The sequence below is a fragment of the Haliotis asinina genome, chromosome 11 (assembly GCF_037392515.1).
Source record: "Haliotis asinina isolate JCU_RB_2024 chromosome 11, JCU_Hal_asi_v2, whole genome shotgun sequence".
NCBI lineage: Eukaryota > Metazoa > Mollusca > Gastropoda > Lepetellida > Haliotidae > Haliotis > Haliotis asinina.
The window spans coordinates 49,114,210-49,175,157 of NC_090290.1; the positions used below are offsets into that span (position 1 = coordinate 49,114,210).

The 60,948-nt window shown below is 39.4% G+C and overlaps 2 protein-coding genes across 3 annotated transcripts; one reads left to right on the top strand and one right to left on the bottom strand.

The window, feature by feature from the left end:
• Window positions 1-14,284: 14,284 nt before the first annotated feature.
• LOC137256174 (uncharacterized) lies at window positions 14,285-26,547 on the bottom strand. Its single transcript, XM_067793880.1, has 2 exons — window positions 26,464-26,547; window positions 14,285-17,753 (listed from the first exon to the last, which is right to left on the bottom strand). The coding sequence occupies exon 2, from the start codon at window positions 17,090-17,092 to the stop codon at window positions 15,806-15,808; it is 1,287 nt and encodes a 428-aa protein (XP_067649981.1). The 5' UTR covers window positions 17,093-17,753; window positions 26,464-26,547; the 3' UTR covers window positions 14,285-15,805.
• Window positions 26,548-38,539: 11,992 nt separating this feature from the next.
• Window positions 38,540-60,695, top strand: LOC137256209 (transmembrane channel-like protein 2). 2 transcript variants are annotated; one of them, XM_067793927.1, is made up of 18 exons: window positions 38,540-38,777; window positions 39,349-39,466; window positions 39,745-39,959; window positions 40,566-40,635; window positions 44,118-44,190; window positions 47,669-47,841; window positions 47,991-48,154; window positions 48,724-48,871; window positions 49,294-49,397; window positions 51,457-51,559; window positions 52,467-52,547; window positions 56,176-56,316; window positions 57,059-57,145; window positions 57,830-57,943; window positions 58,509-58,714; window positions 59,280-59,462; window positions 59,606-59,684; window positions 60,500-60,695. In XM_067793927.1, the coding sequence occupies exons 3-18, from the start codon at window positions 39,874-39,876 to the stop codon at window positions 60,557-60,559; spliced, it is 1,872 nt and encodes a 623-aa protein (XP_067650028.1). In that variant the 5' UTR covers window positions 38,540-38,777; window positions 39,349-39,466; window positions 39,745-39,873; the 3' UTR covers window positions 60,560-60,695. The 2 variants fall into 2 exon arrangements, with proteins under 2 accessions (XP_067650028.1, XP_067650030.1); XM_067793929.1 differs by having other exon boundaries at window positions 38,581-38,777; window positions 39,769-39,959.
• Window positions 60,696-60,948: the final 253 nt, after the last annotated feature.

A 60,948-nucleotide genomic window follows, 5' to 3' on the forward strand; every position in this document is an offset into this window, starting at 1 on the left:
AACATGCCTTGGACCTCTCAAAGGGCGTGTTGAGTAAAGTTACCAAACACCGTCCTCAAACATTTTCTGCCAGACAATACTGATGTGGGAAATCGAACCTGGGTCTTTGGATTGACGAGCGAACACTTCAACCACTCAGCCCGACTGTCATTATAGTAATTATAGTACACAGGTAAATATCATCTTTGGTCACAGAACACGTATATAAGCAGACTTCGTGAGTGTGTTGGCATATTGCTAAACCGACGTAAAACCATTACCACTCAAAACCGTCAGATTCAATAATGGTTTCTCCTCTATACGGCTGAAAACAAGTTAAAGAAATCAGACTTTTCTAATATCACTACAATCAATCTGGCGTTTAATGAAAGCCATCTAGAGTAACCTCCAAACTCCATGCAGTGAGGAAATCTTAAAACGTTTTTTGTCTAAGGAATAAAATATGTTTAAAACAAGCGAAATATGATATGATATAATTAATATGTTAGCAGAGACGTTGGTTTGTTAATGACGTACTGTATGGTCAGATTCCACTGTTTAGCTGGGTGACTATTTCATCTGACGAACAGGATATGATGAAAAGCAACAAGTTCCAAGGATCTTGTCCTCAGCAACTTCCGGGTACCTCACTCTTCCCATCCGGTCTTCGCTTTCAGTCGACTTCTTCAAGGGAGATAACCAAAGCGTAATAACCTCCTGAACAATAGGCCTGTCATGATGCAGCCATTTTCCTTGTGAAACATGATAAAAATGCCAAAAATATGTCATCTCATTTGTTTTGTTTTGTGTCTCAAGCAAAGCGTACTAACCTCCTGAACAACAGGCCTGCGACGCAGTCATTGTCCTTGTGAAATATGATAGAATAATACCAAAAAAATGTTTTCTTTTGTTTTGTTTCTTGTACACATTATCAATATTTCATAAGGGTGCCTTTTTTCAGTCTCGTTGTTAACTGAAAACACAACGGACTTCAGCGGATATTCCGTATAACTCGATTATATTTGTGCTTTGGGAGTAGTTTTTTGATATAACGCGTACGTAAAATCAAACATATTTCCTGAAGGATTCTTTGGTTGAAGTAATTGTCATGAACACAGGCACGTAAGCATTGTAATTAGTTTGTCGCATTGTTCCCACAACCTTCATCAATAGGGATCATACATCTTCGATGTTCATGATATTAATCACAGGATGTGTGCAAGGGCAATACGGTGAAAAGCCATGTCATATAATTGAAACGTTGCTGAACGCAGTGTGAAATCGCTAACATGTGCATTGTAGGGTTTAACAGTCGTCCTTTTCATACCTGTTCCGGTCGAATAAAAGAAAAACAGCGTGTAGAAGTCGAACCGTATGCTTTACACTGATTTATAGCTAAAATGGATAGAATTATCATTAAAACGACCGCACGTTATCAGAAATAAGCGGGCCACTGTAACTTGATAAATGTAAAATGCTTGACGACGGGCCATTATCAATCCCGTTGTTAGGTGACGTCATAAGTAGCTCAGCTGTTGAAGTTCAATCACCTACGGCTCGTTTGAACTTGGGCTCATTATTGACCATATATCTGGCTCACATTCGTCACATGTGCCTGTGCCATTATGCACTTTCCTGCGTGTGCCAGCCATAACAATTGTACCATAAATGACAACATACAGCAATGAAAATATCAACTTGAAATCTAACTTTGTTGATCAACGAAAACAATGGCGGCTGGTAGTATGGGCAAAGGTCAAGGTCGAATGTCGTCACTCGCAATAGTGACGTCATCTGTGTTGTTCTATGACGTGTCTATATTTGCAAAATGTGTGTCAGTGACCTCCGTCGTTTTGTTGTTGGCAGTAAATGCTTCTAAACCGATGCCGCTGTTTTTATACTTATTATATTAGCGTTAATTAGCGGTAATAGCGTTACCCTTATAGTAATGTACGACTGTAAACAGTCTTTCTTATGACTTTACCGTCCCGTGTAAGTATCATGCATAAATCTGACGTGTGGTGAGCTAAAAGTGTGAGTAGAACAGGGAGGAAGAGAGCAAGAGAGAGAGAGGCTGAGAGTGGGTGAGGCTGAGCGTGGGTGAGGCTGAGAGTGAGGGCATTTCTGCTTTGAAAGGAGGAAAGTCCGAAGTATCATTTACCACTTAGGTGACACCCACGTGTAGGTGTTTGGGACAGACAAACCTTGAAACATAACAGGAGAGAGATTCGAACCCGGATGCATCGGTTTCCGGTGTGACCAAGCCTGTACAGAGAATTTTAAGGTTACATTTTCCCCGGGTCACTTCACAGTTTCGATTCCCCTCACGGTAACAACGTATGAAGCCCAGATATACATTGTATTTTGTGAATCCACGACTCAACAACATTTCACCCCCAGATCACGACCAGTCCATCAGTGTGTTCGAAAATCGGCAGCTAAGAGGAATCCACAACTGACAAACTTATACAAATGAGTTTAAATAAATAAACGTCAATATGTTTAAGTGGACATGCCCCATAAGGAACACGTTGATAATCTGGGTTGAGTGACCTGAAGTTACACTATGCTGAAGAGGCATGGTACACAAACATGACCTTGTGTGGACAAGCACGCAAGATCAATATGACCATTGACCCTCTTGTCCACAAGAGCTGTCCTCACATGCCAATAAAGTGTACAGTTCAAGTAAATAATCCATCAATATGTTTCATCGGCATTTTAGATGTTGGGGAGTCCATCAATATGATTGAACACCTGTCAATCAATGTACTGGTCGTCAACAGCAACCGGACAGGGTCCACTACAAACACAATGTCTTTCAAGTGAGCACCACTTAATCTCCCTCTCGCAATATTCCCCCCTTTTAACTACAGCAATGAACAACACCAAGAACCAGTGCATGTTCTGTGCTGTTGCATGGTAAAGATGTGAAATAGGTCTGAGGCGGATATGAACAATATTGGAGATATATATACTACCCAAAAGGAGAAACGCATAGGAGATTTGTATTTTTAAAATTCTAGTAATTACCTATTGCGTTCAAACCATCGTCAAAATACGTAATAAAAGTGTTGATAGCATGATGTTACACAACTGCACTAGTAAAAATCGATTTTACCTGAAAATGATGATTTTGATGAGATTTCTGAGAAGATTAGAAAGGCATCGCCAAACTGCAACAGAAATCACCTTCCATTTGAAATTGTGCAGCAAAGAGCATCCACTGTCTTGCAATAAGTATCCAGATTATTTTCATAAACTGGCATTCGTTATGAAGGAGTTTCACGGTCAAATCAATAAGTCACATCTTTGGCTCTGCGACACGGAACATAGCCATTGAAAGAATGCATACTGGAGATTACCAATCTTCTGTTGCGAGTCGTCTGAATGTGTGTGTGAGCAAGATATGATGGCTTGCAACTCGTTACAACCAAACAGGTATAACAAATGAGCGCCCCCGTACAAGCAGACCTCATTCACCACTGTAGCCAAGATCGGTACTTCCGGGTACTACAGTTGCGTGATCGTACTGCCACGGGTGAGAGCACAGCAGCCAGTGTGCCTGGACATCAGAGGATATCCGGTCAAACTGTACGGAATAGGTTCAAAGAGACTGATGTGAGAGCCAGGAAACCCTACCATCATCCATCTAAAAGTATCCACTTGTTTGTACAGACATTACCTTCTTCTAAACTGGTGTAAAATTCCATGTACTAAAGTCTACTTGTAGACGAGTTGAACATGTTTGAAAATACAACATTTTTGCAACAGAATCTTGTGTAGGCGAGTATGCGAGGTTTTTGTTGCTGTTGTTATTGTTCTGGTTATATTATTTGTTTGTTTTATATTTTGTGTTCTCTTTTTTTGTTTTTTGTTGGGTTTTTTTTTGGGTTTTTTGAGGGGGTATTTGTTTGGTTTTTATTTTGTTTTTGTTTGTTTGTTTGTTTGTTTTCTTTGGGGTGGAGGTGGTGAGGTGTGGAGAGAGGTTGGGGGGAGGGGAGGGGGTGGGGGGTGGGGTGGATACTATATATTTACTGAAGGAATCTAGTTTTATGGAGCTTTTAGCAAAATACCAGCAATGTCAAGGTAGGGTAGACCAGAAATGGGTTTCATACATACTTTAACCACAAAGGTACCCCACCGCCGTGTTGTTTTGTAAAGGACTGGGGTGAGCTCAAGGGAAGTTGGAGATATAGTTGAGAGTGTAATATGAACATTGTTTTGTGTAATATAAACAGAGTTTAAGACGGGTTTGATCAAGAGTAGAGGTATATATAACAATATAAAACGTCAGCTATATATAGGCAAGACCCGTGAAGATCCGGGGTAGAAAGGGTCTTCAGAAACCCATGCTTGCCCCTAGTGTAGCACTTTATTAACCTGACTTTGACATAGTTCACTGCGAATATTTGTAACAATCGATTTGCCTCAAGAATAACGCAAACAGCTGACCTCCGTTATTCTGTACCATGACCTACCCAGAACCACTTTGTCGTGTCTCTGTGACCTCGTGGCCTACATCGATAGCTGATAAGCTTCCAATAAATTTTGTCTTTAACTTATCAAGGCTTTTTGGATTTAGACAAGCTCGAGGGTGTACATTGTTCGCTTACGAGAGATATAATGACAATACATTACACCGTTGTGTTCGGATGCCCGTGTGTTATTACACTTTATAGATATAAATAACAGACACCTCTGTACTAATAGATACCTGACAGCAAACGAAACGCAAGTTTCCCAGAAATGAAACCTCATAAAAGTAAACGTTCATGTTTGTATCTTCTAATTAAACGTTATATAGTCTCCCGGGTTGACGTGTTAATGTGAGGGAACTCTAGGGTAATATAATCATGGTTAAAGCGTTCGCTCGTCACGCCAGAGACCCAGGTTCTATACCCCACATGGGTACAATGTGTGAAGCCCATTTCTGGTGTTCACGGTCGTAATATTGCTGGAACATTGCTTAAAGCGACGTAAAACTAGACTCACTCTCGCATACACTGAAACTAAGCTCTTGACCTCGGGTCTTTGTGTGTAATTTCAGTGGAAGAGCTTCTACACACAGGGTTAATCATTGCCGACCCCAATAAGCATAAAGTTGAATAAAGGAAAGAGCAGAGCACTTCAGTTTGCTATCGATAGTAAAACTAACGTCTTTGATTCCAAGCTTTCTTTATAACAGATACCCCGACACACATCGGTGCACACAATGCAATGTCTCACTCTATAACATCATGAATGCGTTTTATAGGAAATAGGAACCTGCAATATACAGAGGCAAGTCCTCGACAAGGAAAGATATCATGATGGGTCCCCATCCACAGAGCTTTCGTAACTTTACGACTTGTCGAATCTCTGCAAATACAGAATGGTGGCTGGGAACTGTGGTATCTTGTAACATTAGGACCTGTCGTAACTCTACAGTTAATAATAGGATTACGAATACCGTGGTCCAACGAACGTTTCCTGTTTTTCTAATATATTTTGGCAATTTTATGTCTAGGTTTGTTTTTGTTTCATTTATATTTTGGAATTAAAGAGTCAGCTATATTTGCTGCGAGGTGTCATATGTTTTGCCTGTATTTTCTTTCTGGCAATGTCACTAAGACGTGCAAGATGTATAAAAATATAATCATACTTTTCGGCTTTGTCCTGTTTAACATATTTCACAGGTTTCCTGTTGATAGTTTGATAATGTTAAACTTTATTCTTCATTGCGTAAATATCTACTTTACTTGTGAAAATCGTGTTACGTAGTGGTTTTCAACAGCTTGTAAAGATCGACTGAAGGGATGGGGTGGCGCTCGCCGACACTGATGACACGCCATAATGTATGTCAGTACTGATTAGGTCTATGCTCGAGATACCAATCACTGGGTTGTCTGTTAAATGCTGCGTTAAATCATACAACGAAGATCTAATGCATGAAATTTTGTTTCTATCTGTGCTTTTATCTGAAAGTAATTACAGATGGTGCTGGACACATGTCATCGTATCCCAAATGCATAGATCGATGCTCATGATGTTGATTGATTACAGACATCTAGCTGGAATATTGCCAAACGAACTTAAACAACAAACAACCCAAACAAATCTTCCGATATATTGATTGGATATTGTTACAATCAACATACAGCCACTCCCATTCACTCAAACAGCTCAAGTGTACCCACAATCCACCTTTGTATTGTATTATCTCGTTCGCTAGGGACAATGTATTCAATTTATCATCTTTGACAGCGTCAGAAAACCCTTTCCATTTCAAACAAAGCACCTCCTTGTAAACAAAGCTGTCAACTTCAAACATACTTAATCCACGATGTGTGATATACGAATAGGCTTATATTTGTGTAAGATAAAGTGTTTTTGAAGAGGGAATTCACAGGGTTATTCGCCCTTCCATGCCAGGTTCCTATGTGTCAGTAGAATGCTTAACGATATTATTCGACACGTTCCCTCTTCTGGTTAAGCCTACGGCTCTTCGCTATGCCCTAATCGGACCGTTTAAGATTTCCTTCAATTCGATAATGGATATAAGAAGTTTCTTTCTTAGATATGACACTGGTGTAAGGTTTCCTTACAAATATACTGAACAGCAAAAGATACTTTGGGTTTTTGTCAAGTCTTTAGGTAGACGACATAAACATGAACGCTTACTTTTATGATGTTTCATTTTATCGAAACTTTTGCTGTTCAGTATATAAAGTTAATTCCATGATCGTGATAAATCTCTGCTGGCACATAACTAATGGTACCATTTCGTCTACATCATAGGTATGTGTGTATAAATCACGATCTGATTGTGGTGTCAGGCGATCGCAAAAATGCGGGCGTATCATGCAACAACGTTAACATCTGTCACAAACACACGCAAAGACAAGTCATGTGCTCACATGTGGAAACACTGCAACATATTATGGGTGGTAAAATAGGTAATGTGTCTGATGTCAATTTGGTCAGTTATTATTCGAATGAAACCGTTTTGTATCTCAGCTAAGATCGTGAAGATCGGTATGCTCATCAAATAGTTTTTGAGAAGTAACTGCTGTAAAAAAGGGTCACGGTCATGTGGAAAGAGTGTGATCGTCGGATATCTGATCATGTCTCAAATTCTTTCTTTCTATTCAGGAATGATATACATTCGTCGAAGTTTTACAGGACACAATGATAACATTGGTAAGGACATCAATTGTTTCACAATACTCAATCTAAGAGAATCGAGGTCATCCAAAAGTTTATGTTTTAGCTCAAAGAAGGTCAAGGTCATCGATGTGGAAAATATTTACTGTAAGTACACCGAGGTCTCCGGATAGGTCAGAACCCATGAACCTTCAGAGATCTTATCATGACACCAGGTGTTTCATTCGTGGACATGTTTCAAATTCACACTTAGGGGAGAATGACTAAAACGTAGTTATTTCGTGGCCAGCATGTGTGAAGATTGTTAACTCTGATCTAGGTCAGTATGTACATGTGTTCTGAAGGTCATGCTGTCAGCATCCATCCCATCATTAATGCAGCGTAATTCATTAAGTTTACCACTACATCACACATTACATGAGGGAGGGATAAAACAGAAGGGTTCTAATCGGGTATGGTAGCTTGCGGGCTCAGATAGTATCAATTCCTGAGTTCTCGTGGCAAGCGTCGTTGTCACGCCATTACAGTTCTAAGATCCGCACTCCTGGAGTTTTGGCTATTGATTACAGATATTGCAATGACCTTATGTTAGTGGGCGGTACATGATGAGATACTTTTTCAACAAGTCTAATGCCTTTTATGTATGCTGAGACGATTCTGGAAACGCCCAAGGAAATCCCACACTGTGGACTGCGCCATTGTTTTCCGTCAGCTTTTCGACTCTTCAAACTCTAGTGTTCATGCATATACACTCTATTACATGCATATATATACTGAGTTAATTCAGACGTGCAAACTTTATTAATCTTACTTCGGTAGGTATTGTTATTGCTCACACATAGGCTCATGCTCTAAATGCATTTGCTCCGGTCAAGTACACTAGCTACGTTCTGGGGTCAGATATCTAGGTCAGATACTGTTGCTTCTTGGTGCCGGTTCAGGTACTTGGTGCAGGTACCGTGGTCAGATACTGTAGAGTTAGATACCTGGTTCAGATACTGAGGTCAGTTGCTGGGGTCAGATACTAAGGTCAGATACAGATGTCATATACTGGGGTCAGATACTGAGATCATGTAGTGGGGTCAGATACCTGGTCCAAAAACAGTTAACCAGTTAACGGGTTCGGATACTGGGGTCAGATACTGCAGTCTGATCTCTGGTTCAGATACTGAGGTCAGATGCTGGAGTTAGATACCTGATTAAGATACGTGGTTCAAATATCTTTGTCAGATACTGACATCACATACTGGCGGCAGATACTTGTTAGAGATACTGGGTTCAAATACTGTGTGCAGTTACCGTGGTCATATTTTTGGTTCATAAACCAATGCCAGATACTGTGATCTGATACTGAGGTCAGTTACCAGGTTCAGATAGTGAGCGCATTCGGCTCAGATACGGTAGCCATGGCGTAGATATTGTGCTCAGATATCATCAGATGCGAACGAATAATAATTCAGTTATTTACGCAGTGTATTCCATAGTGTTGTCCGAGCTGTATTAGATATAAGTTTCGAATCCGATGCAGGTGTAACTCTTTTACGATCAGGTAATGTATTTAGGACCACAGTAAGTAGATAATCCTCCAGAACAACTCCAGAATCAATGTCATAAAGGCAACGTTGTGTCATGAAACATTACCGCTGGTTATTGATTCCTTGTATTGTTGGTTTAACAACGCTTGGTTGTGATTATTGAAGCCAGTTTATTGTGTCTGTCTGTGGATATGCTAATGACCTACTCAGGGACTTTACTGGCTTTGTATGAAACTATGGGACGATTAACAGGTTTTACACTTGATACTGGAACTGAAGCTTGACCTTGAGTTGGGATGAGGGTGGAGTTGCTTGTGAGTCTCTTTGCGTGTGTGAGAGAGAAACGGACAGAGGAAGGGAGAGAATGATTAACACAGAGAAAAATTGAGAGAGCAAGCGAGAGATAAACAAGAGAGGTGGTAACGTTTGGATGGGGATTCCAGAACATTTAAGTTCCAAAGCACATTTTAGGTTGGTAAATAGGTCCATTGTAAACAGTTATGAACGTTTATCCTTCACCGTTTCATACTCGCGTGTGCATGCTTGCGTGTGTGCGTGCGTGTGTGCATATGCGTGAGGTGGTCAGTTAAGACTGATATCGTACCCTCCTTTCCATCCCAGTTCGATATCTAATCAACAGTTTCTGAGCCCAACAGAAATTTCGGATTAAAACAATAGGCCCAGACCAACCAATGCCTGTCTAAAAGGTGACTAACTCGTGAGGATCCGGGTTAGAATTGATTTTCAGTAACCAATGCATGTCGTAACAGGGGACTAACAGAAACGGGTTGTCAAGCTCGCTGAAACTGGTGGGAAAATGTCAGCGTATTCCAACTGCGTAGATCGATGTTCATTCTGTCGACCACTGGTCCAGACTTGATTATTTACAGACCACCACCATATAGCTTGAATACTGCTGCTGAATGCAGAGTAAAACTAAATTCCCTCACTCACCTAAAAGGTAATTATGCTGTCGCAACACTCGACTTAATGAACCGAGTTGCCAAACACTTGCTGATCTAATCATATATGGCCGTATCGTGTCGACGACACATACCAGAAGTATTGCTCAAAAGGCGCTAAACAAAAACACACAAACAAAATCCCTTTCTGTGAAAGAGTACTTTTGAGGAGAGTCTCAAAATCTTCCATCCAGAGTAGCGTTTCACACATCAAAGAAAATATTACGCGTTTCAAATATCACAAACAGACGAGTGTCCCAACCTGTCAAAGGGTCGTCGGGTAGCACGTAACTTTCATGGGGGTCTCAAGTCCAAATGTTGGTAAACATAAAGAGGAAAATGAATGCCTTCAGTCTGTCGTAACCAATTAGCTGTCAAGCGCCAGTGTGGATGTCAGACATGTTTCACAAAGGTTGTGGTAGTCATGTTATGGTAACCTGTAGACTGACTAACATAAAAGCTAAGATGGTCGATGGACAATATCATAAAACGGAGATATAGAATGATAAAATGAATACCTATACATGACACAACTCCTATTTTAGTGCACATCGCAGTGTTTGCAAGGAGCGTTGCACCTTTCAGGAAAATGTGTGAACGTGGAACTCTGGTATTATAGAAACGTTTTAAATAATTGAGTGGAGACCTTGCGAACAGATAATAACTGCTGTCTTTGGACTTTTTTGTTTTATTTCAACTTTATTTTATTTTTTGTTCGTTTGTTTGTCTGTTTTTGTTTTGTTTTGGGGGGTTTCTTTTCGGGTGTGAGTGGGTTTTTTTGGTTTCTGTTTTTGTTCTCTTGCCTGACATGGTGATATCCATCATTTCATCTTTAGGCTTCAAGAACGTCATCAGTTGATTAACAGTGCAGATGGGCGTCGGTCTATATAAGAGGAGTCAGTTTGTGTGTTGCGTCACGCCACACTCAGCAATATTCAAGTTACTTGTATATGACACCGACGCCGGTCTGTGGTTAATCGAGTCTAGAACAGACAATCCAGTGATTCATATAGCTACATGGGATGAGAAGTTTGAATGCATGCGTGTTCATTTGTTTATGTTTTCTTTGGTTTGATTGCCATTTCATTTTTTGTGATGGGGTGAAGTGAATATTCAAACATAGAAGATAAATATATAGAAACCAAAGCGGTGGGATAGAAAGGTGGTTAATGCGTTGGCTTGTTCGGGTTGGATTCCCTGAAGAAATGCATGGCCAATTTCTGGTATTCCCCGGCGGAATATTGCTTATATTTCTGCAAAAAGCAGGGTAAACAATACTCCCTGATTCACGCACTCACGCACCACCTGTGAGGTGTCGGTGAAATGTTTCAAACGGTCATCTTTAAAAAGAGATAAGTGTTTCTTGAATTTTCATGCTCAGTACTTATACCCAAAAAGGCGCAGAAGTTAAGGTTTTAATAGGTGTGGACAATTCAGTGCAGAGATACCGGGGATAAAAACGGATCATATTAAAACAATAACATTCCCTTATTTTCTCCCAATTGGGTTCTTCAGTTCGCATTATAATGGGAGGGGCAGCGGGATAGCCCAATGGTCAAAGCGTGCAGAGATACCGGGGATAAAAACGGATCACATTAAAACAATAACATTCCCTTATTTTCACCAACAGATTTGTCTCTGAATAACCTATTTCCTTCTCCTGTTACATTGAGACACACGAAGATCTGAAAAAATAATTGGTCTTCGCAATCAATTTGTTTTTCATTAGAGGTGACTTTCAGGATCGGGTGGTCAGGTTCGCTGATTTGTTTGACAAGTGACACTGCATCCCGACTGCTTTTACTCGGTCACTACATGTGATGTTAATCACGGGATTGTCTGTTTCACATTCGATTATACACACGCGCGCGCGCGCAGTTCGCATTATAATGGGAGGGGCAGCGGGATAGCCCAATGGTCAAAGTGTTGGCTTCGTCATGCTGAAGACCCAGGTTCGATTCCCCACATGGACACAATTTGTGAAGCCCATTTCTGCTGTCCCACGCCGTGATGTTGTTGGAATATTGCTAAAAGCGGCGTAAAAACACACTCACTCACTCAATCCATTATGGTGGTCAATGTACCATTACAATATCCAAAGTGTTAAGCTATTGTATGGTGAAAGTGTTGTCGGTGTTATTGGTACCCTAACACCATTGACGCAGCTATCGTTAATAGCTCCGTGAACATTTTATGGCCTTCAAATGTTTGTGTGACAAAAGACTGAAGCGAGACTAGGTGCTAAAATTTGTCATAATTGTTGCAGTTTGTGAAAGGTTATGTCGTGACGTGTTCACTGGAAGTGTGTTACGTCCTTGAGGAGGGCATTACGACAGAACAAACTTCGCTCAGCTGTGGGAGAGATTTGTGTTTCAACATAATATGTTTCAAACACATTATAAGTTCGGCAATTTGAAATACTGTTTGCACGCTGTCACTGTTTATGTTGATGTTGTTAGGACGTTGCTGCTGTTGATATCACTAATCTTTTTTCCCAGTTGTTAGTATCGTATTGTTACAGTTAGTACGATGTTGCTGTTTATATTGCTGTTGTTTGAACGTTGTTACTGTTGATATCAGTAGTTTTTCCCTGTTGTTAGTATCATATTGCGCAATACAGTTCGTGAGTTGTTGTTGTCTATATTGATCCTGTTTGAACGTTGTTACTGTTGATATCAGTAGTTTTTTCCCTGTTGTTAGTATCATATTGTGCAATACAGTTCGTGAGTTGTTGCTGTCTATATTGATCCTGTTTGAACGTTGTTATTACTCATTTTTACTCTGTTGTTGGGATTATACTGTTACAGATGTCGCGAGTTTGTATTTTTATATTGAAGTTGCTTAAATGTTAATACTGCTGATATTTAATAACGTGTGGTAATATCTCATAAAAACCAATGAAAACCCTTCAATAATAGCGACCAATGTGGTTTTGTTTATTTCAAAATATTGCAGCTTTAACAACCATTGACAACAAATGTATCACCTTTGCTTCTGGGAGAGACATTCCAAACAAAATCGCATTCGCCCGTTCCCACAATTATCACAGATGTATGCAAATATTCTACGTCACATATTCAATAAAAAAAATGCATCGCATAATATCCATCACCGGATATACATACACATATACACCAACATATATCATAGTCAATACGTAATATATCACTCAAAAGAAGTTTAAGATCACGTCATGGTGGACTGACTATGGTATACTCAACCGCTAAAGAAACGCAACTCTGTTTTTTGTCAAGTTTATAAATAGAAGTCATAAACAAGAATGCATACGTTCATGAGATTATTTATTTATTTATTTATTTATTTATTTATTTATTTATTTATTTATTTATTTATTTATTTATTTATTTATTTATTTATTTATTTATTTATTTATTTATTTATTTATTTATTTATTGCGTTTCGTTTGCTGTCCAGTACAGTGTGTAAAAACAGTCCTTAACTGTTAGGGGGAAGGGGCAGTTAAAATTCAAGAGATCTCCAACCATACGATCACACTTAAAAAATGGCAGTTTTGAAAAACTCATGTCACGAGACATAGATTTTTAACTCTTGCTGCATAATAAAGACGTAGGTTGTCATGGCAACCATGCCAAATACATCCGATGGTAAAAATGATGGGTGTCACAGAAGCCTCAGAAATACACGATTATAATAATCTACTAAAGCTTACATCATTCTGCTTAGTTTATTTTTGCCACAATAAAGCTCCGTTAATCACGCTAAATAGGATCTAATCAATACTTATATACCCTGAAGTACCGTATCTTATGACGTCAATGCATTCGGTGTAATAATAAAGCTTATAAGTGTAAGAGTCAGCCATAAGAGGATCGGGTGGACGCAGTTCAGGATAACCGCATTCCAATACACATAGAATAACAGAATACAATATCTCACTTAAGATACGATTTCCCACTGTGAAATCTGATCCTAAAGGAGTTCAGATTAGGACGGATTATGGAACAGAGGCGGGGGTAGGTTGGGGGAAGTCTCAAAGCGATCGTAAGGCTACGACATTCGTAAGTCTATGTTAAAATATTGGAGTAACGAGCATCTTAGCTACGATCGCTTTCAGGAACGGGGCGCAGGTCTGAGCGATATTTTTCTGAACAGGACCTAAATTTTGAGAAAGGGAGCCCAGGTCTGAGCGATATTTTACTGAACAGGACCTAAATTTTGAGAAAGGGAGCCCAGGTCTGAGCGATATTTTACTGAACAGGACCTAAATTTTGAGAAAAGGAGCCCAGGTCTGAGCGATATTTTACTGAACAGGGCGTAAATTTTGAGAAAAGGAGCCCAGGTCTGAGCGATATTTTACTGAACAGGGCCTAAATTTTGAGAAAAGGAGCCCAGGTTTGAGCGATATTTTCCTGAACAGTGTTAGTCTTAAGAATCATACAGTAACATTAAGCTTCCACTATAGTCCCGCCCAGCACACCTATTGCGTTATAATAGGCCAGTTTTTTCACAATAAGTGAGCATTAGCCGGATATACCCGTCCTTTACAAGGTCTCTTAGTGAGTGCAGGATCGACAAGGTGGTGAGTTGTTCAGTATATCAATCACAGTTCAAAGCTGAATTATTCAAAGGCTGTGGGCGTATGACTCGTGCACCAGTAAACAACGAACAGACAAATATGACTTTTTAAAACCAGAGAAATTACGATCTTCATTTTCATTTTCCGGAAGTCTTGGTGACTAAAACAAATACTTCCGGTACACCGTGCTTCGATACAAACTAAGTGTCGATAGTGGATAACATTCCTGGACCCGGTTGTATCAACGCGTAATTATATAATCATCACTTAAACACTAATCATTGATTAAATTCTTAATGTTTGATTAGTTAATGAAGTGTTTAAATACGGTTGTATAAACCCTTATTTAAACAACCATTAACTAAGTATGCCTCTAATGAAGGTCTCGTCATTAAACCATCATTAACGTAGGGGAATCCCCTAATTATTATCCATGATGCATTGCGGGTAAACACTAATCTATCATCTGCATGATGGCTGTCGTCAGAAATCAAAGTAAATTTTGAAAGTTGTGAAATACAATTTCTAATTAACAGACCTAGTTGAAGAGCACATCCGTGTGTTAAACAGCAAACTGACTAACTCCATTTCTAATGACAAAAAAAGAAGCAGATACGGAACAAATTAACGGCCGAGATCAATAGCTTAGGGATAAGCAATAGAACGTCCAAAGAAATCAAGACAAAATGGGACAAAATGTTTCAAAATGCCAAACAAAAAAAAATGTTTTCGGATAGGTAGTTGATCGAATGTTCTGTTGTCTGCAATGTTGATGCGGCTAATGTTGAGTTTATGATACCCCCAAACCTTCATTAGCTTAATGATTGGTTAATGAAGGGATTCATTTAATAAGGGCTTCCTGCAACTGGAGTTAATCAATGCTTAACTAATCATAGTAAATTTAACAATTCAAGCTTATTTTTAAGTTTGATACAACCGGATCCTGAGCAATAGATTAATAAAACACTCCACAGAAATCGGCCACATTCCAAATAACCAATATATTCCGTAGTCGCTATTGAATGTAAAAAATCCATGAAGCAATAACGTGATCGCGATTACTAGATTCTTGAAAACATTAATATATAACACATAACATAACTCATTGAAAAACCCTCTGATTCTTGGAAACATAATACTGATCACTAGGAATTGTTGTTACCCTTCGACTTAGGCAATGATTGTTCAGTGAAACCCCCATAACTCGAAATATTGGGTCTCACGACAAAAGAACCGAGTCTAATGACAAGGTAGCAAAGGTGCAGAAATGAACGTTTCCTTACCTTCCAGTGTCGATTGTCAGCGACATTTAGCCAATAATGTGTACCTTCGATTTGTTTGTGCATACAGATATCAGTGAGCGAGCTAACCACTGACCCGATAGTCGGTGGCTAGTAAAAATCCAGTCGGACCAATGCACTGCTTAACAGACCGAGACAAATAAAGAGCAGACATGGAATATACCAAACGCTGAAAACCTTTAGAGAAATTTCTCCAATAAATGTTCAGATTTGTTAAAATTAACGGACCTACCTTTTTAAATACAGAGCAACGAGAAATCACAATTCTGTTAGGATTTCCTGAAAATGTGAAGAAACATGTAAATGAGCTAAACCGTCCATATATCACCTGGGCGTATATTTCTCCAACCATTGTGTACATTTGGCTATAGCCTTCTCTCGGATCTCTGCTGGAGGCGTCTCTGATCCCCTCCGATCACACGAGATTATGTCTCTGTATCGTATATCAAAATCACCAAATGTTATTTGAAAAGTTCGTTCTCGTTTGACTAAATTATACTTCCCCACCCCTGGGATTCGCATTGCTTCTGCATTGTCCAGTGTTTCAACAGAAGAGGATTTGGGTAACATATTCGACCTCTGGCTTATCTGAGGTAAGAGGCACTTATCTCCCCCTAGTCCTCTCCTGTTTCTGGAATCCATTAACTCAGTGACGGTACTACTTGATGCACAACTTCTTGCACTGTCTAAAGATCCATCCTCAACTTCACATGTTGATAGCATACCAATGGCAACATCACTTTGGTCAGTGTCAGTTAATGTTTGACCCTTATTCATTGTTTCACATGGAGCAACTGGCTTGAGACTAGAATTCTCTGCTCCCATTTCGTTCAAGGTCTCATTAATGGCATGTTGCGCTTCTAACGACATACGTGAAAATACTTTGAGATTTTTTCGTTTAGTTGGTCTGGGTAGTCGAGATGGTCTGACACCAGACGGTCTGGGGAAGTCATTTGCGGTTTGAATAACGGCGGGGCATGATCTGGACGTCTTATTACTTACTCGACTCACAGATGTATTAATATTTCGTGGCGTTGGTAAAAGAGCATCCATAGACTGAGCCACGTTGGTCGCTTGACCCACATTCTTAATCTGGGAATTAATGGAGGTTGTGTTGTCCACGACCCTGCATGTTCTCGCGCCACATGCTTTTAAAATGTCGTCTGCTGTCTTAGCCACCTCGGACCTGTCTCGCCACAATTTGACCTCCGGGACAGTATCCCGTCTAGGAACACAAGGATCCGGTTTCATTGTCTCCTTCAGAATGTCATCATCACTATCGTCGTCCCCGAAGTCGTCCACTTCGTTCACCCCGGCTCCAGTGCCTCCAAAACCAATGTCAACACTGCTTTTGCAAACTGATCGTCTGAACGGTATGGAGTTACGGGTTCTGTTACTCAGCCGAGACACACTGGCCTCTGACCTCTTGGACCGAGGTCCTGACAACTGCCGGACAGAGCTAACACTTGTACTTTGCATAATCTTCGTATGTAACTTCTGGTATTTCACCTCTAAGGATTTCATCCACTGGGGGTATGGGGAATTGGCATAACTCCCAGACACATCGCGAGTGCTCGCCAGGCGAGGGGCTATACCTGTTTTGGATCGCATTCTACCACTTATATGAACTAATTTCTATAAACTTATTGACTAGCAAAGACAGCGAGTAGCAACGGCTCTGTCCACCGGCTACGCCACCATTGTTTGGCTTTCCACAAGCGATACACTTTTGCCATTCACGGTAGGAGCTGTTGTAAGATATGTACACAATCGTGTTTTCGTCAATACAAACGACCCTGAAGAGGTAACAGGTCGTTGAATACCCGTGCGTCTTGCCTACAGTTCGCTCAGTAACAGATTGTATCCACGTCGGGTAGGTTGTGTATTATGTTGACTGCCAGTCATTCCGTAATGAATGTGATCTCAAACCACCCATAACATTTGTCTTATCAATGACGCGTCGACGACGGCAAAGCGTTGTGCGAATTCCGAGCTTTTGTAGCCAGCAATCCTGCACTGAATGATCTGACTGGTTGAACTTTCTCAAGATTATCGAATATCAACGAGCGTGCTGTGCCTCAACAGTCGTTTGTCATTTGTAATCAAAAGCACAAATCTTGGAACCAATTAATCAGTTACATGCTCCGAGATTACGTTTAGTGAAGGTGTATGTCCCAGAGGAATAGTCCCTCGCTTCCGTGCTATGACGTCATGATTTATTTTCGATCCAGTCGTTTTCCGTCCAGTACGAAGTCTCATATCGTGTTGAAATCTGCAACACAGAAATTTAATACATCGTAAGTGAGAAAACGAGGCGTCTACGATAAGGTGTTTGGTGAGTTTTCTTTAGGTTACATTTGTCAAAAGCTTAGATGAAATCTTTACAAACATCCATCAGACAGAGAATAAAAGATCCAATTCTAAAGATTGCGTATTTTAAAGGCAAAGACGTGCTAAAAAGGTAGCTATCTATCAAACGTGAAATACGAACTCACGTAAGACTTATATTATTTATATTACTTATTCTTTCAGGTATATGCAGATCTGTGATAACCCAGATCCCTCTAAGATGCGGGTTAGAATTGATCTTCACTAACCCATGATTGTCGTAAGGGGCGACCACTCGCTAAATTGGTTGACACATGTCATTGTATCACAATCGCGTACACCGATGTTCATGCTGTTGATCACTGGCTCACAAACAGAACAAATCTCGGTAGTCACATATTCCGATAAGCATGGGTTGACCAAGATGAAACATACACGGTGTGATTTAACAGACAGACAAACAGACAGGTTTATTTCGTAGCTATGGCCATGAGGCCAATAGTACAAAATGACATCTTGTGTTAAATTACTGCAGAACGCCTGGACAAGATTTGGGTCACTGGGTGTGATTTAATTCTTCTTACGTTCCAATCTCCCAGTAACAGTTGCACAAATGGTATTAGAGATCTTTTGACTGAACTACCTGCACTCTTGCAAAGTGATGTTTCCAAGGTCACGCGTCATAATACGTCTCCCACCACCGCCTCCTGCTTCAGCTATGGTACACCACGAAGTCATAAAGTGGCACTTCAATTATTCAGATTAATTCCATTCTCTATCCGTGTATTTATCGGCTTTGTTCTGACGACATCAAGCAGGAAGTATCTTTCCTTATATATTATTCAGTGTGGTGTTTTTTTCCACCAGTATTTCTTTTGTCTTTGATTTCTGCTACACGTCCCTTGGTAACACTATGGCTTACATTCTTTATCCCTAATGCAGTTTTCTAATGTTCTCAAACTTTAAGAAATGCTGAAAGGGAGATTTTTCAGCCATGGTGAAACGTAGCATAGCAAGAACTGCTTCGTGCTAGGGACTTGTTTCGTCATGCTTAAAGCAGTAAGAATGTTTGTATTGAATGCCTAAACAGAGAGTAAAATGTTGCCATACTTAAAGAAGAAGGGATGTTTGGCTATATACTTGAAGAAGAGGGGTCTTTGAACACACGAGAAAGTGTGTTTGACCATTAAGGACGAAGGGTCTGGAGCATTATCAAAGGGTGGTCGTTCGGCCATGTTTACAGAAAGGGTTTTGGCCATTGAATCTGCAGCCTTTACATGTTCGAGGCTAAAATATAACCGAAATTTTGATTCAAACAAAAGACACTGCGTTTATTGTCAACATGCAAGAAGATATTTTACCCAATATTTGATTTTTTCAGTACTAATTCATTACATAACTCATCTTGAACAAATGTGTAAAAGTTCTACAATTAAGTTAGAAAGAAAATTTACATCATAATATTCCCACGAGCTTTAGTTTTCACTTAAACTCAATCTCATACATAACCAAACTTCGGAAATCTAACTCTCACAAAACTTTTATCGATGTACTTCACACCGCTACAACCTCATATCGGCCATAATTGGTAATAAACCTTGCAACATGAAGCCCTCGTTGTAGGGCTTGTCAAATAACAGCAAATAATATATGGGTATTATATGCCATGTCGAGCTGAGTAGACAATTTCACACCAGACTAAACCGTTAAGCTGAACTAATCCCGTAAGATAGTCGTCACTGACTGATTTATACCACCAGATGCCAATCACAGGCGGGTTGAATTCCTAATCCGGGTTGAATTCCTGGTTGAACAGAAGACGGCTAGTGAGATTTGGTAGGCATACCCAGAAAGGTACCGCAGCTTTATTGTAAGTGCATAAATTTTGTATGGACTAATAAAGAGGCTTTATAAAGCAGTAGCGTATATTTTTCAAAAGAATTCGAAATTTAATTCCTTTGCACCTGGATCAGGTTGGTTTTAGTTTCTTTGGGTCAGAGTTGGTTCGCTTTATGCGATTTCATTTTATATCGGCTTTTCTATATGCTGTTTGTAGGGCCGAGGGTATGGCGGTAAAATACGTATTGAAATCCCTGGCACAAGAGGGTAGCTTCGAACTAGTCACTTTTTATATAGCAATGAAAAAATCGATAAATTTTGAGTCTATTGATCCCGACGTACATTTAAACTGTGGCACCTTGTATATGTTACACGATCGTGAACATACTGAAAGAGTAGCGAGTGTGTATTCAGCTTATGGGGACGTGGTGGGCGAACTGTACAAGGAGCCAGGCTATAGCTATTGAGTGCCGGGATCGAACCCAACTGTGACCGTGTGTAAAAATATAGTGTCAGCTTTGTGTGCAGACTCTTTCAGTGTTGTCACAACCTCTAGCCTACAGTACACAACCCTCTGCATTTAAACGAACCCACGAATCCATTGGTAGATGACCAGATGATGGCCACATGAATACGTGCAAACACCTAGTTGCGGGTACACATGGATAAGTACTGTTACTATGTGTCCCAGTCCACATCTGTGAATAGGTACCTTATGAAGATGGGAAAACCGTATTAACTTGGTGCGCCGAGAGGCTGCAAGATTTGTATGATCCCCAGGGGGTTGAGACTGATACTCCGAAGTGCTGTTGAGATTGATCCTATGATCGAGGGAAACCAAAAGCGCCTGTAAGCAGCCTAGCTCGAACTCGGCGCTATATAAATAAATGATAATAATAATAACTAAGGGTTCCTTAAACGTATAGTTTGTATTCAGCAAGTCCAATAGGGGTTCGAGCCTGTGGGGCCAGACCCCTTGGTACTGCATGCTCTGAGTCACAGGGCACCGCTCAAGGGGAAAATTTATGTTAATGCCCTTATTTTCAAATATCAGTTTCATCGTCCAGTGAAACCTTCATTCCGTGATAGATCTCATTTTAAAAAAATTCAACTTGCCAAGAGGAGGCCCTCAGTGATTCCGGCGAATGGGAGCTAACAGATAGCATTGATAACAGATAACAATATCAATGATTTGATTAAGTATTATTTATGAATGAAGGTAGCAGGTTTCTCAAGCACATTACCTGATGTTGAACATTGTTAACTGCAGATGAAAAGAATGCTTAATACAAGAGGTTTAAACCATGGAGGACACGCACGTACCGCGCTAGGAGCGATTGGAAAGGGCAGCACTGGTTTGACTGCATTTGTTAGATGGGTGGTCCAGAGATGGTGGATGCTGGTGATGTTAGTGATCAGTGGGCTGCACTGATGGGTAAAGGTGGCGAACAAAATGTAACGTCAATGGATGGGTTCACAGATCAATGACTTAAGAAGATGTGGGCAGAAGTGATGAGTAAATATGGCGAACAAAACGTAACGTCAATGGATGGCTTCACACATCAATGACTTACGATGAAGTGGGCAGAATTGATGAGTAAATATGGCGAACAAAACGTAACGTCAATGGATGGCTTCACACATCAATGACTTAAGATGAAGTGGGCAGAAGTGATGAGTACATATGGCGAACAAAACGTAACGTCAATGGATGGGTTCACACATCAATGACTTAAGATGATGTGGGCAGAATTGATGAGTAAATATGGCGAACAAAATGTAACATCAGTGGATGGGTCCATAGATCAATGACTTAAGATGGAGTGGGACTTCCAAAATGAAAGTCGGACAACTGGTAGTCTAGACTGCGTACTTTGTGTACCCCTCTGATGAGTGTGAATTGGCACGGCTCCCACGGCCGAAAGCTATGATTACACGATGCCATTTTTAGAAAGTGGTCAAATGCAACATATGACATATTTGGGATTTCACTTTCTTAGTAGTCGCGGTTGTTGAGCGGGCTAGGCGGCTGACTTTGTGTGCTGGCGATTAGGTGCCTGACTCTGAGGGTGCGGGTTCGAATCCCGGATGGGACTCAACCGAAAAAAGTACTAGATTTTGTACTTTACTAAGAAAGTGAAATCCCAAATATGACATATGTTAAGAAGATGATGATCGCTGAGAATAGTAGACATGTAAGGTTCATCTCCAGTCAATAGACTGGAGGGTGTTGTAACTTAAGAGACCATTGTAGGGTTGGTGATTAATGAGTTTGGTGGATGGGTAGAGTTGCTGGATGGTTAAGGTTTGAGATCGCCACAACTTCTAGAGATTTCTTACGGATGGTTAGTGATCAGTTAGGTGGAAGGGTAAGGTTGGAGATCTAAGTACTCCAAGTATATGAACGATGGTCGAGGCTGATGAATGACAAATCATATGGATTATGCGAGTGGTGTGTTCACATAAATAAATGATTAAGTAGGCAATGTCTGCCATTTGATAATACAACCACGATTTAATTATGCATTGATATTGTAATAACATCACACACGTGGTCATTACGGAACTGTAAAAAAATACCAAAGTGAAATCTAAGCCTAACTATACACATGGCACGCTTGAGGGCATCTACGAGACAATGGACTGAACAATGACATTGTCTGAAACACTGGCAGATGTCAGGATACCTGATACCGATCCGTTACACTGCAGATACAACTGTTATTGACTACATCGCTACCACTGTATGCTACAAAGACTCAACGCATGATTGCATGTTTCAACGAGGACATGTGAAATAGATAGTACTGCAACACTAGTGGTTTTACGTGAAGACACTGTAACGTTGTACTGACATGTGCTGCTGCATGGGGAGACAGGAAGTAGACGAAAAATGCCACATGCAAGCAAATATATGCCACAATGAACTGAGAAATATTGAGTAATATAGTATAATTATGTATTATGATGAAGTGTGACAATATCTGGTAATATATTACACCATAGAAGTCATGGTAACGTATTATGATGCAGTGTGGAATATCGGGTAATACAGTGATTGATTAACATTCATCTACTCAGTTGGAATATGATAACGTGCCTCAAGTCAACGAGCCCGATCATCCGATCCTGTCAGTTGCCTTTTACGACAAGCATGGTTTGCTGGTGATCAGTTCTTACTCGGATCTTCACAGGTGGTGACACTGTACATTTCTCAACCAAAGCAACTGTTACACTTAATTCTGCTCCGAGAATACGGCGTAATATTATAACACACAATATTACACGGGGCTACGCGTTTTAATGCGCTGAGAATGGCGGAATATAGTACACAATACCACACACGGTGGCTTCATAATACATCATGCAGTGCAAAGCACTGGGTTACCTGACACATCGTAACACACAAGGATACCCTTTATTGTACGGTATGTGTACTCACATGTTTTACACATCAGGCTAGTCAGCTACTTCCTGGCTTAACCATACCGCTAATATCATAAATGAAATGAAACGATTGGTGATCTAGTGGTTGAAGTGTTAGCTCGCCTCACCGAAGACCCAGGTTCTTTTCTCCCCGCATGGGTACAGTGTGAAAATCCCATTTTTGGGCCTCCTTTCACAAAGCATGCGCACTAAGGTGATCGTAAGTCACTATGGTAACCTTAAAGTAATGTTAAGGAATGGGATTTTAGGTTAACCTAAGAGACGGTGAAAGGAGCCCCTGGTGTCCCCCGACGTGATATTGTTCTAATATAAAGAGCAATAATGTATAATATATAATAATAATAACAATATAAAGCTGTTTCAAACCAACCTAACTCCCTAACTCTCTCAGTCGTAACTGAAATAACAAAGGGAAAAAGAATCGATATTTGGTTCTTTTCCTGACCGGAATATTGACAGATATCAATCAGATTACCAAATGTTATAACCACTAAGGACACTGACTATGAACCTAACCAATACAGAGAAAAAGTAGTTCATTTAAGTGTGTCCACCTGTTAGGGATCAAATCTTTAATTCCTACCTTTAACCCGTGCTTATACACAAGCTGAGTACAGCTCAAACATAACTGTAAGTTAAAGTCGCACTTGTACACAACTTAAGTACAGATCAAACATTAAATTTAAGTCGTACTTACACACAACCTAAGTATACCTGGAACATTAACTTTAAGCCTACTTGTAATATCGTAACAACAGGTCCGACTTTAACGTAACAGTTAATTTCCATCAGACTTAACAACAACTATGACAGGTTAACTGACCTTTCACAAAATTCAACAGCTTAACTCAAGCACAACTTGTAACTAACAGTCTCCCAGTAATTACCACTCTTCACTATAACTGTTCATATCACTGGTGCTTGTAACTACCATGGCCTACTTTCACGCAGCACTAAGGTGATATTAAGTCACAAAGGTAACTTAGTTCAGTGTTAAAGAATGGAAGTTAATGTTTACCATAGTAAAGGCTTCTTCGTGAAAGGAGTCCTTGGTCTCCAGGGGTGGAGAAAAAGAACATATCTCAAGTTTTAATCGGGAATCATTAATGTTATGGTAACAGACATCAAAACGCACCCACTGACGTGTCATGTCATACACACTTAAATCTACTTAATACAAGAGTCCCAAGTAAGCGTCTTGTGTACGACAAGAAACACTAGCAAAATACACCTGTCCTGTAGCCATGTAGTTGGTATACAAGCCTGCACGTCTAACACACAGCCGCCGCCGTAACGACATATACTGCCCGCATAGAAGTGTATTATTAACATGTTAATGTTTGTTTGCTTGTCTATGGAAGTGAATTGAACACGTTCGGCTGACTTAACCTATCACGGCGGTTTCAAAAGTCGCTAGGTGTGAGAGCAGTTTCCCATGTCGTAAACAGCCAAGTATGGAATCCCAGAGGGGATATTGTCGCTTTGTCGTATTGTTGTGTTCAGGGCTTCATGAAACATGCATAACAAGTCAAAATGAACAACAAAGCGACAATGTCGTACCTAGAATTCCATAATTCCATAATCGTTTGCTTGAAGAAGGATATGAGCCTCAGGGAGGAAATGTAAATCTATTTTACGTTGTTGATCGTGACTTGTTTTAACGAACTGGGTGCTGTTGTACCAAAAAACCTTAAGTCTATGATAGGGCGTGGGACCTGAGCGCAAAGATCGCTTTGTAAGATGGTACCAAGATCTGTGGCAGTCCACTGAGCGTACAGACACATAATGACAAAAAAAAGATTTAAGTTTAAAAAAAAGCACATAAAAGTTTCAGTACTTTCGGGTTGCCAGTGGTTACATTTAAATATACACGTTATTCATCTTCACTATGACAAGGATTGTATTGTATTGTATTGTATTGTATTGTATTGTATTGTATTGTATTGTATTGTATCGTATCGGTGCATTATGATCAATTTTGTTAAGCTGTGCTTCACATTTAAGTAGGTAGCGTTGAGTTGTATGATGAAGACTACATGAAACAACACACTGACACACACTGATGTTAGTCTACAGTAAGTGAGTTTCGTTTCACGCGGCATTTAGCAATATTCACGACGTGGAACACCTGAAATGGGCTTCACACATTGTACCTTTGTGAAGATTCGAACGCAGGTTTTCGGCGTGACGACCGAACGCCATAACCACTAGACTATCCCACTGCAATTTGTTAGCCTGAAGGAATCCGGAATGTTTGTTTGTTGATTATTACAGGCGTATGGCAGAGTATTTGTATTTAATGGAGTCTGTACCAGACAATCCGGTGCTCAACTAAATGGGCATTGATACAAAGCAACTGGGTTATGATGAGATGCGTCAGCCACAGGTCAAAACAAAATGTAAATCTTACTACCCATAAACACAACGCTTGATTTGCACGTGCACAAAACAGTAGCCCCATACACGTGCATGGGGTCCCATTCTTGATTTTGACGTTTTTTCAAGAGGGTCGAGAAATCACTTAAAACAATAATTTAGACACTCATCTTGCATCACACATTTGTTAGTGTTTGTTTCTAGTCGTTTGATTTAAATTGAAAATCGTATACATGTAAATTACATGCAATACACCAATCATCTTTCAAAAGCGACTACATTCCAAATAACTATGGTTGTACGGAAGTGCAAATTATTATGCACTCTCAAAACATTCAATAATATCATGTCACCATTGATTGACTACGATAAATCACCTAAATATTTTTAATCGTAAATTTTAAAAAATGAAAATCCTCTACTTTTTTAAAGAGTATATGATAGATGTGGTCTCACTTTAGGCAAGTGAGTTTGATCCAAGTTGCCTCCAAGTTGCCTCTTTCCCATAGCAAGAAATGGCTATCCGGTGAGATATGTCATATGACAACTAACCTTCCAGTACCTCACAGACAGCTTGGTTTACAATAATTATCAGATTGTGTGTTAGCCCTTTGAGCATTAACTTTTACATAGAGAAGGCTCATTATATATTCATGTTTATTTATTATTATGCACTTGTCTTTGGTAATGTTTTGACGGTGAGGTATTAAATGAGATATCATTTTCGATATCACCTGCATCATAACAATGATTAACTCACAGCAACTGACGCACACACGGCGTTTCAAAGACACCTGGTGTTAGTCTTACAGTACACACTAATGAGCAGAGTGAGTATTTACTGCCAGGTTTTAAAAGTTGAGGGCAAATACACATTTCGTTTCAAAGAAAACAGAGTCAGGTTCATTGTACACACTAATGAAGAAAGGGGTGTTTTACATTCACATTCCTTTGTCTTTCAGTTTGAGTATGTTTATGCTGACAAGACATACCTTTGTGAGATTCTTGACATAGCGGTGCAGGCACATTCACACTTACACCTGGAGTAAGCAGAGTTCGGATGTATCGGTGAAATGAGATCCTGTCGTCTGCTTCCAAAGTCAAACTGTATAACACATATCTTTAGAACGTTATTGTTTGATTCTGTACGGGCAGACTATGTACAGTAGCTTCTCAATCATGTCGTCTGCTTCTAAATCATGTCGTCTGATTCCCATGCGTGACAACATGCGTCTCATCGTTCTTGTCTGATTCTGTACAACCTTACTTGGTGCAGCGGCTTCTAAATCATGTCTGCTTCTGAATCGCGTCGTCTGCGTCTTACAACAGCACGTGCAAATCTCCTTGATCTGTCTCCGTTGAGTTCATAATGAACGTTTATCCCGAGATATCTCCGGAAGATCTCTAATTTCTAATCCTGAAAAAGTCTTCTCCCACTCACGCACGTCGCACTTATACACCATTCGAGGTATCCAGGTAAATACCCTTCACATGGGATTTCAACAGTTCCTGACAATCTCCAAACAAAGTCGTCCACTACTTGTCCTGAAATGACAATCTCCCTCTCAAGTCCTCCCAGCATTCCTTGGGTCCTAAGTCAGTGAGCCCAACATGGGTTAATCCCGCCTGTACGTTTATCAGGCGATCTGTGATATTTGACTACTCGGGGTCTGAATAACAACGTTAAACTTTGACGCTGAACACTATTAAGCTTTAAATGTCGACCGGGCTGTTCTAGCCAAGTCTGAGTGAGTGAACGTTCCCTAAATGACAAATAAATCCACAATATAAACTCGACCTCCCCGAATTTGCACCTTAGTTACCGTACACTGTCGGTGTTGATCTTAACTCGCGGCGATCGATTTATCCATCGGCTCAGTCCCTCCATTAAGATGCCAGTTACGTTGAATCCTGAGGTGCGTTTGTCCGCTGTTGTCGTTGTGAGACGAACGAGTGAACTAATGTAAATAGCAGTAATAGAAAGGGCGTGGGTATGATTAGAAACCCAATTCGGAACAGGTAGCATTGATTGGACTTAGTTTGGATCTACGTTACAGTTCAAGTAGACAGGAGCGTTGATTATATTGTCGCAAACTCATAAACCACATGGTCTTACTGCTGCGGTGTTTCAACATGCCATAGCGCTGGCACATTTTCACTTCAGTTATGTAATGAGTACATGTGCACATGTCAAAGTGGTCTTAAAAAATTTGAGAACTAGGGAACATATGACTGGACCGTCCGTTTCCCAGTAGACACAACGTCAGTGTAGATCAGTGTAAATCTTTAAAAATGCTCTGGGCCACGCAAGTTCTAACGAGCGAGAATGTGTCAGGTGATTAACGATATCAACAAGAATGCATTTTTTCTGGTTAAGGCAAGATCATATTCACCAGATAAAGGGTGCAAAATCTAACCCTGAAACGTTGTAAGAAACAATTACACGTTGTTGTTTTTTTTGTTGGTTTTTTTTGTGTGTTTTTTTGTTTGGTTGATTTTTTTTTGATTTTTTGATTTTTTTAATTTATTTTCTTTTATTTTTTGCTCTTGTTGTTGTTGTTGTTGCTTTTTTTTCTTTTTTCATGTTCAGAGTCTTTACACGCTTGTAGTGGACAGACCATGTGCGCGAATCGAATGCAAGATGCGGATGATGTCATGGCGAAGGGACATAACTTTTTACAGCTAACTGACCCGCTTTACATAATAGTCCACCCTCAGCCCCTCATACCTGGGTAACCAATATGTGTGTCCTAAGTCGGAGTTAGGATGTTTTTGTGTTAGGTGTTTTTGTTTCGGTTGTAAAACGCCTTACTCATCAAAATGTAGATACAAAGATGATGGTCTGTAAAGAAGTAGGTTTGGGCAAGATAACCCAGTGACTGACATCATGGGCTTGTGATGACATGAATCAACTCTTTCAACGAACCGGACCACCTAAGTGAGTGAGTGACTGAGTGAGTGGGTTGGTGGATGGGTGAGTGGGTGAGTGAGTGAGTGGGTTGGCTGGTGAGTGAGTGAGTGAGTGAGTGACTAACCTAGAAATTGGGTTCGAACACACTGCCATGTCATGTTTCGTGCATATCCACCTGGTACGCCCACCTGCAGAGTGAATTGCTACGAGGGTGAGAATCTTAACATATGAAAGGTGTGGCATTATAACGAAGCCAAAACCACATAACTACACCAGGTCACACAATGTGCTGTCACCTACCAGAGTTATACAGGAATCAAAACCGAAACTGCGGCGTTCCGAGCTAACGATTTGTACACAGAACCATCATAACGCCGACAATTCAGTAATGTAGACGACAACGTCACAGAAAATATTGACTTGGAAGATTATAGTCCTAACAAAATGTTCCTAGGCATGGAACAGTCACTGGAACACTCAAAGCTTGAAGCGCAGAACGTAAATATGATACCTTATGTACATCACGCTCTGCAAGAACTATTTCATTTTCAAACCCGTCAGTCAAATCACTCATCACTTCCCCAAACCTGTTTATGAAATTACTCACTCATTCTGAAAACTTGTTTATCAATTCATTCACTAGTTCCAGAAACCCGCTTATCAAGTCACTCACTCATTCCAAAAACGTGTTTATCAAATCACTATCTCATTCCAAAAATCCGTTTATCAAGTCACTCTCATTCCAGAAACTCGTTTATCAAGTCACTGCCTTATTCTAAAAACACATTTATTCATTAAGTCACTCACTCATTCCAAAAACCCGTGTATGAAGTCTCCCACTCAATCCCAAAACCACAAACTCACTTTCATCAGGAGGCTCATTCATTGGCAAATCCCATTTATTGCGTCGCCTGATTCAAAACAGAGTCAAATGACCCATTCACTGGCCCATTTCCACTTTTAAGAAACCTTCCAAGTGCACGGTAACGTCTTTAAGCAGAGCTTATCAAAGTAACCAGTAATGATTGCTGTGGTGAAGACGTCGTCTTGTCTTGTGAAGTGTCTATTGCAGTGGGGAGTAGATCGTATGTGTTTATCCTTATCTGGACATGTTCATGGGGACACATATCGACATGAATTTATTGGCCTTTTCAATCTATCAAGACAACGATAACATCCTCGCCCCCTGTGGTGACTGGGTACGGTGGCCTCGATCAAGGTGCGTGCCTATTATAATGAAAGTCAATTCTTTACTTCGATACTTCGAGTAAATGAATTTTTGGTGACGAGTTCAGTCGATCTGTTAAATTCCACTATCAACTGGAGTCAAGTCGGAAAAATGTCTAATCGGCCAGGCAGGATGTTTTTTTTTTTTGTTTGTTTTGTTTTTTATTATTATCATTATTATTCTCTGAACAGGCAAATAGTCATGACAAAGCGGCTATGATGATAGCGCTAAAATGACTGTAAACGGACAGGTCCGGATGACGAATACTGCCCTCGGTATGTGTGCATGTTACACTGTCTTCACACAGTGATGTCTAGTGAGCGCTTTTGCAATTTGAAATTGATGTCTAACTATCTAACTACCTGCAACATCTAAGTAGTCTTCATTTTAAAGTGAGTTTAGTTTTACGCCGCTTTTAGCAATATTTTAGCAATATCACGCAAGGAAATGCCTGAAAAGGTCTTCACACATTCTACCCATTTCGGGAATCGAACTCAGGTCTTCAGAGTGACGAGTGGTGAATGAAGGTATTGTCCTGATCCTGACACCACCTCTCTGACAATTACAGAGGTTAAGGCGTCGCTCGTCACGCCGAAAACCCGGGTTTGCTTCCCCACATGGATACAACGTGTGAAGCCAACTTTTGGGTGTCCCCCGTTGTGAAATTGCTGCAATATTGCTACAAGTGGCGTAAAACTCACTCTCACAATTGCATATTACGTTTGAATATTTACAGAGGGACAATAAGCTTTGACTTGGTACGAACAACGAAGAGAGCTCTGTGTTATATCAACATGACCAACATTTCGGTGATGGTAATAACGCGGTAATCAAGCAAGGGTTTGTAGCTACACCTAGACGCCGGTCACATTAGTATTAGAGAAGCTGTCTATCCATGTGTGTCCACGTTGTTCATTACACCAACCTTTACATACCATTCAAAGATGTTCACTTGTAACGGTTCAGACAGAAAGGATTTCGGTTTGTCAGTGATACTGAATATATGCATGTTGTTAATTAATACCAGGAAAAACCACCCGCTCATTTATCCATTCACCCATCATCTCTAATACCAACTCAGTTCCTCATCAAGCTTTCATACCGTAGAAGATCCGGGTTGGAACTGATCTTCAGCAACCCGTGTTTGTCTTAAGAGGCTTGTTTGACACTTGTCATCATGTTCCCAATGCTCAGACTGATGCTCGTGCTGTTGATCACCGGGTTGTCTGGTCCAGTCATGTAGATGGAATATTGTTCAGTGGGGCACAAAACAATCACCACTCACTCCAACACCCGAAACCCGACACACTGACACACACAGACACAAACACACATATTTGGAACACAAACATTCGCCACAACACAGCCACCACCGTTACTCAGATAACCTCAACAGGTTCACTATTGACAGGACTTGGTCGCTGTCCTCGAGTTAAGCCTGTGTATCAATAATCAAGACATGCTTAATGAGCAGTATCAACAAGTCAATATTACCATACGACAGTCGCTACGATGGAGCTGGAAAACTAATATTCCAAACCTACACAATTATATTGCTGTCTGATCGATTTCCGTACAGGAAATCAATTAATATTTTCAATTTTAGCGAAGACAGTTTACTTACTTCGCTTGCTTCTTGTTTTCCCTCTTCAGTATATTTAATCCTCGTGCATGGTATGGGATTAAGTATGTCAACTGAAGGACGGGGTGGTGAGGTGTGGGTCATTGTGTTGGCTATGGCTGAAATATCTGTGGTGTCTGGAGAAAATGACATTGCCGTTCATAATTATATTATATGACATTTTATGCGTGTTTTTTTTCTTTCTGACGGGAAACTCATTTATTAATGTCTCGAGATATTCGAGTTAGTAAACTGTTGTTTGATGTTTATTTCTTGAATGGTTTGTATTTGTACGCTGGCTCTGTGATGCCGTTTTGATAGTTGTAGGGGAGGCGTGCGTGCTTGCATCTGTGTGTGTCTGTCTGTCTGTGTGTGTCTGTCTGTGTGTGTCTGTGTGTCTGTGTGTGTCTGTGTGTGTGTGTGTGTGTGTCTTTGATGGTGTGGTGGTGGGTGGGTGGGGGTGGGGCTGCAGGAGAGAGGGGGCCGGGGGAGTAGGCGGGTAGATGGGTGGGTGGACGGATCAGTGCAGCATGTGTTTGGTAGATCTTTTCATGAAAGTCTGAGTGTGTGTGTGTGTGTGTGTGTGTATTCTCTGTGTGTGTGAGGGGGTGGGGGTGGGGGGAGCGGGGGGGGAGTTGGAGTGGGGGGGTAGTGGTTTGTGCGCGTGTGTTTCTGTGCGTCTCTCTCTCCGTATCTATGTCTGTGGTTCTCTCTCTCTGTTCGTATCTGAGTGCACGTGAATCTGTGTGTTCTCTCTGTGTACCTGTGTATGTGTCTCCTTGTCCCTCTATATATCTGTGTGTACGTATGTCTCTCTCTGTATCTGTGTGCACATGTGTCTGTGTGTGTCTCTCTGTGTCTGTGTGCACGTGTGTCAGTATATGTGTCTCTGTATCTGTGTACCTGCACGTGTATCTGTATCAGGCGTTATTTCCTTGAGGAAGTGAGCGAGTGAGTCTGATTTGACGCCGCGTTTGGCAATATTCCAGCTATATCACAACGGGGGACACCAGGAATAGGCTTCACATATTCTACCCAGGTGGGGAATCGAACCTGGGAGTTGAACGTGACGAGTGAACGCTTTAACCTTTCGAACCGCGTCCCTGTCCTTGAATGTCACAAGAACCTCTCCCATGACGTTAACTAACGTTATACGCCCCTTTTGGTAATATTCTTGCCTCTACCGCTCAAGGAAAGACACCGAAGGGCTTCAGTATTGTACACATATCTGGATTTGAACTAGCCACGTCTAAAAATAGAACCTGCCATGAGGCGAACCAACACTAAACGCTCAACAGTCCACCTTTTCTATTTATGATTATTCACATACTAGCATTTATTTTAGTTATTTTTAAATTCCAAATTTTGTAAAGAATAACACATGGTAAACGGACGGCACTCGGTCCGGAGCCAGTTTTTGTCAACAAGGAGACTCGGTGAAAGAGTAATTTTAGTTTTACGCCGCTTCTAGCAATATTCCCGCAATATGACTGCTTGGGACATCAGAAATGGGCTTCAACGTTGTACCTATGTGGGAAACTGAACCCAGACCCTTGAAGTGGCGAGACGACGCTTTAACCATTAGGCTACCCACCTCCCAATGAGACTCGGTGAACGATCGTATCACATCGTATCCTTCGTTGGTCGGCGTTTGAACCAAATATCACTGGTTTTTCTGGTCCAGTGTCTACCATTTGCAACCAAAAAACCCATAAAACCCTTCGTTTAGCCGTGGATATCTGACGTCACTAAGTTAAATCAGTGATATTACAGGTAGATTATCTCCAATAATCTTACATGACTAATATTAAAACCATACATTGGTCTACATGCGGATTATCGCCATTACGTAATCTGTACAAGCTCTGATGAGTTTGACAATACATCTGTACCGGGCACTTCTGCCGCAACACCAGCCCTGAACGAGAATATGAAGCATAAACTTGTCCGGAGATATTTGTCGAACATAAAGTACAAATAACTTCAAGGAATCGGCAACTCAATGACTGTCATTGTTGTCAATAAATATACTCAACAAAAAAGTTAAGGACCTCACCAATATTTAAGTATTATATGGTCCATGAACTATTAAATACTTTATTATTGAAAATTTGGGGTCCTATACTTTTTTGTTGAGTATATATATATATACATAGTGATAGTGGGCGAGTAGATATACTCATTATACATGGCGTTATTGTGATACTGATGACTTACAGATCGTGGACACACAATCGTGCACTCCTAGTTTTGGGGTTTCGTGATTGGTTGTCCCAGTGGAACGATATGATACACAACTTTAACGTGATACAACCATTGGCTTAATAATTATACACAACATTAACGTGATACAACCATTGGCTTAATAATTATACACAACTTTAACGTGACACAACCATTGGCTTAATAATTATACACAACTTTAACGTGATACAACCATTGGCTTAATAATTATACACAACGTTACCGCAATTCCACTATTAGTTTTTGATGATTATACATTATGATTGTATATTGTATTTAGTAAAAGAAATCGATTTTTTTCATTATACACAACTTTAGTAATGCAGACTTTTATGGCTGTGCTAGCGCTTTCCGATTTCGGTTGGCAAAAAACAGAAAAATAAGCCAAATACGCTTTATAAAATGGCCTTTTTATTAGCATACATAGAGGGAACAAACGTTAGATTACATTGACCCTTTGCTGGTCCCCTCAATGTTCAAATCCATTTGAACACCAATTACCACCAAGTAAGTATTTGTATCTATCGTGGAGAGCGAAAGCTAGATAAATGCCTACCTATTCAAATATAGGATTTCTTTTAATCGACTTGGACTTGATTGCTCAGTACACAGCCGGTCCTTTTATTTATAAAGATAAAACTCCCACAACTTCAGACACCTACCTGAGTCGAACGTAATGTCACTGGAATGATTAATTCTCAGTCAAGTAAACAAAATATATACGCTGAGTATGGACGATTTACATAGCTTATCGAATCCCAATGTAGCGTATCACGTTTTAGATAACCTTCTAGATTCATCGGGGAAATGAAACACTTAGCAAATCTTACTCCTTCATCGGGGAAATGCAACAATTAGGAAAACTTACTCCTTCATCGGGGAAATGTAACAATTAGGAAATCTCACTCCTTCATCGGGGAAATGAAACAATTAGGAAAACTTACTCCTTCATCGGGGAAATGAAACAATTAGGAAAACTTACTCCTTCATCGGGGAAATGAAACAATTAGGAAAACTTACTCCTTCATCGGGGAAATGTAACAATTAGGAAATCTCACTCCTTCATCGGGGAAATGAAACAATTAGGAAAACTTACTCCTTCATCGGGGAAATGTAACAATTAGGAAAACTTACTCCTTCATCGGGGAAATGTAACAATTAGGAAAACTTACTCCTTCATCGGGTAAACAAAACAGTTAGGAAACAGACAGCATGTGCAGGTGAAAACCACAACAGTTATGAAATAACAAGGGAAGTTAGCACTAAATTGTAGATGGACAGTGTTTGTTGGTTCATACATGATTGACGAGGTGAAAATGGTGACAAATTAACATTGTCTTTGTTCACTTTGTGATGTTTTCACTGTAAAAGTGAAAAGCTATCAGTTCCTGGTATGAAGTTGTTACTTTGTACTATTTCTAGGAGAATTTGTTTCCGTGGCGCAGTGAATCACCAGATATATTCTAAGCCATTGCAACAATCATTCATACTGTCGCTGAATGTCCATTAAAAAAAGGTCCTAAATAGTCATTATATGATGTTCTTGATGTAAATGTCACACTTTATCTGATCCTGAAGTGGAATTGTTCCTTTGCACTATGAGAATTATTCCCTTTGCAAAATCTTCATGAGAGAACCTTTTCCACGATGCATTTAATGTGGCAATGTTTGTGTCCGGGGATTTGATTTCCAGCTAAAATAAGCCTCGTTGTCACATACACGGATACTTGATGGACTACAGATTTACTGGACATACATGTGGAAATAGACAACAAAAACCTACCTTAACGCACATCCAGAAACCCGCTGCCAGTTAGAATTCATTAAAGGGTCTCGACTCTAACACATACGGGTCGATGTTGAACGGGCTCAGTCAATAGAAATTGATTACACACGTGACCCGTGACTCCTGATTTCGGTGAGCTTTGTAACACCGTCAGAATATATTTGTTGGTGAGCCATGCGTCTAATGAAAGAAACGTAACCCATGTAATGGCATTAGGCCACGTTATACAAGGGCTCGCTTCAGCTAGAGGGGATTTAGGGTCAGTAATCTGGACCGTGTCGTGTACTGAACCCACCCGGACCGGCTGTAGTAACTGTTGTATGAATGGTGGGGAAGTAGTGTTGTCACTTGTTGTCCAAGTCATAGTAGTAGATGTAGTTGACGTAGTTGTGATTTTGGAAATAGTAGTAGTGGTGATGGTGATGACGGTGGTAGTGGTACCAGCAGTAGTAGTGATAGTAACAGTAGCTGTAGTAGTAGTTGTAGTGGTAGCAGCAGCAGCAGCAGCAGCAGCAGCAGCAGCGACCACGGTAGTAGTAGTAGTGAGTGAGTGAGTTTTGCACCACACTCAGCAATATTCCAGCTATATGGCGGCGGTCTGTAAATAATTGAGTCTGGACCAGGTAATCCAGTGATCAACAGCATGATCATCAATCTGCGCAATAGGGAACCGCTGACATATGTCAACCAAGTCAGCGAGCCTGACCACCCAATCCCGTTAGTCGCCTCTTTCGACAAGCATAGTCGCCTTTTATGGCAAGCATGGGTTGCTGAAGGCCTAGTAGTAGAAGTAGTAGTAGTAGTAGTAGTAGTAGTAGTAGTAGTAGTAGTAGTAGTAGTAGTAGTAGTAGTAGTAGTAGTAGTAGTACCACAACCACCTCCATCACTACCACAACTACCCCTACTGCATGACTATTACGTAGTATTCGTGACCCGAAATTAATTCTCAGAAATACTTACTGAAAACACCTTCGCCTATGACATTACATGTAGAATGTCGAGTATCTTTTGCTTTGACAATTTTAAATAGCACTTTTCGTTTTGTTTATCTGAGTTTTAGAAACTTGCGCAATTTATTTTCACATATGCTGAAATGGGAATATTTTTGTTCTACATTTAAATGGTAACTTAAGTAATCGCACCACACACGGTGATTGCAACAACATAGCTTCGTGTGGGGCGGAGATCTCTACCGTTATCGAGCGGTTGAAAGACTTATGCTTTGAAGTTGGAAACAAACAAAACCCGATAAAATATCTATTCACAAACGTCAGCCATTTTAACACGGAACGCTACGCCATGTTGTTAGCCCCAACACAATAGCTACGATCGAGCTGCTCTGAAATAAAGATATCATATATCGATAACCGATATAAACTGCGGGTGCACTTTATACATGCAGGAATACGGGCAGGTGTGCCGCGATTAGAATTGTTTTGTACTGATGACTTTTTTAGTTTGCGTTAAGACAACAAGTACTGTTCCAATCTCATAGAGCGAGTGGGTGATGATGGGTGGTGATGGGTGGTGATGGGTAGGATGGGGATGAATATGTGATTGAGCTCTGATTGTGCTTAGTGTTTTACGCCGCACTCATCAATATTCAGAATAGGTGGCTGTGGTCTGTAAAAAATTGAGTCTGGACCAGACAATCCAGTGATCAACAACATGATCAAAACAAGTGTATGGGATTCAATGACATGTGTCAACCAAGTCAGCGAGACTGACCACCCGATTCCCTTAGTCGCCTCTTGGGCTACTACAACCATGAGCTACAGAACACCAATTCTCAACAGGATCTTCATGGGTAGGGTGGGTTTCGGTAGGTGATGTGTGAGTGGATCTATTTGGGTGAGTGCATGAGTGCCTTCTTCGATAAGTCGAAACACATTTAATTCTTCCACTTATTTCAAACTTTAATTTGTCATTAACAGTTTCTGGTTCACTCGATATATTATATATGTTACCGAGAAAAGTATGAATGAGTATAATGTGTGTAATGTTTAATATTGGTATGGTGCAAACAGACTAAACAGGTTTTCATTGGTAGGCAGTAATGTAATGCAAACTCGAGCCATCGTCAGGCCGGATTATTGGAAATCTATACAAACCTCTAAGCTGAATCGATATGTCGATAAATCGTATGAAATCTAAGATTAAGGCAGTGAGTTGCTCAGAGATGAGAGTTGGATCTGTTGCATGTTTTAATGCATAATTTGATTATAAAACTTTTTTTAAAAATCGCACATTTAAATAAGCATATCTGGTTTTCGCTACACACTTATGGGGAGGTGGTGTACCATAGTTTTTAAAGTGTTCGCTCGTCACGCCGACGACCCGGGTTCGATTCCCCATGCGGACATAATGTTTGAAGCCCATTTCTGGTGTCCCCCGCCGTGATAATTGCCGGTATATTGCCAAAAGTGCCCAAAAAACCATAGTCACTCACTAACTCACCCGTCTTCTCTAACCCCCTGAAACGAACCAAAGATGATTTGTTACAAGACATTTTTGTGTGTGTGCTTTGGCTGTGTTAAATTTGCTGATTGCTCACTCACTAGCTTATTTCAAGCTGTTCCAGAAAAAATGAAGGTAATATAATTAAATTCTACAAACTGCAAACTTCTTGTCTAGTTCAACCACATGTAAAATAACTCGTCATATTTTATTTTACGTCTCAGGTCAGTAATCTGTCAGCCTAAGAGAAGTAAGTCTTGAGATATTTCTGGGCCACCCTCGCTTAAGCAAAATGTGTGATTCAGAAAAAGTGTTAAACGTATCCTAAAAAGCGTCTTCTTGAAAACCTTGAATAGATGTTATTTGCGCTTTGATAAGCTGGTTCACGGCTCCCTTTGCGCCCAGTCGCCAAAGCTTATTGTGATATGCGAGACGGGGCCCAGCTTTGGACGTTGAATGCATTCGTCATCACTCGCCCACTTCCGTAACCTACATTCGGTATGTCCCGGAATAACACGGGTGGGTCATGAATGCGTTGAATGACCCATTAATACCATTTTCCTGAAAAAAATATTTAATACATGATGGCATTCATTGTACACACGTACACACAAGCCTAAAGAGGACGTGTTACACTTTTCAGATTTTAAAATATAAGACTCTTGTGACATTAATTATATTATTAATTATAAATTATATTATACAATTAAAATTAAGGGAAATCTGAAATGAAAAAACACACGCTAATTTTGAAACTAGTTTTGACTACACTATTATATCTAAATAAACTTGGTTCCTGTCTACAGCAAATTTTCAACGTTACGTATCCATATAGCTAGACCAGTTGAAAGTACTTCGGGCGCTCTTGTTTGACTTCGTCTGCTCGAAGATGTCACATTCCAGGATTAGAAGTTCTGTTATATTACATAGCCACGTTTTACGATGATGCAGTACAGATGTAATTTAACGGCGAATGTCTGTGAATAGTTAAACTTTCAAGTCTCGTGATACAGTGGAAGAAAGACGGTCGCCAAGTCACAAGATGTCGTTTGACGTAATGTAGGTAACATTAAACAGTCTAGGCAGTAGATTTTATGGAGTAGCTTGCACAATGTGAACTACACACCTCTCAGAAACTGGAACAGAGGGAATTAGTTAAGACACAGATGACTGGACAGGTAACCAAGTGTCCATTGTTTTGCCATGCATTTGCTACATATCCAGGATTTTCACAGAATTAATCATCTTAAAATGGCAGGATTACAGAATACAAGGATTGGGACAGAGAACTTTTCAGGATTATTGGTCATTTTCCGAATTTAGAATGGGCCACTACCAATGTATAGTAAACTTCAAAATCTGAACGGGCCATTTTTTATTCAAATGTGCAAAATGGCCCATGGCCCCAGCCTTTCCAAATGCCAGAGAATAGCAGATACCTTCTGCCATCTTTGAAAGCAAGCAAGCAAGCAAGGTTACATTTGGTTAGGGTAAGGGTAAGGTTGAAAGTTTGCGTTAGGGTTAGGCTAAAATTTAGTGTTTGTATTCTGTAACTGTAACTGTACCCTTAAAATTTATATATCAAAATGATGTTTTATTTAATTTATATGAAATCAAACATATTCGACAGAGTAGACCGAAGATCTAGGGATACACGAGTTCAGATGGAATCAGCCAGGCAGCAGAGAAATTCGACTGGGTCCATGCCTAGAAGACAAAACTCTACAACACCAAGTCAAGCATCAAAGGTATTTACCTCAGTATGGGGATAAGTGAGTAACACTTTCTTCGTAAAGTACAAATTCTTGTACTTGTTTTTAGTTGAGTCCCATCCATGATTCAAACCCACACCCTCAGTCAAGCACCTAATCACCAGCACAAAAAAATGTCTACCGCCTAACCCACTCAGCCGTCATGACTTCTACATGGAAAGTCAGCAAATAGACATAATACACAACATTTCACACTTTTCAATCATAGTTCAAAGCAATGAGTTTATTTTGACAAACGATCTCTAATATTCCAGAAATATGTTCTGTCCCGGTCGCAGGTCGTGACAGACAGCAGGATGTCTCTGAGTAGGGTGTTCTCTCACCGTGTTGTCACCAATCACCCCCGGCAACAAAATGTTGACTGAAGGCCTTCCTGGGGCCCGATGGTGGGACAGATTCCTTCACAAGACCGTGATGAGGTGGATGAGGACTTTCTTGAGGAAGTTGAGCGGTTAGGACAAAAGAAAAGGTGAGCAGAATATATGGTAGGTTGCATGAAACAAGGGATGGGAAGCAGTATCCAGTTAGCAGAGATGCCAACCCAAATCATGATGCATTCTGGAACAGATAATATCACACTAATCAAGAGTGAAGCTTTAATTTTACATACCTCAGATTTCCAAATTATATCAGCATTACATTTCGTTTTGGCATCTCTTTTTGGCAAATATGAGTTTGTCAGTGTATCTGGATTTTAATGAATTTCTCCAAATTTCGTAGAATGTTCAGAGCATTTGTATTGGTGTAGTTTGAGGCTAAATGTGTAGTGCCTATGTGTATTGTAGTGGCTGGCATCTCTGAGTTAATGCATGAAATATTTTGAGTTGTCCAGCCAAACAAACATGTTCTATGACTAACTGACACTTTTCCTCTATAAGGCTTTAGTTGCAGACTCATAAAAGACTGATTTTGTACCAGTTTATGATACATTACATCATGTTAAGAGAAGCCTTTTCCAAGCCTTAGACAAGAAGTCTGTGTGCATTCTCTGTAATCATGGAATGAGGACAAGATTATTTTTTTCTCATTCCTTCTCTTTTCTTTACTCATTCCTTCTCTTTTCTTGATACTGGAGGTCTAGATTGGTGAGAAAGAATGTCAGAGCCAAAATGGGATTTTGGAAACTCAAGTTTCATGACTTCAAGGTAAGTCAGGATTGAAAAAGTTGAACTTCAGCTGATTATGCTTTTTGTAAGTGAAGACTTAAAACTCCAGTGAATGATATTCCACATAAATCTCATTATCTCTGTCGAAGTATTATTCAACCAGACAAAGCTCTAACTGAATTTAAGAACAACAGTTGCCTCCACCTTGTCATGGTGACAGCAATCACCAGTGTCTGACTCATCACTGCATACAACATGCCAGATAATGTTAGAAACAGCTGCTTACCCACTTTTCTGTAACTCACAAACTTTGAAAATGGGCTGGCAACATTTACATAATTGGCATAAAGTTTCCAAGACCGCCGAGTTGAAAATTCTAATCAGTAAGTATTAGTCTCCACAAGTCAAGTCATTTAGTAATGAATGATATATGCATTGGTCTGTTGTTACACTTTACCACTCCTTGTCATTTGTGTCACAAATCAAGAAACAGGTTTTTAGAGAGTGTTTTTAAAAGCAACTTTTTTATCTAATGTAAATAATTGTAAGAAAGTCATGCCAGATGATACTATGTTTAACAGTTATAATCTTTAGCACTCGTATGTTCTGGAGTGCATACAAATCATACAACTGAATGGTAAAGAAAAGGGAGACAACTCATGATTTTATGTGTGCTTCATTTACCTTTTTAGTGAGGGGACACTTTAAAGGACCACTGAACTCAATTTTTTGGTACTCTTTTTATCACTGCATATGAAAGACTTTTGGTGAGTCATAAATGAAACACCATTTTTAAAAAAAAAAATTTGTGGTTTATTAATACCAAGCGTTTATAAGTTGCTAAAAAGCCGTCTGCTTCTCTCTCGCCCGCAGAGCGACATCGCAGACAGGTTACGTAACCCTGTCATCAGAGCCCTACAGTGACATCATAGAAGGAACGATTTCTTGTTAAATGTGTAGAAAATGTGTAGGAAGCTCGTCATTTTGCTTATTTCTCGACGTCAAGAAAGACATGCCGAATTGTTGTGTTGCCGTCAATTGTTCCTTGGGGTCGGGTGATGGTGTCACTATGCAGAGATTTCCACCAGACTCCGTAGTTTGTGCTTAAATTGGCTGTTAGTGTGTGTGAAGTGAGCTTTGTGGAAGCCTGTGGTATATACTAACTCGGATGGTTCGCCCCCAACCACACTTCCAGGGACCCGTGAAGGTCCCGGGGTAGAATAGGCCTTCAGCAACCCATGCTTGCCATAAAAGGCGACTCAGCTTGTCGTAAGAGGCGACTAACGGGATCGGGTGGTCAGACTAGCTGACTTGGTTGACACATGTCATCGGTTCCCCATTGCGCAGATCGATGCTCATGTTGTTGATCACTGGATTGTCTGGTTCAGACTCGATTATTTACAGACCGTCGCCATATAGCTGGAATATTGCTAAGTGCGACGTAAAACTAAACTCACTCACTCACTCACTCACTTCCAGGATAGAAAATGGAGTTCAAGTTTCATCGAGTTTATATAATCAAGACTGCTTACTACACATTGCTGACCAAAAGGATTTTGCATGGATATATCACTTTCTTCCTCGGAAACGAGGTTGTGGTCGAAGTGACAATATTATCGTCAGTAATATTATATTGACCCCTTTTATTGACCGATTCCAAGACTGAAATTGATATGTTATAAGCAATGTCATGTAAAATCCTAATGTCCATCAATAAAACACATATTTTACTACCGGTAGAAAGTAATTTTGATTTTGTAAGTCGGTGAAAACAAACTTAAATAGCATTCATCCTCAGACAGGGCGCCGCCATTTTTGAAAATCGTGAAGTCACAGGCTAAAGTCCGTTAGAATTATTGAAATTATGATTTGTTTTCATCAAGTTAGAAAATCAAAACTACTTTTTACAGGTAGTTAAATATGCATTTGAATCATGGCCAAAAGGATTTTGCATGACACAACTTTTAACATAAGGACTTCTTCCAAGTAAGCAAGGTGGGGGTCGAAGTGACATTTATATTGCAAGCAATGTTATATTGATCTCCACCTCATTTCCAGGAGTAAAATTGTTATGTTATTAGCAATGTCATGCAAAATCCTATTCTTCATCAATGAAATACATATTTTACTACCAGTAAAAAGTAATTGTCCCTTTATAAGTCGGTGAAAACAAACTTAAATAGCATTCATCCCAAGACAGGGCGCTGCCATTTTTGAAAATCGTGAAGTCAAATCCATTTGAATTAATGAGATTATGCATGGTTTGTTCTCATCAAATTAGAAAATCAAAACTACATAAATATGTATTTGAATCATTACCAAAAGGAGTTTGCATGACACAACCTGTAATATAACCTACGCGAGGTTGGGGTCGAAGTGAAAATACTGTGCGATAAATTTTTTCATTTGCTAAATTTACTTGGTTTGTAACATTCACTCTCCAGTATGTAGACACTTGTCAATATACGTCTTTATACTTGGTCTCATAATCCTAATTACTTTATAATCATGCTTGCATGCATTTGCTTGCAACTTAATAAAAAGAAGCGATCTGTGAATGTATAACAGGAATGTAATATGTAGACATTTCATAATTTTCCTATATGAATCTTAATTTGCACGCACGTCCTAGTGTATGTCGTCTGCATCATTACACTTAACGACGAAAACAATGATTCTGTTGAAAGCTACGACAACTTATTAAAAACAAAAATGCAAATATTGAAAATTAAAGTTATAGGAGCAATGTCAGGCTATTACCTTCTTCGAGGAATGTATCCATCAATATCCACAAAGACAAGTGATATATAATTCATCTGCAAAGTTCCCAAGTGATGTGCCTTTTAACAGTCTAATATACGAAAACGTGATGTATCGTTTCAGGTTTTTCACATTGCTGTATAGTTTCATTGGTTACCCAAGATAGCACACCTGGCAACTAATTGCATAGTGTGCGTCATTCTTTTTAAAAAGTTATTTAGTTTAGTTAGCCAATAATGAGCAATCAATCGTTGTATTCGCGGTTATTCCTTTGAAAGAAGGGTGTTGTTTTACATAGACTCAGACACGACAGAGTGTATTCAATATAGATTAGTAAATGTACATACATAAACACTACCTTTTGACAAATCCCCCATTTTAATCCCCATAAAACTAATTAATCCATCAGCGTGTTATCGGTTAATCCTTTGATCGATCCAGACAAAGAAATGCCAAATGGGGGCCTTTGTCAGGTAATCTAAGTGGCGTTACAAAATCTTACAAACTACATTTAGATTATCACAAAATATAACATATGCTGTAGGTATAAAGTTGGATGGTTTATGTGATGGCTTGCTACATTTTCCTACCAACAATATGGGAACAAATACATTGTGAAATAACATTTATTACTTTTATAATCTGTTTATATAGTGCCAAATACCAGCTAAGCTGCTTGCAGGCACTTAATGAAAAAACGTTTCATCCATTTTGTCCACATGTCGACTATTTTGTACTTGCCCTGTGTGGGTATTTTTCAGACCTGGTATAGGAGAAGGAAGAACAAACACTGGGAGCTGCCTGTGTTCAAGTCATACATTAAAGACATGGAAAGTAAGTCATTAACAAAGACAGGCATATCACATGGAAAGGGTTTACTGTGACTGTATCTAGGTAGGTTACACACAACCAAATGCTTTCCCATATATACTCAATCAAAACAATTTACTGAACAGTGGTGTTTTGTTGCCATGTTAGCTGGAATGGTAAGTTGGACAATGGCTGACATACTGAAAAGGAACACTACACTTAGTCAAGTGACTTGATGACCAGAGCAAAGAATTTGAATGGTAATGGACTCGTGAAGGTTTAATTTAACATTGTCTCTTTTTCATGGAAATTTTGGTCACAATCTCGCTCTCTTACTGTTGCCGTAAAAATGGAGGATGTGGATTTGCTCTCTCATCCTCATAAACCACGAACCACAAGCAGTTTGTGTGAGAAATTTCGCCTTGAAAAGGCAGTTAGCTGTGAAACTGCATCAACTTGTTCAATATGCTGCAACATCAATAGATCATGATCGACGAAAGAACTAGAGCTATTGGATGGCTAAATGAGGGCATTTCACGGTGGGAAGCTGCTCGGAGGTTAAAAGTTAACCCATCCACCATTTACGGATTGCATTGGTGATTCCAAAATCCCAGACAGTATGTGGGAGACAAAGGTGAGGAGCTATTGCCATCGTGTGACAACAGGAAGGGAAGACGAGTGCCTTGCTGTTGAAGCATTGAATAGGAGTACCATCAAAGCAAACCTTCAACAGCAACTGAGGGTTGCTACAGGAATAAATGTCAGTGACCAAACCATTAGAAGCTATATAAGGGAAAGAAACCTCCAGCCCCGATATCAAGCTATTAGACCACGTCTTCCTCCTTGTCACAGAACATCCAGAGATGCAGGTACATGGCATCACCAACAGTGTACAAGACAACAGTGGCCACCAGTTCTTTTCTCTTACAAATTGCTGTCCTCTGCAGGGTACTGACAGGTGTGCTATTATCTACAGACGGCACTCTACAGACACCTTCTCTTTTCATCACAGAACCATTATGTACATCATCAACAGGAATCTGAATGCTGTTTGCTACAGAGATGGCCTCATTGTGCACGCTGTGCACCATCAACATCTGCATCAGTTTGCTCAGTGGCCGAGTCTGGAGTGGCAGGCTACCCCACAGACAGTGTGTGAAATAGTTTCCAAATTTTGTTAGCCAGTCAGGCTAGCTATCCTTGAAAGATACTAGCCCACACGATAATACTTTGAATGTAGAGACTAAGCAAAAGATTACAATAACAGATGAGAAGAAGATGTTATCAGCATGACACATATCATCATTATGCTCCTGATGTGTTGAATGTTTTTATCAGGCCATAATCTTGCCATTCTCTTCCCACAGAGGTTACTTGTCATATCTTCCTACGAACCTCTGTTCTAATACGGCCATAATTAGTGGTTCTCATAAAATCCCCTAGCAGCAAAAAATGGCAGCAGATTTATTTCCCTTTTTTCTGTCCAATCAGAACACGTGTTACATCGACCTAGATTCAACTTGACAAATGCAAGCAATGTGGACAAACAAATATGACATGACTGAGTTCTGTCTAGAAGAAACATTTGAGTATCGCGCTCGGGAAGAGGTTCTAGTTTTCATGATGCATCCGGAAATTACAGAGATCTTGCAAACGATCACTCTTGAAACAAGGTCGCTGATTGCACTCCTAAATCTGATTGCCTCCAATCACGAGTCTTGAACACTCACCATGAAATGGTCGTATTAGAACAGAGGTTACGTAGGAAGATATGACAAGTAACCACTGTGGGAAGAGAATGTAATCTTGCAGGATTTATAAGTGAATTATAACTTAACACGTCAGAGAGAGTGATATATTTATAAAAGGACCCCATGAAGAATTCACTAGCAGTCGGGCCTGTGACTGTTGAGCTTTACTGGCCACAGGCTAGTGAGTCTGTTGCTGTTTCATCCACTGAACATAGAGCTAGAGCACTATAAACATAGTTAAATTCCATGAGGCGTTGTTGTGTTGCATGTGTGGCTGTTAGGGAGGTCACATGTTTCTGACGTCTCTCAGAGCCTTGATTTTCAGTGTTGATCCCAGTGACATTACTGATGTCACCACTTGGTTCACGCCATGAAATTATACGGATTGTTTATGATTTTCCCTTTCTGTACATTTAATAAAGAATGCATTTTGCACACGTCTTTGTTGCTTGTTCCTATTTTCTTTCAAGTGCGAATGTAAGTGTTCCATAACGTGTCTTGAGTAGTATACTTATACAATTTAATGTGAAATTTGAAACAGCAATATTATTATGTTCTCTGTATCAGCTAGAGCTGTGACGATACGCCCATGCCACGATACGATACGTATCACGATACTGGTAGCCCGATACATACGATACGATACGCATCACGATATTTTGTCCTTGTATACAGAAAAATAAAAGTACTGGAAATAATGTGCTGTTATGTTATCATTTCAGGGAAGGTATTCTTCTCCCAAGAAAACTAAAACATGTCATCATCAAAGACATTTTATTAAAAATGTTTAGCATGTGTCAGTAAAGTAGTGTTTTCCAAAAAAATGGAACAGCAGGGATCAAGATTGGCACAACTGGCTTTTTTGCACAGATAACAAAATAAATTTGTGAAAATTATCTCAGTCGGAGCATGTCCATGGCAATATTTTCCATGAAAATCTAAATAGAAGGGGAGACAGTGTTTTTGTAGACTGCTAAGTATGTAAGTATCATGTTAAATCGATACATGACAATCGTATCAATGCAGCTCTTGAATCGCGATAACTTGCATATCGATTAATCGTCACAACTCAATCAGTTATATGTACATATGTCATAAAGCATCATTGAAAAGAATTGACTCACTTCTTCAGTACTGGTGGTTAAACTCACTCTGAACCAAATGCTGCTCACTTGAAAATATCTGTCATATTGAAATTTATGGTCCCTTTTAAATACTGGATGGATAGACCATTAAAAAATACAAACAAATTGCACCAAGTTCTCCACAGCTGCCAGATGTTTCAATTTGCACTAATTTCTGTTTACAGAAACGTCATTGCTAATTCTGATTTTGGTGCAGTAGATCCTGTAGATTTCAATATAAATGTCATGCTGATACCAATATGAAGCTGCACAAAAAGTTGTTCCATGCACCTTTGTGCACTTGTTCAAGTGTTCAGTGCCTACAGTCATTGAAATAATAAACAAATTTAAGGAATTACAAGTATGGAAACTACAAGGGCCAAATTGGGTAACTACATAAACTTTTGTTATACGAATGGATGATAATAATAATATGTATTCTTGTATTGTATAATATTCTTGTGTTGTGCTAAACTGCACACTAAAGTGTGCTCAAAGTGCTAACAGAGTTTAGTGCTTAAGTATTTGTACACATATTGGCAATAATAAATATATTCAGGTACTCTATTCAGTGCTTTGTGTCTAAGAATAATTTTGTTCCCATTTCATTTAAAACATCTTTCCCAGGTAACTTTGGATCTGGAATTGGCACTTTCTTCGTGTTCACTAGATGGGTGATATTACTGAACGTTGCTCTGGCTGTAGTATGGCTGGGATTCATTGTCCTGCCTACGGCCGTGACCTTCAACTACGCAGTCATAAACAGTTCTTTCTCTTACGCCAACCTGCTGGACGGACAGGTATGATCACAGACTGTACTCTGTTTCCATGGTAATCAAGAGACATATAAATGCCAAATATCATAAGTAGTGTAAGGCAAGGAGTCAGGATCTGTTTGATATATCGGCCAAGTTTTGTTGAAAAATATAGTGACATTATCTGTTGTCAGGGTCCAGTCGGAGAGTCATGGGTGTTCTTCTGTGCCTACTCTCCCCAGCTAGGGGCAGGGCACCTGCAGATACCAAGACACATCCAGTCCTACCACACTGGCCTTGCCTACCTCTCCATGATCATCGTCACATATTTTGGAAGTCTTTTATTTATACTTAGAAGGTGGGTTTGACAATGATGTCATCACAGTAGGGTTTTATCTAGACATGATTAAATACTGATATTCAGTCCAAACTTGGCAGATAGGGCATTAAAAATTCCAATTTAAATTGAAATTTTCACAATCAGTCAGAATTTAAGAATAATAAATAATGACGTTATTTTGAATAATATTGTGATTTTTGACTTCATTGCCTGTGAATCCCTGTCATGAAAACACTACATGTGTTTGTATATGTATTGTACTAATAGTTAATTGGGGTGAGAATGGCAATGAGAGAGAAGAGAAGAAAATGAGCATGGAGTGTTGCAGCTGCAGGTCCCAGTGCCAAATCCATTGACCCCTGCATGATCAAATCAACAGAATCTTGCACATCTATGGAAAAGGCTCACCTCTGGTTAATATACCATAGTGCTGGCCGAACCAGGATTTCAACTCTTGATTCTAAGGTTTCTAGCATCATAATATTAAAAAGAAGATTGACCTGTAATATTGATAACAAACCTCGAACTGTGACCCTTGGGCTGAGTCTAGAATACAAGTTGGTATTGTATTGAAATGTTGAGTTCAGCATGGCCAGTGGAATGCAGCCAAGCCAGTCGGAGTCTGTGAGGGCCAGGTTTCGCTTCGCTCTGATCACGTTCACCTCATGGGACCATAGCATAAGCTCACCAGAAGCCTCTGTCAACCTGTCCAAGGGTATTGCTAGCAGCTTGAAGGTATTACATCTTTTCAATAAATATTTTAAGTAGTTTCAGTTTCTTTTAATAACTGACAAGAGACTTGCAACCCAGATCACGTAACAGTTATAATAAACTCAGTGAATCTGCAAGTATGCACCCAAACAGTGAAAAAACCCAAAGAAATAGATTTAATATTGATGCTTCGATAATTTTTCATTTCTACCATGGCTTAATTGGTATTGGAAACTCAACAATTGCAAGCCATCAGTAGTTTGATGCATTGTTACAGCCCTAACAGTATCATACCTTTTCAATTTACCCATCACACACACTTGGTTTGACATCCACAACAAATTCCTGTTCACATTTAACAGGTCACCACTGTGATATTATAACTGTAGTATTGCTGACTGTAGCATTAAATGACATACACTCACCCTCTCACTGTTTCCTTGTAGGATAACTTACATGGTGCCAAGGCTGCTGATTTAACTGAAAATTGGACAAGGAAAGAAAAATGCAAAGTTTATGCTCGGCGAATGACAGCTTGGTTTATTACACTGTAAATATGCCAGTTCTTAACTTTGTTCTGTTGTGAGTTTTCGTGTTCCTGTTTCAGACTTCTGTCGTTTTTCATCTTTGTTGAATATTGTGTATTTTGTCTTCGTTCTGTTGTAATTAATAGAACTGACATCCTCGTCATATATAGCGCTAATGACAATATGTGTGTTCTATGTGACTGTATTTATGCATATATAAGAGTCAAACCTAAATTAATTATCCACTGCCTCAGAAATATTTAAATTAGTAAAGGTTACCATAACTAAATTGCACAACAGATGGGCAGGTAGATCAGCCTTCACATATTGATTAAAGGGAGGTAATTATAAGTAGCTGCAGACACGGAATTTTGATGCTAGTACTTATTGAAATATGTATTGAATATATAGTAATAATTAGTAATTTATTGATACTTTGAACACTCAAATCAGTGTCACTTTATGTATAAATCATCCACACTCAAACATTACCGCAGCTTCTCCTTCATCCTTGACATGTCATTGTGTCAATCAATGCTCATGCTGTTGATCACTGTTTTGTCTGTTCCAGACTCAGTTATTTACAGACTGATGCAAAATACCTTGAATATTGCTGTGTGTGGTGTTAAACAACAAAAAGACAATCAAATCTTTTCCATCCTCAGGTATTGGGAAAGAGAACGTTGACAGTGGGCCATTTTCAGAATTATAAGCCATTTTCGGAATTTAGAATGGGCCAATGCTCTTGTATCAATGGTAAACTTCCAAATTTTAATGGGCCATTTTTCATTCTAATGTGCAAAATGGCCCATGGCCCTGCCTGTCCCCTGCATCCTGTATGGCTGATACACTAAAATTTAACCTGGCAGGGTTGAGATGGTGATGTCACTACTGAAATCAAGCTATGAGTATGGTTGGATAGTTATCTTATTAAAATGCAGATATTTTCACTTGATAACTTTTTTCTCATGTAATGCTTGAGACATATTTGGTTGAATTCCATTTTAGTTGATTAACAAAACCCTGATACACACTGACAAATATTATAATTTTCCCAGCATAAGACACACTTCAGTTATTGTCATTAAATGAGTGAAAATTCCAGTAAATCTTTCAACCACTTATACGTTTGGTTGATCATCATGATTCAGTTACTATATTTACTAGGTGCAGTGGTGTAGCCTGGTGGTTAAAGTGTTTGCTAGTCATGCTGAAGGCCCGAGTTTGATTCCCCACATGGGCACAATGTGTGAAGCCCACTACTGGTGATGTTGCTGGAATATTGCTAAAGCGACAAAAAACTCACTCACCTACTATATTTACTTGACTCGTTGCTCATGATATCAATCACAGTTCAAAGCTTAAATAATATCTGCAGGTTGCCATTATATAGGTAGAATATTGCTGATCTGTGGAGATCCAGTTTAGAATTGGTCTTTAGCAACCCAAGCTTGTGATTGGCTGGTGAGGTTCACTGACCTGGTTGACATGTCATTGCATCAAAATTGAGGAGACTTAAACATGTACATACAGTTGATTTCAAGATATTGAATAGTCACAGACTGCCCCAGTTTGGCTGTAATATTGATGTGCTGAACAACAAACAGTATTCCAGTCTGCTGATTTAGACATACAAAACTAACAGGACAAAGTCATTAAACACTTTTTCATGCCTGAGTGTTGAAAAAAAATAATGTTCTGTGGAATTTTCTGGTTTGATCTTGTGATAACATTGTAAGTGAAGCAGCCTCAGCTTGTCAGCAATCAGGTGTAGTACGAAGGATGAAGCGCATGGCCTGTCTCAGCAAATTCACTGAGACAGGCATGGAATCAATTGTCCTGCACTCCATCACAGTGCACAAACCTCCAACTGCTATACCTTTAACAAACCAAATGGGTTTGCTCATTGCCTTGCACCGCCTACTCGTCATAAATACATTCTCCGCACCAGCCTGACTTCTTGTTTGCTAGTAAAAGGCCTTTGAGTAAAAGAGTAAAAGGTTGAACTCCAGGGTCGACATTAGTGACATATATATGAATGATACATTTAGGTAGTATACTCAATTTCTGTATGTGTCCTAGAGTGTTAGTGGGAGCTGGTTGTACAGGAATCGTCTACCTTGTCATCTTTGTCAACTTCACCACTGACTTTCACATCATCATCAACGATGTCAGAGTGGAACAGGTAAGACACACTGTCCTATAATATTCAAACATGATACATATGTACACACATACACACTGATGAAGATCCTGGTTACAACTGGCCTTCTGCAGCAACCCATGCTTGTTATAGGAGGGGTCAGATGGGGTCTGGTGGTCAGACTTACTGACTTGATTGATACATGTCATCATATCCCAGTTGCATTGATGTTCATGCTATTGATCACTGTAATATTTGGTCAAGACCAGATTATCTACAAACTGTGCCATATAGCTGGAATATTGCTGAATGTGGTCTTAATCAACAAACATATTCATAATGTAATGAAACAGTATAAATATTTGACTTGAGGAGATTTGCCACAGATTTATTGGAGAAAGGAATTTGTAAAGTGAGTCACTGCAAGAGGTTTCAAAATGTACAAGACCCAGGATAGACTGACAAGCAATGGGAATGGAGATGAGGGTTGTGGGACTCCATGTTTACTATACCCAGTTTACCATTAGTACTCTACCATTCAATAAAAGCAGGGGATATTCCATTTTGTGAGCATACCACTAGTCACTGCCAATGCATATGAGAAAATGTGATATAAACCTATACAGATGAAATGTTTCCAAAACAATGGAATAAATTGTCACATTTCTTCTAAATTTCTCTTCTTCATCTTTTTCCTCTGTGACTTCATTTGCATTTTATCAATCTTGTAAACCCAGTCTCCCCTACTTTGTTTGAATGGTATATTTTCTTTTACCTGTAATATCATTGTGCTCCTTTTTTCAGTACTTTTTGTTATTCTAGCATATGTTTTAAAACACTGCAAAGGAAATTATACAAATATTTAAATACATGGCATCCTATTGCACAAATATTTATGAGAGATGGATGTTGGTATGGTAACATCCCTAGTAACACTGTGTTGTTGCAGTACCTGCCTGGCTTCCAGACCTACATCACTCCCATCTCATTCAGCCTCATCAACATGATCGTACCACTCTGTCTCAATCAGGTAAACACTCTACAAGGTCCTCTGATGCTACATCCCATTCTGCCTACAATCTCATTCTGCCAACAATCGCATTTTGCCTACTTTCCAGTTTGCCTGCACAAATGTAGTTGGGTTTGGGAACTAAAGCCGTTACACTTGAATTAAACGATATGATGATACTGGTGATAATGAATGGCAAGGTAAAGTTTCAAAGCTGTGATCTACATGTATAGCATATCTTGAACCTTATTTGTTTAAGTTTTCTTTTTTTAAAAAAAAACATATTTATTTATTTTGTAATGCAGATAATCATCCCAAATTACCTTAATTACTGCATCTCCTCCATGTCATGTTAGAGGGCTTGTCAAGATATGTTTTGACTATGTTGTTACAACCTTGTGTTATCATTGACTAAAACAATGGAAAATACTGAAGTGATAAAGACATCATGTCTGGTCAGTTTATGAAAGTCCTAATGAATTAGAATGAGGACCAAGTACCAATCACACAACAGCAAATGTTAATCATTACTTCACAAGCAACATTCTGGATCTTCCACTCCATTGGTGAGGCTCGGGGTAGCCTAGTGGTTAGAATGTTAGCCCATCACATTGAAGACCCGGGCTCAAATTTACCACATGGCTACAATGTGTGAAGACCAGTTATGGTGTCACCTGCATATTGCTGGAAAATTGCTAAAAGCAAAGTAAAACTGTATTCACTCACTCACTCACCCCACTCCATGGACTTGTGCAAGTATAAATGTTTTGAAGGACAAAATAGCTACTGTCTCAGTGACATAAAAAAAAGGTGTGAAAAGACCATGGTCAATAGTGTATAAGTGTTAGATTTGGGTGAAATTTTGAGTGGGTCCAAATTGATGAAAATAATGTTTCTGGACCCTCTCCAATGTTAAATAGATGGGCAGATGTAAAATAGAGGGGGTCCTTACTGAATTTGATGAGTCAAAACACTCCAAAACCCTCTTTTGAGCCAACACTGGTGTATATCAATGTGACACTGATCACTGAAATATTTGAAATGGATATCGTCGCCTGAGAACCAGAGTGTTCTATCTTCACTTGTGGTGAAAACTGAGGTGTCTAGGATAAGTATTGGTGTGTATTCAATCTCCAAATAAACTTTCATGGCTGTATGTGCCTTAGAAAGTGGGGTTTTTTTCACAAATAACATAGGTTCTATCTCCAGAAATAAAACATCTATTCAGTTCCAGGGTGGTCTGTGTCACTAACTAATTGAAAGGCTCCATTTTATCACATGACATGGAGATAGGAGTCACTCTGGACCTAAGACCTTATATAGACACAATGAAATGGTGAGTAACGTTCTGACGCTGTTTTCTTAAAACATTAAGCATTAAGTTAAGAAAATGCTACACAAGTAATAATTAACATTCAGGATGCTTTTTCACTTTTCATAAATATTATTATGAATGTAAGATTTTCAGAAATATCCCGTTCAGTTTTGAAATGGAGATAGAACAATCTGGTTCTAAATATATGAAGTGTTTTTCTTACTGTGTACCAAGGACATAGAACATCGTTTTCGGATTTAAAAAAAAATACATTCATATCTTTTGCAGTTCTGAATAAAGTTGACAAATGCTGACAAAACTATCAGAAGAGATCATCATTCAAATTAGAAGTTCTGTACAAATACAAGATTTACTTTTGAATGTGTGTAGAGCGTGCAAATACCTTAATGAACTAATCCAGAATTCCTCACAAATTTGGAAAGACACTAAATTTCATAGTCTCCAACTGACATATACTCTGTTGCAAGCTCTCCTTTCAAGGTCACGTTACTTCAGGTTTTTACAAATTCCATTCACTGATGTTAACTGCCCACTATCAGTTACAGATTACATATTTGTAACAGGTCTGCTGTAGGCTGAAGCATTACGATGGTTTTACATAAATCACATGTTTCTTACTGTTAAATATTGAACTCTGTACCCATTTATAAAATCATGCAAAAACCTGGAACACCTCAATGTGAATTATACACAGGTCACGCCCAGCATGTTGATGAGAACATTCAGTTCAAGAACAAATTCTATAACATGAGGCATTTAGAGTAAAGTTCACTCTAGATGAGTGCATTGAATTTTTAAACATTGCATTCTTCTCTTCTCTATAGTTTTTTTTTTTTCTTTATTTGAGCTTGGATGACACATTTACTGAAGCTGTGTTTGCATACTTTATCGAGGAAGAATTTGTTGATTGTTGGTACAGGCTAAATTATGTCTGAAGTATTTGATGTCGATCACGTTTTAGCTCTGGTAACTGCTGCAGAAGATGTGCACAATGATTCCTATGATGGAACTCAGACATAAGTTCAGTGTTAAAGTTCATGACTCCTACAGACAGAGTGTTCATGAGCAACTTAATCTTCTGTGTGTTTCTCCTGGCCATTAATGCCTTTAGAGGCACATAGAACACTCTGGAACCACATGTAAATATAAGTACCATTGAATTTAGACAATTGTTCTATCTCCAATCAATATTTTGATTCTTTAAGGCTTTTGTCATCAATGTCAGTGATATGTGATGATTTTTCTTGTTCTATATGACATACTGCATCTCTATACAAAGTTTCAAATGATTAGGTATAACATTAGTTAAATCACAGATATACAAATCCCTAGGGTCGTTTATTTCGAAACAAGGTTTTGGGGACTCTCTGGTTCTCAGGTGACGATATGGTCCAGGTAGTTGCCCTGACCTCACATTTTGGCCGTAGTTGTGTCAAGGCAGCTCAATGTTTAGAGCCATGCTATTATTTGCATTTGTAATAATTGGGGAAGATTTTGCAAACTGGACTGCGGACTGTTTAATAAGGCTTCTATTATACGAAAAGAACTTCCAGCCTTTGAAGGCCTTATACTCCTTAGTGTATTTTAATGAACAGACATTAATTAGTAAGAAATTGCAGTGGAAGCTGTCTCAACCGGCACTCACTGAGACTGAAGAAATAATCCTGGTTAGAGGGTGTGCCGGATTGTAGGGCTAGTGATAAATGTACAAGTCACGGATGGGACAGATTTTATGCCAGTGTTGACAACTTGCCAGACTGAACAGGTGCCGGTTTTGACAACTTCCAGACTCGATTATTTACAGACCACCGCCATATGTTTCGAATATTGCTGACTGCAGTGCAAAACTTCACTCACTCACTCACTCACTCACTCACTCACTCACTCACTCACTCACTCACTCACTCACTCACTCACTCACTCACTCACTCTCCTTAACATGGCATGATTTGACTGGAATACTGTTCATTAAAAATGAAGCATCAAATTCAGCTTTAGAAAGTATGTTTCTTATTGGTATATGTCTTAATCAAGATATAAAGAGATGAATTTTCCTGAATCATAAAACTCTGATGTAACAACCTACATGCATGTCTCAAGAGGAAGTATCCTTGATCCTCTTAGTCACAGAATTAATCAGTATGTTTTGTTTCCACTATGTCATGATTGTGTCCTGTTATTAGGACTCTGTAAAATGTGTGATGGGTTTTACAATGACAGTCACTTATTATTGATCAACAACAGTGTTCTGATTATTGATCTGCATATTGTGTGTGATAACCAACACAAGCTTTTTTGGTATTTCATTTTCAGCTACCTAAGATGGAGCAATATGCAAGTGGAAGGATTGAACTGAATGTTACTCTTGTGAGAATCTTCACCTTAAGAATGGCCAATCTGTTTGCCCTCATTGTCTCCTTGTATAATATCGTAAATTCACAAAATGAAAATGAGGTGAGTAAAATAGACAATTTCCTATTGTGACAACTTACTATGGTGATCTTATCTCAGATAGAATGTACATGGTGTAAAATTTTGAAAACCATTAAAGTTGGTGATTACATTAAAAAGATATATATTTCAATTATAATCAATAATTGCTCACTACTAGCCCTCTGATAGCTGATGGTGGATCGGGTTTCTATTATTCCCAACAGTACCTACAGGTAACAATAACTGGATGCTGGTTTTGATTTTGTCTTCATCAACCCATCCTTGTCCTAGGAGGCAACTGGTAGGATTGAATTTCAGATCCATGTTCAGATATCCAACTAGGTGGATTTATGCTCATGATATCAATCACTGGATTGTCTGAACCCCAAATCAGATGCTGTTTACAAGCAGCCAGCATATATGTTGACGTATTGCTGATTCTGGCAATAAAAGCAAAGATCCTCTTGACCAGAATCATGTGTATGACCAGTGTATGAAATAATCCATTAACCCAGCTAGACATCAGGGCTGGGAACTTCAAAATGTTGCCAGCTTGAAATGGATTTAACCAGAACAGACAGAAAGATATTAGGAACATATTTTGATGTATGGCACATCTAAATTTTTTATCAGACCATCAGACTGGCTAACTTGAAGTTTAGACCATCTGTCAGAAATCTAGGTTGCCTTGGGCGGTCTTATTTCATGCACTGGTATAATAAGAACAAAGTTGGTCTGAGCAGGATATATTTGTGCATTCCAGCCAGGTAAGGCCAGCAGCATCCATTGTACAGGGACTGTGATTGGTCAGGAGCTGTACAAACTTGTCATTATGGACACAATCATTCATGTAAGTTAGATAACTTTGTATGTTTGAGAACAAAAAAACCTCCACTGAAATCCAGCATGAAAAAGTAGAGACTAACGCGTTATATAATGGAACCGTGTCAGACTACATGGCTATAATCACTGCAGTAAACACTTTGTAATGTTTTGTATATAGCAAACGATATGAGTGATATTTCATGATATACTTCTTTTCTTCTTTCTTTATACCATTAGGGTCAGAAGGTTAAATAAATAAATAAATAAATAAATAAATAAATAAATAAATAAATAAATAAATAAATAAATAAATAAATAAATAAATTTCAACCATGTGGTCTGTGCCTTGTGGATGACAGGAAGTAATCATTTCAGGGACCATTCCTTAATTTATTTATTTTTAGACCAAGTGTTCATGAGACCCAGCACTTATCAGAGGCCCAGCACTTATTTCTTAAAGCACTACTTTATCCCCCAGCCCATAATAAAACCCAGCGCTTAATAGAGGAAATACAGTATCCACCTTTCAGTATCACAGGCTTTTACCTCTAGGCTACCCCAGTTACTCTAACTGTGAATTGTAGTGGCTTTTAATGAATGTTGAATTTAGTAAACATGTCAAATTATATTGTGATTGCAAACAAACTGTATTTGAAGTTCATGTGATGAGAATCACTTCATCATGACTGGGTTAAACTTTTGTTGGTAGACACTTGCCAATGTACTGCTGAAGTTCATCGGATACTGTTGGACTATGAAAAAGTCTGAGTTTAACATCTCTTCATCTGTTCTGGTGCTCATCTACAGACAAGCTCTTATCTGGGTAAGCCTTTATTCAGAACTGTTGCCTGATCAACTTACACAAATGACCTGCATCACTATTGTCATGTACCTACTACAATTTTTAGAGCATTTAGCTTGTGTTTTGCTTTTTGTCTGTCTTATAAGGAAATTGAATTATATGGTGAAAAACCATTGAATATTAAATGTCTTTTAAATTGGATTTTTTGCTAAGAATTGTGCAAGAGTCTTTTCATTTCAAAGATGTCAACATTAGTTGGAAAAAGTTTAATGCTTCAAGTTGAGAAAAGACAAAAGGGTGAGATTCCAATTATCATACCAAATCATTTCTTCCAGGTAATAAACAATTATTCTGTGGCTGAGGGATTAGTATTGTCATCTGATTGTGATGTCATGATAACTGATGACATAACAATTAAATAAGAACGCTAAATTGTGATATTGCCCTGGTTATATCTGCTGCTGAAGTCAGTTTGAGATGGTATGTGAGTTTCAAGGGGATAAAATATGCTTGATGTTGAATTTGAAATATATGATTGGATTGTTTCTGTTTGGATTTTCCAAGCGTCAACTGCTATCTATTTCAGATTGGTACTCTGGCATGTCCTGTCCTGCCTCTGATCGGGACTTTGTCCGACCTGGTCTTCTTCTTCCTCATGTATGGCATCATTAAACACACTGGCATGCCACCGATCAAGCGCTGGGCACAGTCTCGCAACACTGTCTTCTTCATGACTTTCCTCCTCCTCTCACTGCTCTGTATCATTGTTCCTGTTGCCATTATAATTGGAAGGTAGGGTAACTGCCTGTTATCACTGGAGGGTAGGGTAACTGTTCCTGTTTTCACTGGATACTAGGGTAACAGTGTGCCTGTTACCACTGGATGGTACGTTAACTGTGCCTTTAAGATTGCAAGGTAGGCTAAATGATGTGCTTGTTATCATTGGAAAGTATGTTAACTGATGTGCTTGTCATTGGAAGGTAGGGTAACTGTGCCTGTTATCATTTGACAGTAAGGTAACTCATGTGTCTGTTATCACTGGATGGTGGGGTAAGTATGACTGTTATCATTGGATAGTATAATAACTGTGCCTGTTATCATTGGATGGTAGAGCAGCCATGTCAGATGTCACTAGAAGATATGGTAACTGAGATACAATTTCAGTGAAAAACAATGTAATTATAGGTGAATGGTGAAAATTGTGGGTGATGGGGTAATTCTGACAAAGTAATTTCATGTGATGGAGAAAACACAATAACATGTCATGTCTTCTGTTGCTGTAAGTTGTACAGATCCTTACAGTGATTTATGAGATGGATGTCCTTGTCAATTGAACATAGTTATTTACACATTGCAGTCCAACGTTAGACCTGGGGAGGACACACAATGCCACAGTACGCTTCGGACCATTTAGCACTGGTATCATGCCAACATCAGCATACAACGATTTTGTTGCCAGTTTAGATGTGGAGTGGCTGAAAAGTGTTTTCACATGGTGCCTTTCAGACACAGTGGTGATACCCCTATTCTTCATACTTCTGTAAGTAGCAACATGTAAGTGTAAGCCTCATTCTAACTTTAATATCACCTGTATCTAGATCTGCCAACCACTATCCAGTTCCCTACTGGATAGTTTGAAGGCAACCTTTCAGTTGCCTGAACACTGTAGTGTTTGTATTCCAGGACACTGCTGGTGTACCAGGGGAATCGCATCAGTGGAGAGGCCAGACATGGAGTCATACTACAGGCTGAGTTACAACAGGTGGGGATTCAATTTTGGCATATATTACTGTAACTCATTTTTGATAAATGTCTTGGAGTTCCAGGTCAAAGTCCTGAGCACCTTATGGATGTATATCCAAAGGAATCAGAGTCTGGTAGATCCCCAGTACCTTGTGGTTGTGTGTCCTAAGGAAAGTAGATCCCCGGTACCTCTTGGTTGCATGTCCTAAGGGAAGAGTATGGCCCCAGTACCTCATGGTTGTATGTTTAAGGGAAGAGTAGATCCCCAGTACCTCATGGTTGTATGTCCTAAGGGAAGAGTAGGTCCCCAGTAACTCATGGCTGTATGTTCCTACGGGAAGAGTAGGTCCCCCCATTAACTCTTTGTTGTATGTCCTAAACACAGAGTAGGTCCCCAGCAGTACCTCATAGTTGTATGCCCTATGGGAAGAGTATTTCCCCAGTACCTCTTGGTTGTATGTTCTAAGGGAATTTGAGGACTTTGTCAGAATGTTTGAACTATAGTCTGGAAAGTCCCCAACAGAATCTAGTGCCTTATAGCTCGAAAAATATCTGATTGACGGGTGACAACTTGATGAATATATATAGTGTCGAATATGTCACAACACATAGTGCTAATGTTTATTCATATGGAGATTCCAGGAAAGGGCATGTAACAACACAATGTCCATGCATGTGTGGATTGAGAATTCAGGCACCTTTTAGATACAGCATCCCTTGTTTGCTGCATGTCCAGTGCGAATTAGTTCTGTAAAAAATTATATCTTTTGTAGTGTATTTGCTGGTATGCATACCACAAATAACCTGGTATTAGCTCTCGCTTTTTTTTTTCAGGAAAGAGAAGATAACAAGAACTTGATGAAGAAAATACAAAGTATGAAAGTGTATTTGTGATGATATGCATAGCCTCTGGTGGCTAGTCATATAAGTGGTGGTTGTCCAATATCAGTAACTTCTACATATACATGAAAGCATGGAGCTTTGTTACCTCAAACATATCAGGTGATAATAAATCAGTTATGAGATGCGATATCATTTGTAATGTTTTCTGTAACATGTTTTCACTCAAAAGTACTTTCATGGAGTTTATTCCTTCAAAACATATTAATATTTTATATTGTTTGTCAATTTGTCATGAAATGTCATGGCATACCCACATGATTGTGTCAGATAAAATGTTGCATTTATTTATTTTCAGGGGCATAGCTACCGTTATGAAAAAGGTCTAGGCTCACACATGATTTAAAAAATGAAAGTTTGGCAAGCCCTCAATACTATATAAA

Coding starts and splice junctions, on each gene's coding strand:
- LOC137256174 (XM_067793880.1), bottom strand. CDS start 17,092: ATGCGATCCAAAACAGGTATAGCCCCTCGCCTGGCGAGCACTCGCGAT.
- LOC137256209 (XM_067793927.1), top strand. CDS start 39,874: ATGGTGGGACAGATTCCTTCACAAGACCGTGATGAGGTGGATGAGGAC. Junction 39,960..40,565: donor CGGTTAGGACAAAAGAAAAG/GTGAGCAGAATA, acceptor TTGATACTGGAG/GTCTAGATTGGTGAGAAAGA. Junction 57,944..58,508: donor ACAGACAAGCTCTTATCTGG/GTAAGCCTTTAT, acceptor TATCTATTTCAG/ATTGGTACTCTGGCATGTCC.